This window comes from Gobio gobio (genome assembly GCF_949357685.1).
Source record: "Gobio gobio genome assembly, chromosome: 2".
NCBI lineage: Eukaryota > Metazoa > Chordata > Actinopteri > Cypriniformes > Gobionidae > Gobio > Gobio gobio.
This window is the reverse complement of record NC_137098.1, coordinates 74,550,886-74,622,974: the sequence shown is the minus strand read 5'-3', so window position 1 is coordinate 74,622,974 and position 72,089 is coordinate 74,550,886. Positions and strand designations below refer to the sequence as shown.

General features: G+C 41.7%; 1 protein-coding gene across 1 annotated transcript; it reads left to right on the top strand.

The window, feature by feature from the left end:
* Positions 1-48,735: 48,735 nt before the first annotated feature.
* Positions 48,736-53,730, top strand: LOC307118748 (putative nuclease HARBI1; the record flags this gene model as incomplete). The annotated part of the gene is made up of 3 exons (XM_079804496.1): positions 48,736-48,750; positions 52,616-53,446; positions 53,527-53,730. The coding sequence occupies 3 exons, from the start codon at positions 48,736-48,738 to the stop codon at positions 53,728-53,730; spliced, it is 1,050 nt and encodes a 349-aa protein (XP_079660622.1).
* Between the last annotated feature and the right edge of the window lie 18,359 nt (positions 53,731-72,089).

Sequence of the window (72,089 nt, the reverse complement as noted above, 5' to 3'; positions counted from 1 at the left end):
GGCATTTTGGGGACTTACAAATTTCCTACGTAAATTTGTGGGGCGGCTGTGCAAAATTCCCTGCCTTGCGCATGTGCTCGTCAACTTGTTCAGACTTGTCTGGTGCATGCGCAGAGAGTTTTCATCTCAGCAGCGTCCAGTAACGGAGTTATACGGAGTTTTCCTGGCTTGTTTATTCCTCAAAAGTCTGTTTTTCCTTGTGTGGTATTGCTGTGCGTTAATAACTCCGTAAGTAATAATATTTATTGTCATTGTAGACGTGTATCAGAGTGTGTCATCGTGTAATTCAGTTGATTTCACCTCAGAAGTATTTTGTGTCAACATATAGCGTAATGCTCACCTATGTGAATAATCAGTTAGTTATTTTGTTATTAACAATGTTTATTCGTTGATAGAAAATATTTGTTTGTAATATGTTGATGGAAATATGTATCAGGTCTGATCGGCATATTTACATTGTTATACAGAGCGCAGGGCAGTGCTAACGCGCACACACTTTTGTAACCCGACACCGCTTGTTAGCAGCAGCAGCGGCAGCTCCGCTCCTTTTAATGCAGCTGCATTTAGCGCCTATATATGGTGCAATAAGCTCTCGTTCACAGTTACATTATACAAATTCAACTTATAAGTGTAGTTATACAGTTCTTAACTGTGTATCTTGTGTCATGTCCTTATCATGTATATTTACGATCCTTATTTGTTCTCTCACAGAAAACCACATTTATGTATCCACGCAAACTTGTGTATGCCTTGCAATTGGATGACTGAATAAACTATCATCAAAGTTCATTCTGGATTAGCTGCAGTTCTTTCTAGCCGAAGAATTAGGCCAGTTGAGTTCCAACCATCCCACTGCGCACAGAATATCCCACACCCCTTTTATATCTATGTTGTCTGTATACCACTGTGGATGTTTAACTAGCTAGATCATTTTGAACTCATTAAATAATAATACATCTAAATAATAAAATAATTTAAGTAGAAGTAACATTAAATAAGGGTGGAATTACTAAATGTATTATACTCCAATCAACTAAATTTAATTGAGCTAAGGTAACTAAATAAAATTGAGTAGATTCAACTAGATGTGTTTATTTAAATTTAAATAAAATCAATTGATTGCAACCACTTTCCTTTAAAAAAATTTGAGTAAATTCAATTAATAATTTTTTCAGTGCATCCATCTAAACGTTTCAGCTAAAAAACTTCAGTAAGACTTAACAATAAGGTTCATTTGTTAACATTAGTTAACATTTAATAATGAACTGCACTTTTAAAGCATTTATTGATCTTTGTTAATGTTAATTTCAACATTTATAATGCATTATTAAAATCTTGCTAACATTAGTTAATGCACTGTGAACTAACTCGAACAAACTATTAACAGCTGTATTTTTATTAACTAACGTTAACAAAGATGAACTAATGCAACCTTATTGTAAAGTGTTACCAAAAGTTCCAACAATAGATTATTAAAGGAAATAAATAACTTTGAGCGAACATTTATACTATAACTGTGACTTTACACAGGACATCAAAAAGTAATCTGATTATGTTATAGTTTTCGCATGATTTCATATAATTTTATTGACTGGTTTCTTAAATACACACAATATTTCTGTTATTACTGCATTATTATGTTTAATAAAGCATCTCTTCAGTTTAAAGCATAAACGCAAGATGTCTACTCAAGTGAACGTCTGAAAATTGCTTTGAAAAATATGTGTTAAGAAATCTTGTTTTTCATGCCCTGAGAGCAATAAAACACACAAGAAAAATGCATGAAAGGGTTAATGTTACTAGAAGAATGTTTGTTCATAACTTTGAGAGAACCTTGCCAGAACGTTCTGAGAACGTTTTTAAATTACACCAGAAATGTCATATGAGATGATCAGTTCCTGATTCTGCTGCATGTTGTATTAGAAACATCCGTCTTCTGATACCACATTCTCTGAAAGACATTTCCTCCAGAAAGCTTTTTCCACCACACTTTGGCTTCTCCTGTCAGCCCGTTCTGCTTCAGCATCTGCTCTATCTGAAGAATACAGACCGTTATTACATAAGGCACACAGTCATCAATATACGTATATATTCAATGTTCAGAATATTGAACTAACCTTCGCTAAAATCTCTTTCTGCAGGTCCAGATCGTTCATATTTCGACTTGATTTCACCTCCAGTCTCACGGTCTGTCTCTTCATGTCTGTGAGAGAAACACACATGATGAAGTTCTCAGGCTAATGAATAAGTTAAAATAAGTGTTAATGACTAACAACGGTCAAAACATGCAGTAAATACATTTGATAATTATCATTTGTTCCTAAAACATGTGTTGGTAACACTTTCCAGGAAGGTTTCATTAGTTCAGATTGGTTCATCTGCACTAAAAATGAACAATTGTACAGCATTTATTAATATTAGTTGTTAATTTCTAACATTTAATTATAAGACCAACAATTGCATCTGTTAAAGCAGCACTAGGTAGGTTTTGCTCTCGGGGTCCCCCTACAGTTGGGAAACAGTATTGTCCTCTACTACTGTCGTAAACTCTGTCATCCTACATCAGGGGATGCATCGCACGTGCATTTGTTGACATGACAACTATGATAGCCCTGAACACTGCAGGAGGAGTTCACCTGTCTATGGAGTTCACATGCAGGTGTTCTGCTTGCGTCGCGTGTGAAATGTCTTCATCCCAGGTACAGTGGCATATGTTTCAGCATGTCATATGAATATAATTTCATGGGTCTTATTTTTTTTCAAACGCCAAATGATCGCGATGCTCACGTTTACAAGCCAGCGTCATCATAGTAGCCTAGTCTATTGGTTCCCGTTTTACAGAATCTATATGATACTTCAATTCAATGTTTGGGGGGGCGTGGTTTAGCGAAGTCTGTGACGGGAGAGAGAGTCAGAGGACGAGCGGCACGTAAGTGAATCAAGGCCAAATGAGAAACACCTGTCTCTTGTTTCAGTGATTGGCATGGGGTGACGGGATATAATCCACCCAGGAAATGGGACTGGAGAGAGAGTAGCTGGACAGACACACACTGGGACACGAGAGGAGAGAGCTGCAGAGAGGAACTGCCAGAAACAAACCGTTGACAAAGAGAGAGAACTTTATATTTGAGTTGTGCGATGTGCACGTTGTTTGTGATCTAAGTAATCACGAAATAAAAGTGAGTTCGTGTCCCAGTAAGCCGACCCCTTATCTTCTTCCTTGTCCCTTTACGAACTTTGTTACACTGGTGCCGAAACCCGGGAGGAAGAAGACAGAGCCGCCGCCATGCAAACACTGTCAGCGACGCCATTTGCGGACGTCATCCAGGCGCTCTCGGGCCTGCATCAGGAGCAACATCAGTCGATGCTGGAGATCCGGGAGGAGCAGGAGCGGCGTTTCCAGGCTCTCCTCCTGGCCCAGCAGCAGGACCGTGAGCTGTTCCGGAGCTGTATCGACCGGGAGGTTCCGGCCGGGATATATCATCTGCCCCGGCCAAACCCACCCACATGCAACTCACAAAGATGGGGCCACAAGATGATCCGGAAGCGTTCCTGGACTTGTTTGAGCGCTCCGCGGAGGCATGTGGGTGGCAACGACTGAACAACATTGTCAGCGGTTCCGGGGACACTAGGGGAGAACACCCGGCCCTTCGTGTTGGCCCAGCAGCTCCGGGACGCCTGCCGCAGATGGCTGATGTTTGGCCAGTCGACCAAGTCATCGATCAAGTGGCACTGGAGCAGTTTATTGCCCGGTTGCCCTGGAAGACCGAGCAATGGGTCCAGTGCCACTGTTGGGGTAACAGCTTAGGACCCAGGACCAGTAGTGAAAAATGAAGACCAGGAGTCAGGAGTCAGATTAATTAAAGAAAATTTTACTGAAGAATAGTTTGCAGTTTCGTCAGCAGAAACCAGCTCAAAAGGAGTTCGTAGGCCGCACTCCCTCCAACAGTCTCCCCACCTCCGTCTAACGTACATACAATTTTCTGAACAGTTATACTGTTTTCAAGGTCTAGACACGTCATTACTGCCATGTGGAATGATTCCGATTGGTTTTAACAACATGCAACGTAAGCAACTTTCCACACGTAGACAGATAGGAGCATTTATCTCTAAAAATGCGTAGACTTGATGTCGCCCAGGCCCAGATTAGTCTCCAATGACCTCGGAGGTCACAGAAAAGACGCCTCCAAGTCTAGAATCGTCTGCCGAAAGGACCATCTCCAATACCGGATCTGCACAGAATCATGAGACGCACACACAAAGTTCCCCAGAAAAACAGTTTCCATCAAGGTCGAAACGTCTTAACTAACTATCAACAAAGCACTTCTCCAAAACATGCTGATACTAACTCTAATTCAGAAGTGACTTTATTCTATTCTATAAAGAAAGAAGAATATATCAAGGAGGTTCCCCAAAGAATCCCATAGCTGTTACATAGATGACCCCAGGGGTCACCTCAGTAAGACATATAGTTAAAGGGTTAGTTCACCCAAAAATGAAAATTCTGTCATTAATTACTCACCCTCACGTCGTTCGAGACCCGTAAGACCTCCGTTCATATTCGGAACACAAATGAAGATATTTTTGTTGAAAGCTGATGGCTGAGAAAGGCTTCATATAGGCCTCCATTGGCATTCAGTACACTTATACTCCCAAGACGGATAAAAGGCACTCAGAACATCGTTACAAAGTCCATCTCACCACAGTGACTCTACAATAATCTTACAATGCGACGACAATAGTTTTTGTGCGCAAAAAAAATCAAAATAACACCTTTTTCCAACTTGTTACTGCCTTCCGTGTGTGCCTCCACGACGCATGCGCGAGAATATGACGCAGATCCGGCGTTCGGACAGATGACCCAGAAGTGATTTGTTTACAATCAGAGGAAGACGCGCGTATCTCAGCTGTTGGATTCTACATTGATCGTGCTTTAGGTCTCGGCGTAGTGCTCAAAATGGGGTTAGAGTGTCCATTTCATGGATTCTCGAACCCCGGCGCTACGTCATATTCTCGCGCATGCGTCGTGGAGGCACACACGGAAGGCAATAACAAGCTGGATAAAGGTGTTATTTTCATTTTATTTTGCGCACAAAAACTATTGTTGTCGCATTGTAAGATTATTGTAGAGTCACTGTGGTGAGATGGACTTTGTAACGATGTTCTGAGTGCCTTTTATCCGTCTTGGGAGTATAAGTGTACTGAATGCCAATGGAGGCCTATATGAAGCCTTTCTCAGCCATCAGCTTTCAAAAAAAATATCTTCATTTGTGTTCCGAATATGAACGGAGGTCTTACGGGTCTCGAACGACATAAGGGTGAGTAATTAATGACAGAATTTTCATTTTTGGGTGAACTAACCCTTTAACACATGCTGATCTCTTCTCACTTCAAACACCAAGGACATTTGCCTGTCAGCACGTCTTGACACAGACATCAGAGCTGGATTCAAAAGCACAGAGCAACTAAAACACTACAATATCCAAAATCACTCCTTGAATATAGAGAACTGATTTATCAAATGTAGGAAATTGTTATAACTTGATTATCATTAATTCTTATTTTAATATTGAACATAAAATCATTCTTGAAGGATATGTGTCTGATGAAGAGACAAGTGATGTTTGGCTTGACCCTTGACCCTTCATTCCCCCCTTTTAGACCATATGTGGGGGTCCCATACCGCCACGTCTGGTCTACAAGTGAGGTCACTACGGAAGGTCAAGTGGTGACGCATGTTTCCCTTTAGGGTCACAATTGTCTCTTCACCTCATCACGGACATGCTGGCCACTAAAAAGACCAGTCCCCGTTTTGAGGCTCTTTTACCCCTTCCACTCACAAACAGGGCCCCAATGTTCTTCTTTTACAAAACTCCTGATCAACATACTGATAACGTGCTTTCTCTCATTGAGAGGGGAACAGACAATATAGTACAATAGTATTCATACAATTCTTTAGAATTTCAGTAAAAATAAAAATAAAATAAAAATAAAAATAAAATGAAAGACAAATCCATATTTAATCTCTGGAAGCCGGGCTGAATGAGCAATCCCTGTTGCTGCATTCCCATCAAGTTAGAGGTGTGTGATGCCTCTAAAATCTGAACACATGACTGAAATTTGCAAGGTTAAAGTGACCAGAATGATCTCAACTGACCCTTGAATGCCAATCTTTAAGGTGTTTCCTGGCTCTCAATTATGCGGTATTTGGTGAGCGGTATAGAGGGGCCAATATTAGGGCAGGGGCTGCTGTGTCCAGACCTTGGCCCCTACGAAACACAGCTTCCCCTCCCACAGTGATGCTGCTGGCCTCACAGACATCTGCCTCACCTCTCATACACACCTCACATAAAAACACCCCCCTTCTTGGAGGTGCCCCAATGGCTGTGACCCCCATTGGCTTAGGTTGTCCTCCGCTGGCCAAAAGAAGAGCTTACCCGTCATCGGGGAATCACCTCATGCTCATTGGTCATCGCTTAAGATCTTTGACCCTCAACAGGATCCGATATTTTCTGGAGCCTTTTGGAAAGTGCATTCAAGAGTCAGCAGAGGCCCAGGTCTGATTTCAAATGAGTAAAAACATGGAGACAGGTTAATAATAGTTCCTGATCACACAGTTTTCCTGATACGAGTGTTCTTGTGAGACATCACAAACGCCTAGGACAGACCCTCAGTCACCACTCAGAGAGCAAATACAAACTTTAGAAAATATAAAGGAAGAAACAAAATCATACCTAGGGAGGATCATTCAATTCATGATAATAATATAGAAAGATAAATATTGACTGAGTCTTTGATTATAAATTTAATTAAGATATATATATACAATTATATTGGAGAGGCAGTGGATTCTAGAACCCACCCTTTAAGTTTCTACTGAGGCTAATGTTGGGGTATTAATGGTTTACCAATTTAGGCTGGTTCCTAATTTCCAATGCAAAAATAGGATTGTAAAAACAGACCTTTTCAGGTATAAAACTCAATAGTGGCCTGAAATAAAAAATAAAAAAGTAAATAAATAAAAATAAACAACATAATAGTCCATCCAATTGCATTCAGTCTCATATAGCATGCCCCACCTCAAAAGAATAGAAAATAAAATAAAACATTCATATCATCCATCTCATTATTTCCACTTAAAACATAAACTTGTTCCTAATTTTTACTCAAGAACCCTTTTGCTAAATTTACTTTTTCCAACAGACTCATTTTCTCCCCTCATCTCATAGCCCACATAACTGTTGATGAACTTATCCATAAAAAGAAAATCATTAATGTTAAAACCTTTTCATCAAAATGACTTAATTATCAATTCGTATTCCATTCAATAAGCTTGTTCACTCGTCTTTATCTTGTTGACATTATGCTTAATCATACTACATACCAAATTATTAATCACCATGTTATTAGTAAAACATTCAAAATCATTCATCAGGGTTTTCTTTAAAGTACCCTTTTTTAATTTTTTATTTTATTCTCAATGTCTTGTTCATTAAAACTCTTCAGGTGTAAGCTCCAAATGACCAAAATATTAAACCTCTTAATTCATGTCACTTGGCAGTGATACTTCATCAAATCCTCACTAGCCTTATCTTGCCACTTACACCCAAAAGTGTCATAACTTTACAAAGAACTTACAGATTTCATAATTTCCCATATTACTTTAAATTTGGACTATAAGTCATCATCAATTTCTTTAAAGCCGTTTTAAAATTATTTGTTCATCCATATCACTCATTTATATCTATATTAACTCTTTACGGGTGTTCCTAAAGCCTATTTCACAACATTAATCTTTGGGCTATTTCTCATTATTGTTCTATCAATCTGCAGATGCCACACAATATGATCATTATTGTTTCTTATCTCTTCTACTCTGCAGAAACCAAAATATTATATTCCTCTTATCTCAATCCCAGTCACACAGAAAGACTTAAAGTCACTTGCTTCTTTAACATTAATTGTGGTTCTCTATATAAATCAAAGTATCATAAAAAATTAAAATAAAGTAAAAATAAAACTTTTCATTATCTCTTTGGTCGCCCTCCGGCCTTTCAGAATTTTGAGGCAGTCTTTGGATAATTTAGATAGTGACTTCAGCCAATTTGTCACTTTGTCTCTGCCGTCAAGTCTATAACATTTACGCCTACCATTTTTAATCAATTGACATTATTTAAATTTAAGCCCTCAGTTGAATTTAGACAATGGTTTTAACCCATGATGGACGGCAATCTTTAACTTTACAATTCCACTTGAACTAATCCAGAGAGTAATTCAAATCAACATCATAAATTACAAAAGTTGTCATAACAGACAGAGCTGGATAACAATCCATTTAAAGCTCGTCCCGTGTTCTGGATCATCTTTTCACCAGATTCCTTCAAAATGATCAGTTTCTCTAAAGGTTGTCGTTTACCTTAACCCATCTGTAATGGTCAAATACTCATTCCAGAGGTTAATGACACACAATTAGGACAGAACAGTTCTAGGAACACATACAACACATACAAAACATAAAGAGCAGTCACACCCACACATACATTAAACATTAATTGCTCATTCTCAAATTTTACTTTTAGTGTTTACTTAAATTATTATTTAAACTCAGCTTTTGCATCTGTTCATTATTAATTTGTCTCTACAAAAGTCAGCTGGATTGTTTTGGTTCTGATATCATTTCTTTGTTTTGTTTCAGCTTTAGCAGGGCGATAAATTGCACCATCCCTGCTTCCACAAGCAGTCTCTCTCGCTCTATAACCTTTTTAACAGTCTTCTAAGACTTTAACTTCAATGTTAAATTCATCTCATACCTTTTTAAACACTGTTTTCCCTAAAACATGTCTTATTATTTTCAAGTGATGCCATGTGCTTTTACTCATCAATATCTTCATCTGTGGCACAGGCTCAGACATCAGCCTTGAGCTGGTTTCGAAAGAGAAAGACTTCTATGCATTCAGTACTGGTACTGCATTTTCATAAACTTTTAACTTGTCACTCTAACACAGCATAAGACTTGGCTAGAGATTGCATTTATCTTCCAATAAACATCAGACATTATCCTTTTAACTCTATCTTTTGCCAGAAATTACGTTTTCAAATGATCATAATTTAATATTTGTCTTTTGCCCATACAATAAATTTAAGCTTCAAACATCTAAATTGAGTCTGAGTTACTCTTCCAATTTGAGCCACAGCACCAGAAGTGACATGGTGGGGCAGATTCAGAGAAGCGAATTGTTTTATTACAGCTCTGCATGAGCTTATCTTTTGAAACCAAAACATGAGCTTCTAGGGTTTTTAGCTTTTAACACCAATTCTGCTACATTGTTTTTACCAACATCCAGTCAAATAGACTTTATCAGAACTTTTCACGAGTCAGAGGAACAGGAAAATGTATTATACATTTTTATCATTTAAACTCTTTATGTCTCTAATTATATAGTTACGTCGTTATTCAAAATGTATAGTTATGTCGTTATTCTTTTAACCATAATTTATTTTAAAATGATCATAGATCTTTCCTTTTAAAAGGAATTCCTTAAGACTTCAATTTATTGAACTTATTACTTATTTCCTTATTTTCAATCTGTGTACCTCTGTTTAAAATCCCTCCGTGTCCGTGACCATATCTGCTTTTTCCTTTTTCTTTTCAAAAACAACTTCAAGTCCTTTTACTCAGACTACACAGACCAAATCCTACATAATTTTCAGTAATTTCTGCCAATTTATCTCACAAACAGTTAGGAATAAAAAATTTTCCAGTCTTTTAGCTTTTAGCCAGTCAAGTTTCTGATTAACTTTTCCAATTAGAATTAAAACTTTTGCTGCCCATTTACTTAATAATTCTTTCAAATTTCTTTGACGTCAGGGCTTCAGAGCAGCGCTGCTTACAGCGTTTGCTGTCTTTCGTCTCAAAATCTTTATCTGGACTGATCATGTCACTCAGATTTTTAGCCATCATTTTAGTCAAAGTTCATACTCACCTGAAATTATACCAGCAGAGATGGAGGCGGCGATCTTTAACCAAGACAGCTGTGGCTTCTGCGTGATGAAACTGCAAAGTACACTTATACGAAAAAGTCACTTACTGGTCCATGCCAATTTGGGTCATACCTTACATTTTACTCGGGATCGTTCCTGATGCATCCCTGGCAAACAACCCAGAATCTATTTTTATTTTGTTTAACTAATAACTTAATCCCTAACTGTCTATTGTCCTAAATTCGGGGGCCCCCTGTCTGAGTTGGAAGAGACGGAGAAGGTTTGCGGTGTGCACTGGTCCCCTTTGTCCAGTGCCGCATGCCCCTGAGGAGAGGTGACCTCACCTTATCTTCAACAATCAGCTCTCCTTCCGGCATGCCACTATTTCACTCTGGTACCAGTTCTACTGGCAACCCAGAGCGCCCGCTTATACCCTTTTGTGTTTCTTGAAAAGCTTCTTGACTCACTCGAGATAGCTGAACACAACCCGTAGTATAAGTAATCCTTATTTCCTCTCGAAATTAAAGGCTCTCCCGTACCCCCAACCCAGTCTCTTCCAGTCAGACAAGTCTAATAATAAAAATATACTACCTTATCTACTTGTTTGCCAGAGGTGTACCAAGGTATGATTGCTCGCCAAATCTCCACCATAAACTGTTGGGGTAACAGCTTAGGACCCAGGACCAGTAGTGAAAAATGAAGACCAGGAGTCAGGAGTCAGATTAATAAAAGAAAATTTTACTGAAGAATAGTTTGCAGTTTCGTCAGCAGAAGCCAGCTCAAGAGGAGTTCGTAGGCCGCACTCCCTCCAACAGTCTCCCCACCTCCGTCTAACGTACATACAATTTTCTGAACAGTTATACTGTTTTCAAGGTCTAGACACGTCATTACTGCCATGTGGAATGATTCTGATTGGTTCTAACAACATGCAACGTAAGCAACTTTCCACACGTAGACAGATAGGAGCATATATCTCTAAAAATGCGTAGACTTGATGTCGCCCAGGCCCAGATTAGTCTCCAATGACCTCGGAGGTCACAGAAAAGACGCCTCCAAGTCTAGAATCGTCTGCCGAAAGGACCATCTCCAATACTGGATCTGCACAGAATCATGAGACGCACACACAAAGTTCCCCAGAAAAACAGTTTCCATCAAGGTCGGAACGTCTTAACTAACTATCAACAAAGCACTTCTCCAAAACATGCTGATACTAACTCTAATTCAGAAGTGACTTTATTCTATTCTATAAAGAAAGAAGAATATATCAAGGAGGTCCCCCAAAGAATCCCATAGCTGTTACATAGATGACCCCAGGGGTCACCTCAGTAAGACATATAGTTAACACATGCTGATCTCTTCTCACTTCAAACACCAAGGACATTTGCCTGTCAGCACGTCTTGACACAGACATCAGAGCTGGATTCAAAAGCACAGAGCAACTAAAACACTACAATATCCAAAATCACTCCTTGAATATAGAGAACTGATTTATCAAATGTAGGAAATTGTTATAACTTGATTATCATTAATTCTTATTTTAATATTGAACATAAAATCATTCTTGAAGGATATGTGTCTGATGAAGAGACAAGTGATGTTTGGCTTGACCCTTGACCCTTCACCACCGGCCAGCGTCGCTGGACAAAGCCATCCAGCTGGCGGAGGATCAAATGGTGGCGTGCCCAGGGGTCGGCGAACCCCTGCCGGCGGCTTCTCTCTCTCTCCCCTCTTCTTCTGTTTCCTTTTCATTTAGGCCGGTGCCCGCTCCCCGGACGAGGGGAGGGTTCCAGTCCCGAGGTCCGCCCCGAGGACGGGTCGAGGAACTCCAGGGCGGAGCATCGGGCTCGCGGGTGCCCTCTAGGGGCAGGGAGCCGGCTAGGTTCCCTCCAGCCTCTGGTCCCGTTTCCCCTTTCTCTCCACGCCATTCCCTTGATTCCCTTCCTGCCACTGGGGCGGAGGGGAAGTCTGGGCCGGCCCGTTGGCGGTGCAGGGACCCGGGTCACTTTATAGATCGTTGCCCAGTGAGAGAGATGGGAATGCTGATCCGGGTCCCCAATGCGCCTCAGGCTGCCCCCGATCGAGCCGGGCTGTACCAAATACCAGTCAGTATTCAGGGGGGTACCTATCTGGCTTTGGTGAATTCAGGGTGTAACCAGACCTCTATCCATCAAAGCCTGATACAGTCGTTGGCATTGGATAATGGCCGCATGGTTAAGGTACGGTGTGTGCACGGGCATGTGGTGAGTTATCCGCTGGTGACGGTTATAATTCAATTTCAGGGACAAAAGCATAGAGTGGAGGTAGCAGTTAACCCGCATCTCAACAATCAGCTAATTTTGGGTACAAATTGGCCAGCATTTGGTAGTTTACTGGGGTGTCTATGTGCGGATGTCTCTGGGGAAAAGAAGGGGCGGGGGGAGAAAGCGGCTGTGCAGGTTGGGGAGACTGAGCCGGGACCATCGGGTACTGTTGCAGAGGAACGGAGTGGTGTAGAGAGGCTGATCCTCACTGACCGCGATGATTTTCCTCTGGAGCACTCCCAAGATGAGTCGCTGCAAAATGCGTTTGCCCAGGTCCGAGTGATCGACGGGCAGCTTCTCCATCCTGAGCAGCCACTCTCTTATCCTTATATTGCCATATTAAAAGACAGGTTGTATCGAGTGACCCAGGACACTCAGTCAAACCAAGATACAACCCAGTTGTTAGTACCAAAAAGCCGTCGGGAAATGCTTTTCCAGGCGGCTCATTCTAATCCTATGGCCGGTCATTTAGGTCAAGCGGCCACACTGAATCGTTTAATGGTCCGTTTTTTTTGGCCGGGCATTCACGAGAACGTGCGCAGATGGTGCGCGTCGTGTCGTGAATGTCAGCTGGTAAATCCACCGGCCGTTTCAAAAGCGCCATTGCGCCCTCTTCCGCTTATGCAGGTCCCCTTCGAGAGAATTGGCATGGACCTCATCGGACCATTAGAGGGATCCGCACGGGGGCATCGTTTTGCATTGGTCCTGGTGGACTATGCAACACGATACCCCGAAGCAATTGCTCTCCGTACCATTTCTGCAAAGAGTGTTGCGGAGGCTTTGTTTAGTTTAATCTCCCGGGTGGGGATCCCGAAAGAGATCCTCACTGATCAAGGCACGGCGTTTATGTCACGTACATTACGCAAACTTTATGGATTATTGGGCGTTAAATCGATCCGCACCAGCATCTATCACCCACAGACGGATGGTTTAGTGGAACGTTTTAACCGCACTTTGAAGACAATGATCCGAAAGTTCGTACAGGAAGACGCCAAAAATTGGGATAAATGGTTGGAACCCCTGTTGTTCGCTGTACGTGAGGTCCCGCAAGCCTCCACTGGGTTTTCTCCATTCGAGCTTCTCTATGGACGTCAGCCCCGTGGGGTGTTGGACGTCCTCAGAGAGGCTTGGGAGGACGGACCATCGCAAGGCAAAAACAAAATTCAGTATGTCATGGACCTGAGAACAAAACTCCACACATTGGGGCGGCTCTCCATGGAGAATTTGTTACAGGCTCAAGACAAACAGAGCCGGCTATACAAAAGGGGAACGAAACTGCGTGAATTTTCACAGGGAGATAAAGTGCTTGAATTACTCCCAACTTCTAGCTCAAAATTGCTCACCAAGTGGCAAGGGCCATTTGTGGTCACACGGCGAATAGGAGATCTCGATTATGAGGTGGTTCGATCGGATAGGAGTGGGGCACATCAAATATACCACCTTAACCTCCTTAAAAAATGGAGTGAGGCGTAGTCAGTGATGTTGGCAGGGGCCGTGAGCGGAGAGGAGGATCTCGGGCCAGAGGTGAGCACAAAAAGGTCATCCCTCGCCCTGGCTCCAGGGGGAGACCACCTCTCGCCGCTGCAGCTCACTGACATAGCCCAGTTGCAGGAACTTTTTGCGGATGTGTTCTCGCCCATACCCGGTCAGACAAACCTCATTCAGCACCATATCGAGACAGAGCCGGGCGTGGTGGTTTGCAGTCGGCCTTATAGGTTACCAGAACACAAGAAAAAAGTGGTTCAAGAAGAATTAGAGGCGATGTTAGACATGGGAGTAATAGAAGAATCCTACAGTGATTGGGCCAGCCCGATAGTTTATTTTTTTTTAAACTCTTTATTTGGCATTTTTCTTATTTACAACACAACATACAAAAACAAAGAACAAGGGGCACTATATATTGTGTAATAACAGAATAAAGTGTTACAATTTTTCTGCTTCTTTATATGCAAACCATTTTGTCCAGCACTTATTATATACGTGTCCTTTGATACGTAGAAAGTATGTCATCTTCTCCATAGAGTGTATCTCCTCCACTATTTCTTTCCATTGTTCAGTCCGAGGTGGGTCAATCTTTAACCAAGATCGAGTGATAGCCTTTTTACATGCAATCATTAGAATTTTAAAAAGATAAATGTCGTCTTTTTGGACTACTTCACCAGGTAGTAGACCTAACAAGAAAATCTTAGGGTCTTTAGGGATGACATAACCCATTATCCTCCCAGTAATTAAAAAGACACTGTCCCAGAAATGTTCTAACTTTGGGCACGTCCAAAATATATGAGAGTGATTGGCATTTCAATGCCCATATTGTCGCCAACATTGCTGATGTTCACCCCTTTGTTTATTAATAATATGAGGTGTAATGAAAAATCTGACCAGACTCTTCCACCCAAATTCCCTCCATCTTTTAGAACTAGTAGACTTCAGTTGTGTCACACACATTGAAAGCCAATCACTCTCTGAGATTTCCACACACAACTCTTTTTTCCCATCTTGACTTAATATACAAGGTAGTATTTCCATTTTGTTTCTGCAGTGCTTTATACAATTTAGAGACAGTTTTACTTGGCAGGAACTTATAAGCATTAATAAAAACTTTAACAATGTCACTGCCTTCAGGAGAAATACCTTTTCTTATTTCACTGTTATAGAAATGTCTCACTTGAAAATATTTGAATAGATCTCTGTTCTCTAGTTTGTATTGTCTCCTGAGTTGTTCGAATGTCTTAAAGGTGTTGCCATCTACAAACTGACACATGGCCATGAGGCCATGATCTTTCCAACTCAAGAATGAGGAGTCTATTTCACCTAGTCGAAAAGTCGGGTTGCAGGAGGGCCAGATCAAAAGTTTAATATCATTAGCTAATTTGTACTTATTTACAACCTCTTTCCAAATTAATAACGTATCTTCAACTATACGATTCCCATCTTTGTTTGTGATAACTTTACCTCCTAGACGTGTTTGAGGTTGACTCTGTCCCTGGGTTAGTTCAATCAGTCTCCATCGAGCCTCGATTTCTGGGGAACACCAGTAAACCATATATCTAATTTGAGATGCGTAATAATATTCTTTCAAATTTGGAAGGGCTAAACCCCCATGATCTTTATTTTAGATCTTTTTATTGCCCTTAATTTTATCCTTGGTCTAGCCCCTGACCAAATAAATTGCGATATTAGCCGGTCCCAAGCGTTAAAGTGTGAGTCAGCAATCCTGATAGGCAATGACATGAAAAGATACAAAAATCTGGGAAGCAGATTCATTTTCACTATTTCCAATCTAGCATTGAAGTCTAGTATCAGCATTGCCCAGCGCTTCATGTCTTTTTGTATTGAGTCAATAACTTTCTCAAAATTCAAACTGAACAAATCATCTAGATCTTGGGAGATAAACACACCTAAATACTTTAACTTTTTAGCGTCCCATTTAAGTTTATAATTGTGTCGTATGGATTTACTGGGGGAGTAGTTAATGGTCAGGACTTGTGTTTTGGTTATGTTAAGGTGATAACCTGACAGCTGGCCAAACTCTGTCAGAGTTCTCATAAGTTTAGGTAGGTTTACATCTGGATTTTGGAGGTAGGTGATAATATCATCTGCAAAAAGTCCAATTATATGTTCAGTATTTGCAATAGTAATGCCTCTAAGCTCTTCATTTTGCCTAATGGCCTGTGCCAAGGGCTCTATGTATAATGCGAAGAGCATTGGACTGAGGCAACAGCCTTGTCGAGTACCTCTAAACAGTTGAAAGCTATCAGTTAGATGGCCATTAATTTTTACCCTGGCCCTTGGACTATCATACAGTGACTGGATACACCTAATAAATTGATTATTAAAGCCAAGACGCTCAAGCACCTTGTATAAAAAGGGCCAGCTGACCCGGTCAAAGGCTTTCTCCGCATCGAGGCTGACTAAAGCCAAACTCAGTTCTTGTTTCTTGGCTTGGTCTATGACATGCAATGTTCGTCTTATGCTGTCGTGAGTTTGACGGCCTTTAATGAATCCTGTTTGATCCTCATGAATCAAGTCTATAAGATAATGCTCCATTCTCTTAGAGATAATAGAGGTAAAGAGTTTGTAATCAACATTCAGTATTGAGATCTGGCGATATGACTCACAGTGTTCTATATTTTTTCCTTCCTTAGGGAGGACAGATATTACGGCCTCTCTCCATGATGGCGGTATCTCTGCTATACTCAGGGTCCAATTAAAAGACTCCAGCAGAATGGGAGCAAGCTCCTCCTTGAAATTCTTGTACCACTCATTAGAAAACCCATCGCTACCTGAGCATTTGTTAGTTTTCAGATTTCCAATAGCTGCGTCCACTTCTTTTCGAGTGATAGGGGCAGTTAAAGCGTCATTTTGTATTGATCCTAGGGAAGGCAGGTCTAATCCTGCCAAATACTGTGTAATAACACTTTCATTCACTGGTTTTGAGGATGTGTATAGGGTTTGATAATAGTTTTCAAAGATTTTATGAATTTGGTTAATATCATAAGTCAAACTATCAGTTAAAGGGTCTCTAATTTTGGTAATCGAGTGCTTCAATTGCTGCTTTCGGAGGCGCCTTGCTAGAATTCTTGTGGCTTTTGAGCCCGATTCATAAAAAGTCTGTTTTGAAAATCGTAAATTTTTCTCTATCTCCTCGTGTATCATATCATTTATATTATTTTTAATAACTGTAATTTGTTCAGTCAATTCTTGATCATTATTACTTTCTTGTTGTTTTAGCTCTAAACTCCTAAGGGTCTTTTCCAACTCATCATATTTTAATCGTTTTATCTTCTTCAAGTAGGCAGTTCTTGAAATGAGTCTGCCTCTCATTACTGCTTGAACTGTATCCCAAACCAGAGCAGGATTTACCTGACCATTGTTATTATCCTCTACACATTCTGCTATTTCCTTCTTAATGTCATTAATTGTGGTTTCCTTGTTGAGAATGCTTATATTTAAGCGCCATAGTGTTGTTTTTGGTTGATTAGATAAGTGAATAGACAAATAAACAATATTGTGGTCAGATATATCAGATGTTCCAATTTTGCATTCCTTCACCCTAAACCTGTCAGTGGTGTTCATCAAAAAGAAGTCAATCCTGGAGTGGACTTTATGTGTGAGAGAAAAATGGGTAAAATCTCTCTCTTTAATATGGAAATCCCTCCAGACATCGAACATACCCGTCTCTCTAATTAAAATATTAAGATCTTTTGATCTGCCAGTTTTTTGTTTTTTGCAGCTGGTTGTATCCATGGTATAATTTAGGATTGTATTCCAGTCACCAGCACAAACTAGAATCCCCTCACTTACTGAGATTATTGTATCAAAAAGCAGTTTTATAAATTTCCTGTCGCTTTCCGGTGGGACATAAATGTTAACAAACGTGACCACAACACTATCAATTCGCCCTTTTATAATAATAAACCTGCCTTCTTTGTCAACCTTTTCAGAAAGTAATTCAAAGTTTAGAGAGTTAGTAATAAGAGTAGCCACCCCCCTTTTTCTACTATTTTTACACCAGCTATGAAATGTATTTGAGTACCCTAATGTTTTAAATTTATCATGTTCTTGCTTAGACATATGCGTCTCCTGTAGAAAAGCTACTTGTATCCCATCTTTTCTCAATTTAGTTAGAACCCTTTTTCTTTTCATTGGACTACTCAAGCCATTTACATTCAAAGAAGCAATTTTTAAATCATGTGACACTGTTATAATAGCAGAACACCTTACGTGATTTAGCGACCCCTAAAAACACACATTGAACAGTAACAAAAATGAACCTTAATGAACTGACTTCCAAACAAAAAGAGGATTCTTCATCCTCTCCTGTAACCCCGTTGGCAGGTTGAGGGTTAAGTCTCTCTGGACGAGAGGGCCCGAAAAAGACAGTAGATGTGTCTGGATGCAAAAACACGTCCATCTTATTAGTCCAACGTAGACGATAAAGTGTGACCTCTCCCACGTAGTAGATAATCAAGCCCAGGCCTGAAAAACATCGCGTTGTAGCGTAATGCCCTGCTGCTTTTTAATCAGATTGATCCCTCTGGAATTCTTGCAACTTGGCCTTCGCTCTGAGCGCCACGACGGGCCCGCTGTTTGCCGGCTGCCAGCCCAATAGCTCCCGAAGACGAGACTCCACGCAGTTCCCTCCGTCGGCTGTAACCGGCTCCTCCACTTGAAATCCGCGTCTCTTCATCTCCTTATAGGCTTCCCGAGCGCTGGAGTATGTGCGCACGCCAGTCTCCCAGTGAATCCTCATGTTGGTAAACGGAGTTTGGAAACGTATGCCTTTGTCCTTGAGTGCTTTTTTAATGGCGTTGTATTCTTTGCGCCTCTTAACAATCTCGGGTGCTTAATCATGGTCGAAATGTATAAATGTGGTGCCCACCTGTATCTTGCCTTTTTTCCACACTTCCCTCAAGATAATTTCTTTCGTAGAGAACTCCAGAAAATTGACAATTACAGCCCTCGGTGAAGCTCCAGGCGGGGGTTTACTTGCAAGAGCCCGATGTGCGCGTTGTATTTTAAGGTTAAAATCCTCAGGTAGTTGTAGCTGGCTCTGCAAAAGCTTCTCAATAAACTGCGTTACTGAGTCCCCCTCTTGTCCTTCTGGCACCCCAAAGACACGTATGTTGTTTCTTCGGGATCGTGATTCTAAGTCAATCACTTTGTTCTGAAGTTTCCTCTGCTGTTCGAGGCAGGTGCATAACGCCTCAGTCGCCTCCTCTGCCCATCCCTCCACCTGGTTCACGCGGGCCTCAGCCTCGTCCATCCGCTGTGATAGGCCTTGTACATCGGTTGCAATATTGTCAAGTTTACCGTTGATTTCTTGTCCGAGTTGGCCAATATCCTGTTTGAGCTTTGCATTGTCTCCTTTTAGATCAGATTTTAAGTCCTCTATTGCCTTAAGTACCCCAGAGGTGTCCATGATTATTCCGGGGTTCCCCGTTCCCCCGCCAGCCGTGATATTGCTAGCGTGGTCCGGTTGGGTGATGGCTTTTGCGGCTGAGGCACTTTTATCCTGAGCTTTGGGCATTTTTATCGATTTATTGTGATCTAGTGTGCTTCTTCTCCCTCTCATGTATTATTTTGTTAACAATAACGCACAGTATAACGAGTTTAAACGGGATTTTCGAGGTTAACGTGGGAGAGGGGTTTCAATGCGACCGACTACTCCATAAGCACACCCGGAAGTCCAGCCCGATAGTTTTAGTTCCTAAAACAGACGGCTCGGTGCGGTTCTGTGTGGATTATCGCAAGGTGAACGCTGTGTTGCGAAATTCGACGCATATCCAATGCCAAGGGTTGACGAGTTGCTCGATCGGCTAGGCACGGCTCGGTTTTATTTGATGCTGGATTTAACAAAGGGATATTGGCAGATCCCCTTAACGCCTTTGTCTAAAGAAAAAACAGCCTTTACGACGCCGTTTGGATTACACCAATTTGTGACACTTCGGTTCGGGTTGTTCGGGGCACCAGCCACGTTTCAGCGCCTCATGGATAAAATTCTACGGCCGCATGCTGCATATCCCGCTGCATACTTGGATGATATCATCATCTTTAGTAATGATTGGCAGCGGCATGTGGAGCATGTGCGCGCCGTCCTGAGGTCGCTGAGACTGGCTGGGCTGACGGCCAACCCGAAGAAGTGGGCTGCAGGTGATGGCTCCCCGGCCTGAGTCGGGCGGTGGGGGTATGTGGCGAGGGGGGCGTGGTTTAGCGAAATCTGTGACGAGAGAGAGAGTCAGAGGACGAGCGGCACGTAAGTGAATCAAGGCCAAATGAGAAACACCTGTCTCTGTTTCAGTGATTGGCATGGGGAGACAGGATATAAGCCACCCAGGAAATGGGACTTGAGAGAGAGGAGCTGGACAGACACACATTGGGACACGAGAGGAGAGAGCTGCAGAGAGGAACTGCCAGAAACAAACCTCGTCCTGCCTTTAATCCGATCACTTTCTCGTTTCCTCTTTTTGCTTTCCTCCGACAAAACCTTTGCTTTCTTATTTTTCTGTGCTGCTTCGGCCATGACTATAACATTCGACAAACAAATGATAGTTGGGATCGCACGTCCGAATTTAAGGAAGTGGGGGTGGTGGTGGAAGTGATGTATATGCCGTAAAGCGGTCAAATTTTTGTAGTTCTTTTTGTTGTTGGGTTACTACTCGAAACCCGAAGTTTAAAAGTATGATTAAAAACGATACAGACCCCGTCACGCTATGGCAGACGTGTCATTCAACCTATTGTAAGTCGATGTATCATCACAAGAGTCTTGAAAATATATTATAAAGGTTGAAAAGTGACCTAGTGCTGCTTTAACATCTGGTTTTAATGTAATTTGAAGCATGTTTGTGGAATTTTGTTATTTTAGTGAAAAAAGGTTGATGTACTGAATATTCACTAACATTATAACAAAGGTTAATAAATGCAGTAAAAATAAAAATGTTAGTTAATGCATTAACTAATGGATAATTCCGTGTCAAATCAACCAAATTTCAGAAACTTCCCGGCTACAAAAATGCAGTTTTATTTTTTTATTTTACCTTTATTTAACCAGGGAAGAAAATCACATTGAGATAGATATCTCTTTTACAAGTGAGCCCTGGCCAAGGTAGCAGCACACAATAAAAAAATGTAATACATAAAACAATAATCACAACACACATTTCCAACAATAAAACAAGATTAAGAACAAGTGCAGACAGTTTGGAATGTTCGATTAAGATACACCAAGCAGTTGATGCACTATAAGTAAATGCAGTTTTTCCAAACTCTGTTTTCATTAACGGAACATTTAAAATAATGTATCTACTTGAACGCAGATTATGCCCTTGACTAGTGACAGTTAATAAACTATTCATATACAGCGGAAGCTGGCCAACTATGGCCTTATAGACAAATATAAGCCAGTGCTTGTACCTTCTTAATTGAAGTGAAGGCCAACCCACCATTTCATATAGTGCACAGTGATGAGTGTAATGATTTGTCCGAGTTATAAATCTTAAAGCAGAGTGATAAACAGAGTCCAATGATTGTAAAAGGGCCTTAGTGGTATTTCTGTAAAAAAAACGTCTCCATAATCTAAGCTTTCTCTTAGCAGACTGTGAAAAACAAGCACTATTCCGAAAGTAAAACCCCAGCTGTAACCTTAACTTAGACAACAATTGTTTATTATGTAACTTAAATGATAAGTTATCTTCCAACACAAAGCCTAGATATTTATAGGAGGAGACTAGTTCTATAGAATTACCCTGTAAAGTGTAAAGAGATGGTAAAGAAGATTCACACTTACGTTTCCTAGAGAAGACCATATATTTTGTTTTCTTATAATTCAGAACTAGTTTAAAAGAGATGAGGTTATGCTGAAGTATTACAAATGCTTCCTGCAGCTTTAAAATGCAGCTATCAATGGACGATGCAAAACAGTAAATTATAGTGTTGTCAGCATACAAATGAATACCTGCATCTGATAAATTATCACCAAGATTGTTTATATATAATGTAAATAACAGGGGACCCAAAATGGACCCCTGTGGCACACCAGATTCAATACTGAGCTTATCAGAAAGAAACCCCTTAATCTGCACCCTTTGACACCTGTTCTTTTAGTAGTTCCTAATCCAGCCTAATGCGGCTTCAGAAAGACCGATACTATGTAGATGCGATAAAAGGATACCATGATTGACAGTGTCAAAAGCTTTAGTCAAATCAATAAACATTGCAGCACATGATCTTCCATTATCTAGAGCACAGGTAATGTCATTTAGAACTTTCATTGTGGCAGTTACCGTACTATGATTCTTTCGGAAACCGGACTGATGCCTGAACAAAATCCTGTTTCTAGACAAAAATTCCTTTAGCTGTTCACTGACACTAAATTAAAAAATTTTGACTATCACTGATAGCTTGGATATCGGTCTATAATTATTTAAATTGGTTGGATCTCCACCTTTCAGCAGGGGTACAACCAAAGCAGATTTCCAGACATCAGGAATAACTTTCTGTTCTAAAGATAAATTGAAAATATAAGCTAATGGGCCAGCAATGATCTCGGCAGCTACTTTCAAAAAATATGGCGCAACTTCATCAGGCCCCGAAGACTTCTTAATGCCCAGGGCCCGTATTCATAAAGAATCTTAATGCAAAGAGTAGCTCCTAGTGACAAAATTCTAAGAAAAATCTTAGAAATGTGGGCGTTTACTCTTAAAATTAACTAAAAAATCCTAGTAAAGAAAAAAGTAATTCAGAAAGCATCTTAACCCTTAAAAGAGGTCTTAAGGTCAAATTTGTTAGGAGCACGGACGAGGACTTTTAAGAGGCTTAAGAGTTTCTTTAGCAGCGGAGAAAATGGCAGAAAGACGAAGAGGGAGAGAGAAATGTGTTGCAGACAATGGATGACAGTGACTTAATAAGACGCTATAGATTAGATCGCGCAGGGATCATGTTTGTTGCATTAAATCCAACTTTCAAACCACCAATTAAATAGACATGCCAGCAATCAGTGTAATTGGAAAGAGTGGAAAAATGTTGTTTATAATTCTAAGCCAATCAAATACCTTATAGGAAATTAACAGCATGGTAAATAATAAAAGGATTTATATACACTGAAAAAAATTATTTGTTAAATTTACTAAAAAATGTTATCGTAAGTGGTCGCAATCAATTTATTTGATCTCAATTTAAACAAAAACACATGCAATTCCCATAAAACCAAATCATTTTTTAAAATTAAAATAAAAAAACTAAATTTAAATTATTTAAACGAGCACAAATTAATTATGCTTAATTTAATTTTTCAGTGTACATATATATAATGTGTGTGTGTGTATGTGTGTGCGTGTGTGTGTGTGTGTGTGTGTGTGTGTGTGTGTGTGTGTGTGTGTGTGTGTGTGTGTGTGTGTGTGTGTGAGTGAGAGAGAACGGTAAAATATTGACAATTTTGTACTTGTAAATTCAAAGTGAAGGCTTAGAATAGACCCTATACTTAAAAGCGCTCCTTTTTTCCCCTTTTTGGACAACCAACCAATCACAGTCTTCAAAAGACTGTTTCATACGTAGCAACGGGGTCAGCCCCGCCTCTTCACTAAGATAAAAGTTTTTGTATTTTCCTTGCTCAGAGTTGCTCTCAGATCGGTCCCGAATAGCTCTTAAGCTAAGACTCCTACGTAAAAGTTTTTAAACTAAATTAGGAGTTTTCTGAGAGGACTCTTTGAATCTTTATGAATACGGGCCCAGGTTTTTTAGTGCCTTTAAAACTTCACTTCTTGAAATAGGAGAAAATTTAAAAGTAGGGATATCTTCTCTCAGAAGAGGAGATGGATTTGGTATATCACTCAGAGGATTTTCGTTAAAAATTTAACCTGAAGAAATAAAATCCGTCCTATTAGATATAAGGCTATCTTTTACTAAAATTTGATCAGGAAAATCATTATATAACGTGGAGGGAGAAAGTGATTTGATGGTTTTCCAAAATTGAATAGGATTATTTAGATTTTGTGAGGTTTCATTTAAATAATATTCAGATTTTGATCTATGTGTAAGAGCTGTAAATTTGTTTCTCAATGTTCTAAATGCTAGCAAATCTCTTTCTGTATCCGATTTCCTCGCTGTGGCCCAAGCCAAATTTCTTTCACAAAGGAGTTCAGATAATTTGTTTGAGAACCATGGGTTATCACGGCCTTTTACTCTGAATGTCCTGACTGGTGCTTGCCTATTCACAATCTTCAGGAATAAAGTGTGAAAATACTGCCATACAATGCACACATCAGATATTAAAAACAATCTATCCAAGTCAGATGAAAACAACTCATGCAGAAACCCTTGTGTATCAAACAGTTTAAAGCTCCTTTCTGTAATAAATCTAGGTTTTACTTTGGGAATTTTACAATCCCTTATAACGACAACAGGACAATGATCAATGACATCATCGGAAATAAACCCTGTATAGGTGTATTTATGGGGTTTATTTGTTAATATAATATCTGTTAAGTCCTGAGACTTATTGTGTATATGTGTTGCTATGCTCTTTTTCTCTTTTGTCCCGCCCTTTCTTTCACAGGATTGGATCCTATCGAAGTGAACTCCAGATCTGATTGGTGCTAATGGGATGTATACTCCTTTATTACCGCAAAATCTAGGGTTATGATAGATCACACCGATGACGCCACAACTGAAGCATGGGGCGCAGCGTGCGCGATATTCCGATTTATGACTATCGCTGGATTGGCAAGTTGTAGTCCGTGAATATTTTTTACACTTTTTGTTGAGTGAGCATGTGCAACCACTTAAAGGTAAAATATTCACTCTGCATCCTTTGACTAATTACAGAAGTAACTATTTTGTGCCCGTGAACGCGCGTCCGGAAGCTCCTGTCTCTCTGCGATATTGGGTCTCTCGATGAACGAATATGAAAACTAGGAAGATACAAAGAAAATCAACGATCTAAATTAAATCGCAACTAATCGTAAAATCAGCTGATAAACTTTTCTGCTGAGGAGCCGAACTAGTGACTCGGCCCCCTAGCGGAAGCGCACCGCCTGGCGACGGGACGTATGTCTCCATACATACGTAACCGAGACGTTCCCTTTCAGTCGGTCACGTTCGACGTACGTCAGAACTGACCGACGAATTGGGATCCCTACCAAAACGCCAGGGCGCTGGCCCTTCCAGCGTCCTGCTTGAGCGCACTGGACCGTCTTAGATGGTACGGAAGTCAGGGCTCCAAGCAGGGAGGTCAGTCATTGCTGTTTTCTGCAAGACCCACCCAGTGTGACTATTGGAAACAATGGGAAAGCGTGCCCGTCTCGGGAGATGGTACGCTGCGGAGCCACGTCCTTCAGTGGAAGGATTGGTGGCAGAATACACATAAGGACTAACCTGGCAGGGAAGTGCAACATATGGCAGTCTCTGGGGTGGTTCCAACCTGGTTACAGGGGGGAAAGAACATGCCAAGAGACGACAGAGCGGGCTCTGTCAAGGGAAAGACACGGGGCTAGCCGAGTAGGGTAGCTGGTACCGTGGAAGAATACACATATGGGGTAGCCGTGAGGGGACCGTTACATATGGAACCCAGCCTACACACACGTTTCACAAGCATACGGGTGCAGGCCTGGCTTCAGACGGCCGCATCGTCTGGCACCGCAGGGGTGACGGAGGAGCTCGACAGGATTAGCCGTTTCCGGGGAACACAACTGGAGACAATAGACGCACGTATCCGGCCCAGAGGGCGGGAGTGGCGTTGCAAGCCGACACTTAGAACGGGCACTTAGCGCACTAGAGCCAAGTCCCAAGAGGGTAACGAGTTTGGACGAGGAGGATTTAGCCTCCTCGCACCTCTGAGGAACCTGACGATTAGGTCGTGCTTTCCCAAGGACTTACCTTCGACTGCGTCGTAATACACCGCTATTGCTGCGACGTAAACTTTGAGGGTGGAGGGAGACAGCCTTCGCTCCAGCCCGTCTTGCAGGAAAGAAAGCACGACACTAACCGAACACATTCGGGGGTCTTCCCGGTGGGAAGAGCACCATTCAACGAACAGGTTCCACTTCTAAGCGTAGAGGCGCCTCGTAGAGGGGGCTCTATCAGAAGAGATGGTGTCCACCACTGCCTGTGGTAGACCACCTAGAACCTCTGCGTCCCGTCCAGGGACCAGACATGGAGTTTCCAGAGGTCTGGACGAGGTCTGGACGTGCCATAGAGTGCCCCGTCCCTAAGAAAGAAGGTCCCTCCTCAGGGGAATCGGCCAAGGAGGGGCTGTCGCGAGGAGAGTTAGTTCTGGGAACCAGGTCCGGTTGGGCCAGTAGGGCGCAACAAACAAGACCTGCTCCTCGACCTCCCTGACCTTGCACAGGGTCTGTGCAAGAAGGCTCACTGGGGGAAACGCATATTTGTGCAGGTCCCGGGGCCAGCTGTGCGCCAGTGCATCCGTGCCGAGGGTGCCCCCGGTCAGGGAATAGTACAACTGGCAATGGGTCGAGTCCGGAGTGGCAAACAGGTCTACCTGTGCGGCTCCGAAGAGGTCCCATATCAGCTGGACCGCCTGGGGATGGAGTCGCCACTCTCCCGGAGGTGTGGGCTGCCGTGAGAGCTCGTCGGCTGTCCAGTTGAGCGCACCTGGGATGTGAATGGCACGAGACGACCTCAGATGCTTCTGACTCCAAAGGAGGAGGTGGCGGGCGAGTTGGAACATGCAACGGGAGCGTAGACCACCCTGATGGTTGATGTACGCAACGGCCGCAGTGTTATCCTTACGGACCAGTACATGCTTGCCACGTAGCGGCCCCTTGAGGCGGCGCAGTGCCAAGTGTACTGCTAACAACTCGAGGCAATTGATATGCCAATGCAATTTAGGTCCCGTCCACAGACCTGAAACTATATGCCCGTTGTAGCTGGCCCCCCAGCCCATGGAGGAGGCATCCATGAAGAGCACAGCATGCCTGGACACTTGTTCTAAGGGCACCCCGGCCCGGAAAAACAAAGCGTCGGACCACGGGCTGAAAGTTTGGCGGCAGTAAGGAGTCACTGGGACCCGGTACTGACCGCTCTGCCACGCCCACCTCGGGACTCGGCCATGAAGCCAGTGTTGAAGCGGTCTCATATGAAGCAATCCGAGCGGCGTTACCGTGGCTGCAGATGCCATATGCCCCAGGAGCCTCTGAAAAAAATTCAGTGGGACCGCTGTCCTGCCTTTGAACGAATTCAAGCAGTTCAACACCGACCGGACCCGCTCTTCCGTGAGGCGCGCAGTCTGGCTGACCGAATCCAGCTCCACACCGAGATAAGAGATCCTCTGTGTGGGACAGAGTTTGCTCTTCTCTCGGTTGACCCGAAGGCTCAACAGGCTGAGGTGACTGAGCACCATGTCCCTGTGTTCGCACAACTGCTCCCGAGACTGGGCGAGTATGAGCCAGTCGTCGAGATAGTTGAGGATGTGAACGCTGCGTTCTCTGAGCGGAACAATGGCTGCCTCTGCGACTTTCGTGAAGACGCGAGGCGACAGGGACAGCCCGAAGGGCAGGACTTTGTACTGATATGCCTACCCCTTGAACGCAAAGCGTAGGAACCAGTGATGCGCGGGTCAGTGTTTAAACAACCCGCACCCGAACGACGTTTTCAACTAACCCGCCCGCAACTCGGACCGCAAAAAAAAAGAAGAAAATATTGTACCCGACCCGCTTCCTGACCCGCATTTTTTAAAAGTAGTAAATGTTCTTCGTAGCGTCATTGGGCCTTTGAGAAAATGTTTCAGACCCTGACGCGGTGTCGCTCAGAGGTGCAGCGGCGAGAGCAGGCAGTTCTTGAGGCGGCCCATCATTTTCCATTTCAGCTGTCTAGATGCATATTATTGATGAACACGATGTTTATGTTTCAACCCGGCTTGAAGAATTAATCAGCAAGCCCTTAGGAGCGCAAACTGTTCTTTTTCTGAATGCTGTATGATATAGCCTAGTGTTATGTAAAACAGGCTTGATTTATTCATTTATTTAGTTTCATTTTCTTAACAATTAAGATGCTGCATGTGTTTATCCAGTCTAATCGAAGTGTGCGTCTCTCCCCCGACTTTCCCAGCAAAAATCCCGCCCCTTCTCAGAAAATACATAAAACTGACTTTTCGGAGCTATATGCGTTTAAAAGTAGCCTTTTAAAATGGTACAATGGCATTGCTCAGTTCAACGTTTTGGGAAATAGGGCATTTTTGTCCCGCGTCAGCATTTATTCAAAAGTTAACGCTCAACATTCAAAAGGTAAATAAGGATTTATTGACGACCCGACCGACCGTGACCCGAATATCATTAAAAATATTTTTGGATGACTCGTAACCGCGGGTAACCGCGGGTGACCGCAGGCACCCGCTCATTTTGGATCAACCCGCGCATCACTGGTAGGAACGGTCTGTGTCGAGGAAGGATAGAGACATGAAAGCACGCATCCTTCAGGTCGATCGTTGCGAACCAATCTTGGGGACGGATGCATTCGAAAAATGCGCTTCTGCGTTAGCATCCGGAACGGGAGCGTGTGCAGGGCCCGATTCAGGATACGCAGGTCCAAGATTGGCCGTAACCCACCCCCTTTCTTGGGTACAATGAAGTAGGGGCTGGAGAACCCCGCCTTCATATCGGCTGGAGGAACCGGCTCGACCGCGTCCTTCGCCAGTAGGACATCGATCTCTGACCGCAAGACCTGAGCATCGCTGCTTCGCACGGAGGTGAAGAGGATGCCCTTGTACTTGGGAGGCCGGTGAGTGAACTGAATCGCGTAGTCGAGTCTGATGGTACGGATGAGCCAGCGAGACGGCCTGGGGGCTGAAGCCACCCACCAGAGACCGCACAAGCGGGACTAACGGCACCACAGCCAGGCGGAATAGACAGACCCGACTCAGGAGGCCCGGAGGCGGCCCGGAGTGTTGTCTGAGTATTCTAGGGTGGGGCAGAGTGTGGGTGAGAAGACCCGGGGGCGTTCTCGGTGCCCACACTGCTGCCCCCTGGCAAAGGGAGGGGAGGAAAGAAGTGACAAGGCCCGGGGGCGTCGCACACTGCCAACCTGGCCCTCTTGGGGCCCAGGGAGAGAGGAAACTGCTCTGAAAATGTCCGGAGAGCCAGCGGCAGAGTATTGACACCAGTCAGGGCCCCCCTGTCCTCCTCCGGGGGGGTGAGGGAGGGGTGCGGACACCAACTCCCTCAGAGCAGCTCCTGTTCTCCCTGGGCTGCCCATCTCAGGGCCGCTTGCCCTTACGCTTGCTTGTAGACTAGCAAGCCCTGAGCGGGTTGGGCGCCTCCCTTACGTCCGGCACCCTGCTTCCCAGATGGAGGCTGCTGCCTGGGTTTCGCAGGGGCGGAGGCGGACGCAGGGGGGGCGCCCTCGACGACAAGCAGGCAGAGGCGCTGCGAATTAGGATTTTAAAAAAAAAATTTAAACCACCTCTGTCTGCTTCTAGGCCATCGAGAACTGCTGGGCAAAGTACTCGACGGCGTCGCCAGAGGACACAGGCCCCATTGTCCACGGGCAAACAGCAGCTGGAGAGCTCAGGCAGGGCAAGAAAACATCACCAACCTTAAATGCAGGTATCCCCCGCCACGATGATCTATGAGCTCCAGTTAACTTAATATCCAGGAGTTCTTCAAGAAACAGCCGTAACTTTCCATTCACCGTTGTTTAAAGCAACCGCTTTCCAAAGCGGCGACCCGGGATAGTGCAACAGGTAAGCTCGCTTCATCCAATGCGGTCTAACTTTAATCCAGACTCAATGCAAGATCTGATTTTAAAACGACTTCTTACAAAAAACACGCAACATTTAAATACAAAATGTACAACTGCAGATTAGCAGATCAGACAAGACAGACACAGTACTGCCATCTTGGATTGGATGATTATAGTGATGAAAGGGATGAAAGCCAAGTCAAGTTATAGTGATGAAAGTGATGAAAGCCAAAATATAAAATATTTCAGATGTATATTGAATGAGTAATCACTGTTTTGAAGTTCGCCTGAGATTTGGAGCCAAATTACAGGAGGTAAAAATGACTTTAGAAAGATGGCAGCATCATTATTGTATTTTCACACAGATATTAGTAGATCTATTAGTGAAATCTGTTTACTTTATCAATATTTGTTGCATTAAATGCCAACAGTGACTGTTCAAAAGTGGGGGAAAAGCACTTCTTGTGTTTTTGCCTCAAGTTTGCATTCCTGTAACTCGAGAAGTATTAAAGATATCTCAATATCCTTTTAGATTTTGGATCCGTTTTAGATTTACTGTCCACAACTAAATCTTTCCAATTCATTAATCCACTAAAAAGACTCAACATTTTTGCATATCCAGTGAGCAGTTCAATTGCAAACAACTCACCATAGCAGACAAATGAATATTGATCCAGACAATTCCAGTCGTTCCAAAATCCATCAGGATTGGTGTGTACACAAAACTGGTTGCCATAAGCATTGTTCGGCTGTCTGCTCTGCCATAGGCGAAACGTGGATTGGCTCTGATCGGACCAGATCCAGGGGGAGTTTGCATCATTACGATATAGTCCAATCCACATGTCTCCTGTAAAACCGGTGGGAACCCTTTGTAACAGCTCATCAAGTTCCGCCTGGTCGTCAACAGTGGCGAGATCAGTGTAATGCTGTCTGCAGTACGCCTGTGCATCTGGCCAGCTCATATACTCAGGAATAACGTAAAATATACGGGAGTTCACACCGGAGCTCAGAGCTGTGGAGAGACATTACAAACTCAGAACAATATCAAATAATACTGAAGCAAATATGTTAAAAAGCCTAACCTTAGCAAAGCTTAAAGTGGAATCTTAACTTTACATCAACCATGCCTTGACTAAATTATGCCTTTTCTAACCCACTTCAGCCTCTAGTATCAAAGTATGCAGTTATAATTGCTGAACTGCATCTGAGCAGCATTAAACAGTGTGCAAATGCCGTTTCAGAAGCGCTTCTGTGCAACTTTGAAGTGTAAATTTGGCATAGCACACCCTAATTCAATACTATTAATAATAATTAGAAAAATATGATACAATTTGGCAAATGGCCAGACATCTGATATAGCTGGGGTGGGGTTTGCGAGTTGATAATGAAAAAAGGTAAATAAAAACGCAAATAAAAATAAAACAAAAAAATATTTAACATTTTATTTGTCTGTTCTGCATGTCACGTGACCATTAACCGGCATCAGAGATCCCAGCACATGCGAATGCAAGTGTTGTTAAAGTATATTAATTAATATACATAATCAAAAACGTGGTTAGGAATCGCTGGTGTTTCTGAATCGCTTATAGACGGTCTCATCGGACGCACACACGTTGCCACGGTTACGCGCCTGGCCCGAAGTTAACTTCCGGTCTGTGTTTGTTTATTGGTCTGGCAAGGGGATAGTATGGCGCACTACTCAGTAGAAACACATTTTTGACGTTCTATTCTTGGATAATATGATATAAAGTTTAACGATCAAGCAGAGAGAATATGACACCAGCGCAAAAACAGTGTGTGCGACTCACCAAAAAGCCTTAAATGCTTCATAAATATCCAGCATACGAGAGCAGCGTCCAATGTAATTTAGACTGTATGTCTAATGTAATTTACTTGTTATTTATTTTGCTTGTTATCAGAAATAATCTACTCTAGAGGAACTTATTCTGACTGCGTTTACACTTAACATGCGATCACCGTGATCATCAGTCAATCAGGCGAGTTAACATTTGTTTGCATCAAGTGGTCGCCATCTGGATAACTGATCGCATTTATGTTTCCCGCAAAATATTTAAATGTGCTTTTATCACGGAGTGCAAAACAACTTTCGCTTTGTCTATTAATGGCAGTGCCCATAGAGCATAGGATTTTTTGTGATGCATTCATATACAATCAATCTCAAATAGGGTACTTTATCTACAAGTCAACTTTCCAAACATTAATCTTATGTTATGAAACAAAGAAACATGTTATTCCGATGCATTGCATGATTGAAGCTACTGTACAGAAAACGACATTACACGGTCCTTAAAGGGTTAGTTCTCCCAAAAAATTTAATTCTGTCCTTATTACTCTACCTCATGTCGTACCAAACCTATAAGACCTTCGTTCATCTTCGGAACACAACTGAAGATATTTTCTTCTTTTCTTCTTACGGTCTTATGGGTTGGGGTCGACATGAGGGTGAGTAATCAATGTATGAATTTACATTTTTGGGTGAACTAATCCTTTAAGGGGGGCGTTTCACCCACTCTATATTGCAGACAGAAAGGGGAGATTAATTATAATAAACATGCTGAAACAATAAAAACATGTAAATTAAGATTATGTTGCCCAATTAAAATGAAAGATGATAGCGCATAAGAAAGATAACGCAGCCTCTGTTGTTATTGATTCTTTGCGGATGTCTACCGGAAGTCATTCATTAGTGTGCAGAAATCGAGTTACAATGACTGAGCTGGATGGCGCCTTGCATGGCTGATACCGCCATTGATGTATGAATGGATGAATGTGAGGCAATATGTAAAGCGCTTTGGGTGGCCATGGGTCTGTTGAAAGCGCTATATAACGCAGTTCGTACACATCTATTTTAGTTGAAAATGCAAGTGAAATGGTTGCATGGTCGAACCCTGATTATGCATGCCAGTAGTTGGTAATGTCAATTTGTAAAGAGAAACCCCCACGCCTACAGACCGAGTGCGGTGCCAACGTTTTTACAAATTCACAGTTTTGTTGCGTACACGGAGACAGTAAAGGTATCATTTTCAAAATCTCACTGCTCTTGACGGAATCACTTTTGTAACTGTAATGTTACAATAAATTAATCAAATGTTAATAAAGGTATATTTAATTTGCACAGTTAAGTCTATGCAGTGTTTTTTATACAGTTGATAACTTTATACATTTTGTGCAGTAGCCTATTTGTTATATTGTAGTTTGTTCTTTATCTTTTTCTTTATTGAGATTTTGCTTTGAGTATTCGTTTTTTGTGATATTAAAAATTGGTCAAAAGAATTATTCAATGGTAATTCAATGGTATCAAAAATGTATCATATATATATATATATATATATATATATATATATTAGGGATGCCACAATTCTCAATATAATATTGAACCTTTCGGTACGGCATTCACGGTTCAATACTCGCGTGTGAATTGCGTTTTTTCGGTTTTTCATTAAATAATAATTTTTCTACAAATGCTATGATTTGCCTCCATCACAATAGCCTACTGAACAACGCGACATACATTCACATCACACGTTAGTGGTAGAGTTATACTCACGGAACACTATAGATATTCACAATCAAGAAAGTTCATTATTTGCATGCGTTTTAAAGCCTTGCCGGCTCATTCGCGTGTGCGGTTTTAACATGCGCTTCTCCGAGCGCGCGCACTAAACGCCTGTCAAACACGTTATTACTGAACTAAGTAGTCTTACTGCGCTAATAATACTGTCAAATACACACAAGGTTAACACAAACACAGTCGGTTATGTCTAAAGTGAAAGTAAAATCGCGTGTGTCTGTATATTAGATGCACGGAGGTCTTAAATGGACAACGTTAGAGCAGTAGTGAACACACGGTCCTTAAAGGGACAGTTCACCTCTAAAATTATGTCATTATTTACTCACTCTAATATTGTTCCAAACCTGTATTCATTTCTCGATTTCTCGATCTGTTTAATGTTAACACAACAACAAAAGACAAAGAGAAAATCACTCGCTGCTCTTGACTGAAAAAACTAATACAGTAGCTATAATAAGAATCAATGTATATTTTATAGTGAAGTCTATGTAGTGTTTTATTTTTACATTTATTTATTCAATTTCATACTTAAATGCTGCTGTACTACTGTTGTAATTCTGCCAGTGTAAATCTTTATATATTTATTTTATATTTTACAATACACTAGGAATGTGTACAAGGGTTTTTTTTAAAGTAAAGTTTTAAGTTTAAGTAAGGGTTTTCAATTCTTTTAAGTAAAATAAAGAAAGAGTATTGCAATAAAAAATAGCCTTTTTTCTCCTTAACCTCTTGCTGTTCCTGTTGCCTAAGAATAGAATAACATAAAACTGATCTGACAAGCCATCAGAACCGAACCGAGCCGAAAACCGTGGTTAAAAACCGAGGTATGTATTGAACCGTGGACTAGCTGTATTGTTGCATCCCTAATATATATATATATATATATATATATATATATATATATATATATATATATATATATATATATATATATATATATATATATGAATCCATTGATAGTGGTGGGCGATATGACCAAAATCTTAAGACATGATATGAGTGATTTTATTTCACTAAATATATATATATATATATTTAGTGAAATAAAATCACTCATATCATGACTTAAGATTTTGGTCATATCGCCCACCCCTATCAATGGATTCATCTGACAAAAACAGATCATCTTCATACTCATGTAAGATGCAGTTTCAAAATAATTTACAAACCCAATAAAACTCACCTGATAACAGCACAAAGATCAAACCAATCATCATGAGGACATTCGACTGCTCTTTTCAGGGACAAGAAAGGTTGTGTGGGATCTGTCCACTATGTAAAACAAGTTTAGAAACTCGTTACACAATGCGTCGGTTGACATGCATATTTTACATTGAAAATAACATTCAAAGAGTGTCAGCAGAAATTTCCATTTCCGTCAAACACGTGTGTCTCCTCTGCCAGTCTAATGTCAACACACACACTAACATGCAATAACCCATCAGCCACCGAATGCACATTGGTAACAACATGTTCTCTGAAACAAGAATTCACCTTTTTAAAGGTCCCATGGCATGGCATTTTTCTATTATTTTATAATGTTTCCTGAGGTGTACTTATATTGTTAGTATGACTTTTACATCATAAAATGTCATAATTTAGAAATAAAAGGCATTTTTTCAATACTGCTGTTTGCCCTGTGGCTGAATGCCCTGCTTCAAGAGGCGTGTCTGCTGTGAGACTTCAGTAAAAACGCCCACTGTTGTGATTGGCTGACATCTTTGTATTTTAAATGAGCGGAGGGGGCGTGGTTTAACTTGGTCTACGAGGCAGGAGCAGGCACGAGTCTGCTGCCAGAGAGACGGATGGACCTGAGTTCACTTCACATCAGTTCTCAGCATGTCTGAACTGTTGTAGTTACAGCATATACTTCAGGTTATTAGTCTATTTCTAGTCGGAGGGACTGTCACTCATGTCAGAAAGTTAGTAACTTTAGTAAATTATGGATCAGTGCTGACTGGAGACGCGAACCGTTTAGAACGATTCAGTCCGATTTGGTGAACTGATTCGGTTCACTAAAAAGAACAGGTTCAAAAGAAAGATCGTTCGCGAACCGGACATCACTAACGTACCAGAGACGGAGCTCAGCGATCACTAACAAAGTTATTTATAGTACCTACTGAGTTATGAGAGCGCTGTCAGTCAGCGCGAGTTTATTGTGTTTGTATCTGAGAGTTCTGAATAAACACGAGTCCCAGTCACACCGAGTCCGTCTTCATCATTATTACCAACTTTGTAACACATGCGAAGTACCTTTACAGCTGTCGAGATGAACGAGTTAAAAGTAAGTGTTGATAATAGCATTATTTTTAAAATAAAATAAAAGCGTCAGTGACGCGCGTTGAGTACACAGCGCAAACAAAGACACAACAGCAGTAATCGAATGTAATCCAGTTTATTGTGGGGCTAGGCTGGCTAGCCCGAATATGCTCACGCTTACCCCCCTTCTGCTTAATCTCACGCCGCGTTTGGTGCCTCCGCTGTGGGCCAGATGCAGTACTGGGGGTCGGGGATGTTGAAGGCCACCGGCCAGTGCAGCCCGAGCTTCGGCGTGTGTGAGGTTTATCTCTAAAGATGTAACGACTGTATGCACATTGTAGAACCGATAGACGCGGCGAGGACGTACAAAAACACTGACTCACAAGATAGAAAACACGAAAACACTGTTCTGTCTGGAGAGAGAGAAGCCGCATTGTGTGCACGAATAATAAATAATTAGCTACACATCAGAAATTACTGATCACAGATCAGAAGGAACTGAAAAAAGACTTCTGTTTTCATTTGTACATCCAAACACTGAGAAACTGCCAGCATTCACTCGTTCACAAGGAATGATCTCTCGAGCGTTTGCATGGGCGTGACAGATTCTCTGGGCGGAGGAAAGGGAGGTAACCGTTCCTGCTTGGACGTCAAACCAGGAGACTTCAGGATTGGCTCGTCTGGCCTGTCATTTTCTCAAAGGCAGAGAGAGACAGCCAGAACTCGGGTTTACACCGATCAACATTTCTATCCACTTGGGGACAATATTCAGGCTAGGGGAACTCATATTAATGTTGAAAAACCTCATAAAATGAAAATTTCATGCCATGGGACCTTTAAATGTTAGTGAGCATCCAACTAAAATGTTTCAGAAAAATATGTTCCAAGAACGATGTATACGTTTTTGTACTAACCTATTGAGAACATTATTTATGACCAGGGGCCGGATTCTCAAAACATTCTTCTTCACTGCCAATTTCTTCTTATTTTCTAACTTAAGAAAAAAATATAAGAATATTTTGCATTCCCAAAAACTTTTCTTAAGATTGTTCTTATCTTTTTTTTTTAAGGATTCATATTCTCGAAAAGAATGTTCTTAAAAGTCATCGTAAATAACTTCCTAAAGTTAGGATAACCTCCATTGTTAAATTAATTTATTGGTTATTAAGCATTACAACATAGCATTAGCTAGCTAAACATACATATTACTACTAGTAGGCTACCATATGTGGATGAGTGAAGGGACACGATCAAGAGTATTCACCCACATTCCTGGTTGTGATTTGTGTTATGTGTAGCAGCTAGTGCAGGGTTCCAGACTGTGACCAAATGGTGGCATTTTGCGACCTTTTTTCCTCCTTGTGCGACTAAATTTTCTGATGAGAGCTGCCATTTCTGTTACACATGAGAAACATCAAAGAAACGAAAGCGGAAACGGAACCGCACTACTCGTTTGAGCTGCACTCGGAGCAATAATAGACAGCGCAGTGCAAGCTCACACACGGGCCGACCTTGATCACACCACACCGCTACTACACAGCGCTGGAGATCCAGTGAGAAAGAGTTCGAATTCACCACATAATTAATAACGTCATAAAGAGTAATGTACAGTACTATCTATACTTCAGTAGAACTTCAATCAAATGAGTTCATAAGTAAAATGTCTCGCTCTGTTAGATGTAAATGTATATGATTTTCTTAAACTGGACTGGCAGTTAAACACTAACTCAATAATCATATATGGCTCTATCATACACTCAACACAATGCGACGCCACCCAGATAGCAAACCACCACCGAAACAACGTTAAATCAATGTTAATGTGTCAATGTTATTGAATCAACATCACGTTTGCACCCGCAATCAATTTTTTTATATTTCATCCAAAAATCAATGGTAATGGCACTGAATCAATGTTACAATGTGATGTTGGCTCAACATCAGGAAACACAACAACTACAACTAAAGCCTGAAATCAACTGAAGATAAAAGAAGACAATAAATCTCAGCAGAAGTTCTTATTGAGAATTTAGAGGTTTAGATGTAGATGTTTTATTGAAAATATTTGTGTATTTATGTGCATTTGTAGTCTTTGTAACAGTGTTTACTAAAACATAATTTGTTGCAAAGAAACCCAAAAATAAAGATGATCAGATATAATTTTATTAGGGCTGCACGATTTGGGGAAAATGTCATATTGCGATTATTGAGGTCAATTTTGCGATTGTGATTGCGATATAATAAACAAATGGTATCATGAGTCAACTTGCTTGGTTCTCAAGGAAAATGCACACACAGATTACTGCTAATGTTGAAATGTGTATTTCTCAACTCAACAACAGCAGCAACAACAGCAAACAAAAGAACAGCGTTTTCAAATTAAAATATTTTTACAAAATTAAATAATATATTTGCATTACTGTAAACTTGTTGTCTCAATAGTACAGCTAAAAATCTAAGCAATAAGAAATAAGAACATTTTGTATGTTCATGAAAATAAGATATTTTGAACATTCTGTCCAAGCAGACATTTTAGCAGGATATAACATGTTATGTTATTCTTAAATCGATGGTACAACTAGCCTACCCGCAAATAATAGAATAACATTTTATACTATTGTACTCTTAAAAGCACAATAGTATAAAATATTTGATGTTGCCTAATAACAAAAGATGAAATCAATTGAACTTACCGATGGCCAGATGAAGTCTATGCCCAAAGCACTGGAACCGCTTTGACAACGTTAGTGTCGTTGTCTGTTGTGATGGCAACCTGACGCTCCTCACGGAGGTCCCATGCAGCTAAAGCCTCTCTCAAGCCCATGGCTATGTTGTCTCCCGTGTGGTCATCGGGGAAATAGGATGTTTGCAGGCAGCGGCTTTTCAGTTCAAACTCCTCGTCGACAAAGTGCACAGTTAGGCTAATATAGGGTTCCGTTGTTCTGCTTGACCACAGGTCCGTAGTTGTTGAAAAGAACGTCAACGTAGCCATTTCCAGTTTAACCTTGTCACGGCATTTGTTGTAAAGTTCAGGGATTGCAACTTGAGATAAATAGTTCCGCGAGGGCAGCTGGTACCTCTTGTCCAGTGTGTGGATAATTTTCTGAAATCGCCCTTTGCTAACGGTGTATATGGGCATCATGTCACCTGCCAAGCAGTGCGTTATAGAGTCTGTGATTTCTTTATATCTCTGTGAAGACCTTTCATATGGCGCGACACTCTCAAACACACCTGTAATAGTGTTTTTTTTTTTTCGGCTTACAATGTTGTTCTTTTTGTTCAGCTGTTTCTTTACTAATCTGGGCTTTCACCACCATGCATTTGTCATATTTTTCTCTGTGCTGTTTCAGGTGCTGAATTTAATTTATCGTGTTGCCATGTGATGTAGCAACTTTATTCTTACAAATTCTGCACAGTACCTCTCTCTGCTCAGTGTCGGTTATTTTATAGCCAAAATATCACCATACAATAGAGGTAGAATTTTTTCTGGCCACCAGTTCAGTGTCCGTCTGCTTTGCATCCATCTTCACCCGTTCTCCGCATTGCACCGGAAAAATCTCGACATGACCATACGCGCTAGACGTGCCACTGCCGAACGGAAACGAACTGGTCTTTTTATTTACATTTACATTTATGCATTTGGCAGACGCTTTTTATCCAAAGCGACTTACATTGCATTCACGGTATACATTTTTTACATTTTGTCAGTTCTTGCTTTGCATGGGAATCGAACCCATGACCTTGGCGTTGCTAGCGCCGCACTCTACTGTTTGAGCTACAGGAAAGCCTATTAACGGTGTATAAAATGGGAAATATGGGCTGTTTGCCCATAAAATGGGCAAACAGCTCTCAGAGAGAATGGGTTGTCATCTCCACACATGCATTTATTTATTTAATATAATCGCACAGGCTTGACATCGCGATTGGAATTGCGATATGATTAATCGTGCAGCACTAAATTTTATATATATATATAATCATATGGGTGTTTTGACACACACAGGCACCAAGAATAAGCACATGAATCTCAACAATGGTGACATGCTTCATGCTGCAATGCATGCTGGGAGCCATGAATTTGATACTATTTATTGTCTTGATTGATTTCCGGCTGTGTGGCTTTAGTTGTAGTTGTTGTGCTTCATGGTGTTGAACCACCATCACACTGCAACATTGATCCAAAAACATTGATACCTAAACCCGTTCCAAACTACAACACACTATGGACTGTCCGGTTATCCAAGATTCCATTTACTGAATGAAGAGTTACTCTGATCTGACCAGACAAAGTCTCCAGGAGATGCCGTGCGATACAATCCAATCCATAAGGGTCCCGTTTCCACAGTTTTCAGCAGCTGGTCGTTATCCTCCTGTTCATCGACGGTGGCGAGATCCGTGAAACGCTCTCTGCAGTATTTCTGCGCATCCGTCCAGGTCATGGGCTGAGATACACATAGACAAACTGATGAAAAGAGAATGTGATGTGCAACAGAGCTGGAGGAAGAAGAAAGATGCGATGAGTTTACGTTCAGGTTATATTCAGCGGACATGAATCAAGAGTATTAAAATATTATATTCACCCCTTTCTCCTCAGCTATAACAAAACTATTTTCTGCTTTCGGTCATGAAACTGTTATTTCTGAATGTTCTCTTTACGTGTTCAAAAAATTGTTTGTCTACAGTTCTTTTTGAGAATCAACAGAGGTTTTATTGAAAATATTTGGTCACTGATTCAATGATGATCAGTGTTTCATTTAGCTGGGCAGTTTGACCATTTTCTTTTTATGTGAGTTTGTGGTTTTTGTAACAGTGTTTACTGAAACGCATAATTTAACGTTAATTTAACACAGGGTAATTTATTGTGGCACAGCTGAAATTGCTTCACAATATTGACCGGTCTGGCAGTTCTACCAGGTGTCCGAAAAGGACAATACATTTGCAACATGTTTGCAGAGAGCTAGAGCTCTTTTATTTTAATAAGTCGTCACATGTGTATCAGTATATTAGATCCATTAATTCGGTCTTAAAGTGACAGCAGCCTAATAATCCTGCTGCCGTCTGTGTTATTAATCAAATAAGAAAAGACCAAGAGAAAATCACTCACTGCTATTTAGTAGTGTTGTTTTACATTTGATTACTTTCTGTTGATAAAGGATGTATGCATAGGAATGCTATATGTGTTAAGCTCTCAGCTGTTCCTAATCACCTCTAAGCAGGGATGTGTCCCTACCAATATCCAGTGACTGATTTGTCCCTAGCAATATTTTCGATCAAAAATTTAAATATATTTATATATAACCACTGTTATCCCATTGTATCTTGTGGTTTTTATGTATTACTTGTGGTTTTTATGTATTACTTGTAGTGATTTATGGTCTTAAATATTAATAAGGTGATTTGGGTTACACGTCACCTGAGTGTGAGAGTGTCAGAAGACTCCTTCCTGTATTACGGGGCACCAGACAAAGAATTTCCCCTTGACAATAAATAACAATCATGAAAGATCGTTGACTGAATTAGAATTATAAATTGTAGGACGTTTGTCATCTGACCAATCTGAAGGATTCATTAGATATTGTTAACTTGTAGAGCCTCTTATTGTATTTTCAACACAAGGAAGACACAAGTCTGTCAAAGGTGGCCAAGGTGTGACCCTTCTCTGACATGAGGTTCATTTGCATAGCTTAAAGTTCATGTTTAGAACAATGTCTCTAAGGTTTTTCCTATGCAAAATTCACTTTCCAAAACAATTTCAGATTAACGTAAACATTGTGCTGAAAACAAAGTCCAAACATCATAGGGTTATGTTGAACTTTTACCTATACATTTATGTGTACCCTAATGAGTGTTGTTTGTATACATGTAAAATATACAAACTTATCCATTAAGTATATTGAGTCCTGTTAAAGGGAATGGAGAAGATATTCTCCATTTTGTGTAAGAAATCCATGTTTTGTGCCTATAAGCCACATGGCAAAACCAGTTTGTTGAGTCTGAGTTAGAGCCCTGCGCGGGACTGTTTTCTTCATCCCGCTCCCGCCCGCACCCGCCGAATTTCTGACCATTACCGCCCGCTCCCGCAACGTATGTGTTACACTCCCGCCCGCTCCCGCAATATGTATGTCCACTCCCGCCCGCACCCGCAAAACTCTGAGAATTTATTCCCGCACAATAATAGAGATGCATTGATTTTGTGTCTTCTCCCGTCCCGCAGGGAAAAAAAACACGTATTTGTATTGATATTATTAAAGAGATTCATGGGGTTGTTTGTTTCGTTTCCCTGGCCTGCATGTAAAAAAAAAAAAAAAAGACAAATACATTCAAATATAATTTCGTTTTTATCAAAAACTTTGCACATAAAAATAGACTGCTTTGCAAAACAGAAAAACAGATTGAGAAACAAAAAACAGATCCCAATTCGTCGGTCAGTTCCGACGTACGTCGAACGTGACCGACTGAAAGGAAACCTGAGAAAACATGCTTCAACAGAACGTAATGTGAACACAAAATAGCAAACGGACATTTAGAAACAATCCATTTCCACTCACTAAACTTCTATGTATTGTTTGTCAAAAACACCAAACAGTCAACTTGACCTGCAGGGAGTGCTGAGCGTTTTTGGTGAGGTATAATCAAGTAGCTATGAATTTGCCAGCTGCGCAATATGTGGATACATATAACGTTATACCGCATGATTTTGCCTACCGAAACAATTGAGAAACTTCTCCAAATATCAGACTTTCCTTGCTTAGCTTTTGTGCTGTAAATACCTCGTTTGAGGTTCTTTTCTACATCATCTATTGACATCTTCTCCATCATGTCGTTAGGCAACCTCCCTATCCCGCCGATTCCCGCTGTGTTTTTTTTGGCCGCCCATTCCCGCCCGCAGCAAAATTCAAACTGCCCGCTCCCGCGAGATTTGCGTTGGGTCCCGCGGGACCCGGCGGGACTCAATCCCAATGCAGCCCTCTAGTCTGAGTCAGTGGTCATTCACACTGTAGTCTCAAGCCCCGTTCACACCGCCAGCGGCACGCAGCGACAAAGCGACACGATCCCATTCATTTCAATGGAGCGCTGGCGACTTCCGGCAACACGAGGGACAGTGACCGTTGGCGACAGAATGTGGGCGTGTCAAGCGACACTAGACAAGCGACAAAAGTTCAGAAATTTCAACTTAATGCAAATGAGAAGCGATTTTCGCGAGCGACAACCTATAGGAGTGAAGTCAGTGGAGTGCACGTGATCCGTCTGCTGTACAGCTACAGCGGTGTCGTGTCAAGATGGAGGAGAAGTTGATTTTAGCTGTTAGCAATTTCCCTGTTCTTTACTATATGTCACTGTGTACATACAGAGACACATTTAAAAAAAAATTATGCATGGAAGGACGAGGGTGATCTGCTAATGACGTTTATAGGCAACCCGTAGTGGGAACGCCCACTAGCGACATGAATCTCTGGCGCTGGCAACATGCAGCGACATCATCGCTGGCGGTGTGAACGGGGCTTCAGGACTGAGGGACTGGATTGATAAATGGGCAAATGGTGAAGGGATCAGTCTGTGATCAAAGACATGCTAATGTCAACATCCTTCCTTTCCACAAATGGTACCTGGCAATTGTCTTTGTAGGCTTCTCTCCTAGCCTACCTATTTCTTTGATATTGGAACGTCTTTTGGAGGTGTGCGTTTAGAGTCCTGTCCTTTTCATCATGGGAGAGTTTGAAAAGGAAATCCTGTTTATCGCTACATACTTGTTTTAAGCAGGAAACATCTCGTTGAGATTAAAAATCTCTTAAATTAAAAAACGTCTCGGTTACGTATGGTAACCCTCGTTCCCTGAAGGAGGGAACGGAGACGTTCGTCGGTATTACCGACGAATTGGGATCACTTCAGAGAGCCCCTATCAGCTTCGAGAACTAAAGAACAGGCCAATGAACAATTGCCGTGCGAGATTTGCATCTCGCGCTCCGCCCCGCGCCGCGGGTATAAACAGGAAGCGAGAGCATCGCACTGACGTTTTTCACTGAGGAGCCGAACTAGTGGCTCGGCCATGCAGTGATGGAAGGAACTGTGGCGACGGGACGCACGTCTCCGTTCCCTCCTTCAGGGAACGAGGGTTACCATACGTAACCGAGACGTTCCCTTTCAGTCGGTCACTACGACGTACGTCGGTATTACCGACGAATTGGGATCCCTATGGAAAACGCCACAGTTACTACCACTACCAGCGCCCAGCGAGAGCCCCTCAGACCCCGTTCTGATGCGGGCGGGGAGATTCACGCAGGGAGAGTCACACTGCTGTTCCGCAAGACCCATTCAGCAGACTGATTGGATAACGCTGGGAAAGCGTGCCCGAAGGACGCTGCGGGAGCCACATCATGCCCAGAGGGAGTTACCATGTGGAAAGAATACGTATGGGCTGGCCGTGGGCAGCTCAACATACGAAGTCCCAGAGGTGGCCCCGGCCTAATGCAGGCGGGGGACGGCACCGTACTGAGACGGCAGAGGAACTCTGCCAAGGGAAAGACACGAGCTCGCCGTAGAGAGCTGTACCATGGAGAATACACGTATGGGACCGCCGTAGGGGTCACGACATACGGAACCCAGTCTGACACAAGTTCCACCAATGCATACAAGTGCCACGCTCCGCAACATCCGACTGCCGAGGGGTGCGGAGGACTCAACAGGGTTCGCCAATCCTGGGGAACTCGACTGGAGAAAATAAGCGCACGTATCCGTTCCATGGGGAAGGGAATGGCGCAGCAAGCCGACACTTAGAACGGGCACTTCAGTGAAGCTGACTATGGGAAGCGAGCACACGAGAAGCCACCGGTTCTACACGTAGGCTATAAAACCTAGCGAACGTGTTAGGTGTCGCCCAGCCCGCAGCTCTACAAATGTCTGTCAGCGAGGCGCCACGAGCCAACGCCCAGGAAGAAGCTACACCCGTGGTGGAGTGAGCTCTAACCCGAGCGGGCAGGGCACGTCTTGGGACTCATACGCCAAGACAATGGCATCCACTATCCAGTGGGCCATCCTCTGCTTGGAGACAGCCTTTCCCTTCTGCTGTCCTCCGTACCAGACGAAGAGCTGCTCTGAGGTCCTAAAGCTTTGCGTTCTGTCAACATAGACACGCAGAGCGCAAACTGGACAGAGAAAAGCCAGGGCTGGGTCTGCCTCCTCCGAAGGCAGCGCTTGCAGGCTCACCACTTGGTCCCGGAAGGGAGTAGTGGGAACCTTGGGCACGTATCCAGGCCGGGGTCTCAGGGTCACCTGAGAGTCACCCGGCCCGAACTCCAGGCACGATTCGTCGACCGAAAATGCCTGCAGGTCCCCTACCCTCTGAACTGAGGCCAATGCAATCAGGAGGATTGTCTTTAGAGATAAGATCTTAAGCTCTACTGACTGTAAAGGCTCGAAGGGCGCCCTCTGCAGTGCTGTCAGCACCAGATTCAAGTCTCAAGAGGGTATAGAGGAGGGGCGAGGAGGATTTTGTCTCCTTGCTCCCCTCAGGAACCTGACGATCAGATCGTGCTTGCCTAAGGACTCACCATTAACGAGGTCATGGTTTGCGGCGATAGCGGCAACATATACCTTGAGGGTGGAGGGAGACAGCCTTCGCTCCAACCCGTCTTGAAGGTAACATAGCACAGATCCGACTGAACACTTTCGGGGGTCTTCTCGGCGAGAAGAACACCAATCGACGAACAGGTTCCACTTCAGCGCATATAGCCGTCTCGTAGAGGGGGCTCTGGCGGAAGCGATGGTGTCGACTACCGCTTGCGGTAGGTCACCTAGAACCTCCGCGTCCCGTCCAGGGACCATACATGGAGTTTCCAGAGTGCCATAGGGTGCCCCGTCTCTGAGTTAGGAGGTCCTGCCTCAGAGGAATGGGCCAAGGAGGTGCTGTCGCGAGGAGCACTAGTTCCGGGAACCACGTCCTGTTGGGCCAGTACGGAGCTACCAAGAGGAGTTGCTCCTCGTCCTCCCTGACCTTGCACAGTGTCTCTGCAAGAAGGCTCACTGGGGGAAACGCATATTTGCGCAGGGCCCGGGGCCAGCTGTGTGCCAGTGCATCCGTGCCGAGGGTCCCCTCGGTCAGGGAATAAAACAACTGGCAGTGGGTCGTATCGGGGGCGGCAAACAGATCGATCTGTGCGGCCCCAAAGCGACTCCAGATCAGCTGGACCACCTGGGGGTGGAGTCGCCACTCTCCGGGGAGCACTGGCAACCGCGACAGCTCGTCGGCTGCACGATTAAGCAGGCCCGGAATGTGAATGGCACGAAGGGACCTCAGATGCTTTTGACTCCACAGGAGGAGATGGCGGGCAAGTTGGGATAAACGACGGGAGCGTAGACCACCCTGTTTGTTGATGTACGCAACGGCCGTCGTGCTGTCCGTGCGGACCAGAACGTGCTTGTCTTTGAGCGACCTTTGAGGCTGCTGCTGCCATATGCCCCAGGAGCCTCTGAAAATGTTTCAGTGGGACCGCTGTACTGCGTTTGAGCATACTCAAGCAGCTCAACACCGACTGGATGTGCTCCTCTGTGAGGCGCGCTGTCATGGCGACCGAGTCGATCTCCATCCCGAGAAAAGAGATCCTCTGTACGGGACAGAGTTTGCTCTTCTCCCAGTTGACCCGAAGACCCAACCGGCTGAGGTGCCGAAGCACCATGTCCCTGTGTTCGCACAACTGTTCCCGCGACTGGGCAAGAATCAGCCAGTCGTCGAGATAGTTGAGGATGCGAACACCACGCTCCCACATGGGAGCAATGGCCGCCTCCGCGACTTTCGTGAAGACACGGGGCGACAGGGACAGCCCGAAGGGCAGGCCTTTGTACTGATATGCCCGTCTGTCGAAAGCAAAGCGTAGAAACGGTCTGTGTCGAGGGAGAATCGAGACATGAAAGTACGCGTCCTTCAGGTCGATCGCTGCAAACCAATCTTGGGGACGGATGCACCTGAAGATGCGTTTCTGCGTTAGCATTCTGAACGGCATCCTGTGGAGGGAGCGGTTCAAGTAACGCAGGTCCAAGATTGGCCGTAACCCGCCGCCTTTCTTGGGTACAATGAAGTACGGGCTGTAGAACCCGGACTTCATTTCGGCTGGAGGGACCGTCTCTATCGCGTCCTTCGCCAATAGGACAGCGATCTCCGCCTGAAGCACCGGGGCGCCCTCCTTCGGTATAGATGTGAAATGGACACCCCTGAACTTCGGGGGACGCCGGGCGAACTGAATCGCATAGCCGAGTCTGATGGTGCGGATGAGCCAGCGAGACGGGCTGGGAAGCGCTAGCCAGGCCTCCAGAGACTGAACAAGCGGGATCATCGGCACCACAGACGTACCCGGAGCGGGGCAGCGCAGCGGAACGCAGGGGCCCCAGGACGACATGGGAGTGGTCCGTGCAGGGGTCTGGGTCTGACACACGACCTGCATCCGCTGAGGGGACGGGCGAGCGTGGGGAGGCACATTGTGTGCGTCTGCACAACCAACGCCCCCTGTTGGCGAGGAGAGAGGTGTCTGAGGGGTACGAGGCATGGTCCGTCGCCGCCCGGAGCTCCCGGAGGAGCTCTGGGTCAGACCTACCCTTGTGCATGTCCATGAGTGCCTGGGCCTGGTGCACCCGGAGCAATGCCATGGCATGCAAGGCAGACGCGGCCTGTCCGCAGGACCTGTAGGCCTTCGCAGTCAGACTGGACGAAAACCTACAGGCTTTGGACGGGAGACGAGGATCACTACGCCACTCGGAGGCGGTCGCCGGACGCAATTGCATCGCGACGGCGCGTTCGACTGGCGGGATCCTCTCGTAACCCTTGGCCTGTCCGCCATCAAGGGTAGTGAGGAGAGAGGAGCCTCCACCTGGAAAGCTCCTCATGCACCTCCGGGAAGAATGGCACTGGGGGGGGGACGTTGAACCCCCAGGAACCAATCATCCAACCTAGAAGGTTCGGGACGTGGTGGAGGGTTCCACTCAAGCCCGATTTTTTCGCCGGCCCGGGAAAGCATAGCCGTCAACTCGGGGTCCGACTCAACCGTTGCCACTCTTCCAGAGGGAGGCAGTACAGCTGAGTCCTCATCCTCCGAGGACTGGAACTCCCCCTCCGATGCTGCAATCGACATCTGCTCGTCCGCGGGCGCTCCGAAAGAGATGACTGGGCGCCCGTGGGCGGGACCAGCGATCTCTTCCGGTGGCGCCACCGGCAGCGGTGCTTGTGAGGGTTCAGGGACCTGCGTAGGGACACTTGGCGGGTTTGTCCTGAACGTAATCCTCAGGTCACCCCGGCCATCCGTCGAAGTAGGTCTATCCTGGTTAGGGATAGCTCTAGATCGAGGCATGGGGAGGGGGACTCCGCCTTCCCGGAGGTAGGTGAGTCTCGACCTAAGCACCGCAATAGTCATGTTCCCGCAGTGAAAACACAAGCTATTCACAAACGCTGCCGTCAGCGGGCGAGAGGGAACGACCGCATCCAGAAACGCACGGGTGGAATGACATCTTGAAAAAGACGCAGTGTCACACCCGTGTTGCTCTCTTTGTGAGGACCTCAGCCATTTCATCCAATTTGTTGCATTACTGCCACCTACTGTATTAACTTCCCTTTACACTATACTCTTTTATCCAGTCCAGTTTCTTCAAAAAAAATCTTCCTTCCTGTTTTTCTGCACATTCTAAAATAAATGTAACATTTTCTACTAATCCTAAACTTTGTAATCATTTCTTGTCTTTCTTTCTTAAAGGAACTGTATGTAAGAAATGTATTTCAATTAATCATAAAATCGCCCTGATATGTCACTAGACATTAAGAAATCATGTTAATTTCAAATATTTATATCACTGACAACAGTAGTCCAGCCAAGATATTGTCATTTAAAAGTGAAGTTGCAGCCCTCAACTGATGTTGATGTTGACATGCTGTGTTTTGGCCTGAAGCGCCACCTATGGAATAAAATTTGTGCCATAATTAAACAAACAAATCCAGCATTTTGCAAACAAACACTATCTGCTTCGCAAAGGAAATCTCGACTTGCAAACAAATAGAAGGTGATGTGCAAATACAAAGTCAGTTTGAGCGAGAACGCAGAGGAGTAACAAACATATGTGTTGTGTTTTGCAAATAATAAATGAGTGAGCACACATCATATCTCACAAATAAATACAAACCATCCTACAAATTACATGTAACCTTTGAACAAATCTAGTCCATACAAATGCAATATCTGTCTGTTACAAGACTCGCGCAGATTTTCTCACAAATGCAGCTCGCGCAGATTTTCTCACAAATGCAGCTCGCGCAGATTTTCTCACAAATGTAGAGCAACTTCCTCTTCTAAAACAGCAGATGGCGCTTTGGGTCAATTTACACGATTCTGGTCTCCCCCGAGAAACCCTGAAACCAACACTTTTCCAGCTGACGAAATGAGCGGTGAACAGGTGAGTTTCTGTATAATAACCCTTTTTGAGATGTTCTTTTGCTAATTGTTCATTACATATCTAAACAACAAGCCACGTTAGCACTTATTAGCAACCCATTATCTGTATATAGGCTATAGTCCTGCCATCATAGGTTGCTTTTTACATCGTGTCTACACTGCATGCGAGCGACACATTGCAAACTATAGTGAATGTGAACTTGCATATGACATATGCAGTCCCCAAATTATTATTTTGGACAGAAAAATTAAATCCACTTTTAAATTAGATTAAAATGTTCCTATTAAGTTATTATAGAGAACATCTATATCAACATCAAGAGTACATTCCTGCTGGATTCTGCAGCCTATCTGGCAACCTCGAGTCTGGGGGGATACACCACTCTACAGTAATTTGAAAGTGATTGCAGTACCAGTTTTGGCCACAATCTTACATATATTTCCTTTAAACTTCCCACAATATATTAAAACATGCTCAACTGATTCATACTCCTGAAACTGACTGCTCATTCCTGTTGGATGTTTTCCCATAATATGAAGAGTACCATTAAGGTTACTATGCCCCATTCTTATTCTGCTAAAAATAGCTTGTTCTTTCCTACTCTTACCATTATTTCTTGATACACCCACTCTATTTTGTATAGAACATAAATGCCTCCCTTTAGTTTCATTATTCCTCTGCTGCTGCCATTTATCCATTATTTCATTCCACACTATGCTCTTACCCTCTGACTTAGATAACTTTATACTGATTTCAACATTTTCCTTTTTTGTTGCCTTTTTTGCCAACTTATCTGCCCTTTCATTGCCCAGAATACCTGTATGAGCGGGGACCCACATAGATGCTATATTCTTCCCTTGCCTAACTGCTGTTGTATAAATAAATCAAATATCATAAATCAAGTCCTGATGATTTCTAGCCGTACCTGATTCAATGCTCGCAAGAGCTGATGCAGAATCGCTATATATTAATAAACTATTGTCACTGCTTTCTACAAACCACTCTACTGCTTCCAAAATGGCAACTAACTCTACAGCATACACACTTAAATAATCAGATGTTCTTTTACTAATATCTACCTTATACTTAGGCACAGTAACTCCTAAACCAGTTATACTTACTTCCTTAGATCCATCTGTAAAGATCTGAATACAGTTCTTAAACGTGTAATCCCTATATATATATATAATATTCTTCTATTATATCATATGTCCTATCAAAATCAAAATCTACCTTTGGACATTCTAATACCCAAAATGGCTTAATTGGCCTTTATTATATACTCTTACATCTTTTGCTATTTGCTGTCCTGTCCAACCAAAGCTTTCCCTATGTACTTTCTCCTTCTCCCAACTTAACTGTAAGACATTTTTAACTGAATGATGTTCTCTATGTCCACTTACATTAATCCAATAGTTGGCTGCCAACTGAAGTCTGCGTAAACTCAAAGGCGTTTCCCCAGCTTCCACCTGCATTGCACACACTGGTGTAGTTCTCACCGCTCCTGAACATATTCTAAGAGCTCGAGCTTGCACTATTTCTAGCTTTGTTTACACAGACCTTGATGCTGACCTATATGCAATGCAACCATATTCTAATTTTGATCTTATCATTGCTATATACTGTATATATATTTCAAGGCTGTAACATTTGCTCCCCATTTTAGACCTGATAAACATCTCATGATATTTATTACTTTGCTGCACTTCTCAACAATATACTTTATATGTTGCTTCCATGTTAATTTTTGGTCAAAGTAAACTCATAGGAACCGAAAGCACTCAACATTTTCAACCCATACCCCCCCCCCCCCTTAACTTTAGTGTCTTTTCAAATGAAAATTTAAAACCCCATTTCACAACCCATCATTCCACTTTATTTATCCCCTCTTGTACCTTCCTAACTATATACTCAACATTTCTTCCTCTTTTCCATAACGCCCCATAATCAGCAAACAGTGACCTACCTATATCTAATGTTATGTTTGCAAATATGTCATTAAGCATTATTGAGAACAAAGTTGGACTCAGAACACTTCCTTGCGGTGTCCCATTCTCTACTACATACTGTTTGGATACCTCTTTTCCCATCTTCACTTGAATCTTTCTACTATCAAGGAAATCCATTACCCAATTAAAAATTTTCCCTCCAATACTCGTCACATGCATTTTTATTAAAATAAACCTTTCCACAGCATATCATATGCCTTTTCAACATCAAAAAATACTGCCACCACTAGTTTCCTTATTTATTTAGGCTTTCCTTACTTCATCCTCTAGACATATTATTGGGTCTGTTGTACCTGATTTGCTGTTAAAATGTTTCTACTTCACAAGAAGTGTATTAATCTCTCATTTATCATACGCTCCATTATTTTACAAATATGCCACATTAGAGCAATAGGTTTATAGTTTCCTGGCTTGCTGTAATCCATACCTGGCTTCTTTATTGGTACAATTATTGCTTCTTTCCAACTTCCTGGTATACTGCCTTCTTCCCATACTTTATTGTATAATAATAATAATAATTTATCAAGACTTTTTTCACTTAAATGATTTATCATACAGTAACATACCTCATCCCGGGCTCTCTTTAACTCTCCCATATTAAATGGAGCATCCATCACTTCATCATAATTATCTTTGCTACATATCACATCTGCATATTCCAATTTTGTTCTTTCCCTACCTTGCCTTCCTTCTTCAGACAAATTGTTAGAGCTATTTATCTTTGAAAAAACCTTTGCCAATAATTCCACTTAGTCTTTATTTTTAACTGCTCTCTCATTTCCCTCAACCAACACCGGATAACTCCAGTCCTTTCTATCCCCTTCCATCCTCTTTATCATCTTCCATACTTCACCTATCGATGTTTCATTTCCAATTGTAGTGCAATAATCCTCCCGAAATTCTCTTATTGGCCGCCTCACTACTGCTTGTGCTTTCTTATATACGATCACGTATTCAAAGTTATGACATATTCCCTATTCCTGTTCCTTACTGCTTCCTTACATTTATCGTCCCACCAAGGCATAACTTTCTTCTTTCTAATTTCATTACTCCTAGGGATTGATTCTATTGCAGCCATTCTAATCCCCTGTTTAATTATGTTGTCACGGGGTGACAAAAACCGAACGGGACTAAGATCCTGGTGAATGCAGTTATTCAGGATTTTCCAGTGAACATCCGTTCTATGCACTGTGAATCTGTTGCCATGGCAGCGGGGCTGATTGCCTGAGTGACAGCAGGTGTGGGGCAATTACAGAGAACGCTGTGAGAGGGACACACAAGCTGTGTCCCAATTCAGGGGCTGCATCCTTTGAAGGCCTACATGGCCTTCGAAGGAGGCTCCAAATGTAGCCTTCATTGGTAATTGGTAATTTAGCCACCAGGTGTGCCCTATTACCGCTCCTGTCAGCAAACTGTGTGAGAGGAAAGCTGCCATCCTGACAACTATGGATCCAGAATTCCTACTTTTTATTTTTATTTTTTATGTGTTACTGGAGGAGATGGTGGAGTTTCAACCCCGGCGCCACCGGTTCATTTATCTCAGACTTTGCCAAGACCATAGGCAGGTAAGTTGAACTGGTTTGCTGCATCCTTATTGACGGATTATACATTTTATTTGTTGCTAGCATTTGGTTTCAACTAACTTGAATAAACTTAATAGTCATGAAAACACAAAATACCCATAAAGCGGTTTGAATGTTGACTTATATGTTGCCAAGATGCTATTTGATAGGCTATAGTTTATTCTCTTCACCATGGTCAATGTATTTAGACAGGTTTTCAACCCAGTTTTGAGTATCTGAGTATAAAGCATCATTGAATTCTCAATTTCTCTTTTCCTTCTTTCCCTAAATCAGACCAGACCCCTGTACTGCAGGATTAACCTGAATGTCCCACTGCTGGACAGATTTTTTAGTAATTCCGATACACGTCCTGACTTTCGGCTGAGCAGGGAGGCCCTGACAGTGCAGCTGGATCAGTTAAATGGACGTCGACATGGATGGGGTTCCACAATCGAGACCCTGGTGTTTCTTTTCTGGCTGGCATGTGGTACATCATACAGGGTGGTCTCCAGAGCATTTGACATGCCTCGTTCCACTGTCCACCGCATTGTCCACCGAGTTGCAGAAGAGGTGGTGGCCATTCGCCACCAAGTAATTCACCTTCCCAACACCCCAGAGAAGCTGGAGGCAGTTTGCCGTGGGTTTGCAGGGCTGGCAAGACACAGAGCTTTCCTGAAAGCTGCAGGAGCAATCGACGGCTGCCATGTCCGCATCAAGCCACCAAGCGGCCTTGATGGTCAGTGCTACAGGAACAGGAAACTGTTCCCGTCGATCATCCTGCAGGCAGTTTGTGACCATCAGGGCCGCTTCATTGACACCTACGTGGGCTGGCCCGGGTCAGTGCATGACGCACGAGTGCTCCGCCACAGCCCACTGTACAGGAGGTCAGTGTATCCTCCTCCAGGGCACTTCATCTTGGCAGACGGAGGGTACCCATGCCTCCAACACCCACTCCCCCTCATCACTCCCTACAAGAGGCCAGTACAAGGTGTGGGAGCCCAGCGCTTCAATATTCATCATTCCAGGGCACGCTCCATTATAGAGCGTGCTTTCGGAATGATGAAGACCAGGTTTAGGGCTATCTTCCTGCAAGCGCTGGAGGTGCACCACACCTTTGTACCTCACGTAAGTAAATTGAAAATCGATTTTAATACGCTTCAATCTGTTAAAAAATATATATATATTTATAAATTTTTCCATTTCAGGTCATAACAGCCTGTGCCATCCTCCATAACATCTGCCTTGAGGTTGGTGACATCATGGGCCCGGAGGATGAGCACGAGGAGGATGTGGCAGAGGATGAGGGGGAGCAGGGTTTGGAGACAGTCAGTGGTGCTCCATGGCGTGACCAGCTGTCTGCTGAGGTGTCTGCCCTGGAGGAGGTACCCGCTGACCATGACTATTTGTAACAGGCAAGTAAGACAGTTATAAAGCTACAATGCCTAAGGAAAAAAAAAAATGTTGCATGTTTATAATATTTTATGGTTTGATGAGAGTTCTTTTATTCTTCCCTCTTTCTGAAAGTAGTGACATGGCACCTGTCGATTGAGTCAGCCCTGCAAACCTGCTGGTAGACAATGCAGTGGACAGTGGAAATATGCACTGAAACACTCAGGAGACCATCCCAGATGATGGTCCTTACCAGGGTCTCTATTGTGGACCATCCCATCCAGCAGCACCACCAGGGTCTCCCTGCTCAGCTGAATAAAAGCGTGCATAAGTGTTCCCAATCTATTTTATGTATAGTTAATGTAAAGTTTTTTTCTGTTGTTGTAAATAGTTGTTAAAATAACAAATTTATGTACAAATTGAAGTTTACATGCCAAAAAAAGTAAGTTTATAACTTACTCCCATTAAAAAAGTAATCAGTTTTCAGTTTCAATGTTTGTTTTATTTCCAAATAAAAAAAAAAATTGTTCTTCATTTACAACAAACTTATTCCAAATATAAAATAACACTTTTAATTTGCATGTCATAAATAAAATTTGCACAGAAATAAGTGGAAAACAAATATATACAAAAATTTAAATACATAACATTATTTTTCTAACATTCTCTCAAGGAGAGAAAAGAGTCTGTCCATCCTCTCCCTGCCGTCTTGTGCCCTCCTTGCCTCAGTTTCCCTTTGGAACATCATGTCTTCCCTCATTAGTTCAATCAGCTCATCTTCATGGCCTCTTTTTCGGGCCGGGGCTGGGGCTGGGCCTGGGCCTGGTGCTGGGCCTGGTGCTGGGCCTGGGCCCTCCTCCTCCTCCTCCTCCTCAGCCACTGCTGAACTTGGCCCTGGTTGGTCATCAGGGATGGAGGCAGTTAAGACAGGGGGGTTGTTGGAAGGCCTCTGTCCCAAGACCTCATCCATTTGGACAAACCACGGCCAAGTTGCAGCAGTGGATTTCCCGCTCACCCCCTGACCTGTCCCAGGACACTTGCAATCCTAAGGCAGAGCAAATAGACCATGTCTGTTGTTAACAACTACAACAACACATTTCAGCAAACGTGTCAATTGACTTGCTTACTTTGTATTTTTTTTTTAAGTTGTCCCATTTCTTTTTGGCCTGCAAGGGAGTGACCTTCCCCAACAGGTCCATTTTCTCCAGAATTTTCCTAAAACAAGACAAAAAGGAAAGACTTGAAAAAAATATTAACACAGGGGTGCAATCTTAACATTAGAAAATTACAGTTGTTTCTATAGAAAATGCTCCAGAAATGATATGCCTGGATGGTGAAGTTTGATAAAAAAAAAAAAAAAAAACATTTGTAGACATATCTTGCATGACGGCACTAAAAAAAAAACAGCAAAGTGAAAGACTATTGCTTTATGTAGTTGTTGTTTCATTGCCGTTACCTTTATAGGGTGAGGGCTATTTTTTTTTAGTATACACAAGAGGCAGCTAATGGAAATATTACAAAAGGTTAATGTCTTACCGCCAGGCCACAAGGGCAGAGTTTTTGGCCCCAGTAAAAAAATGATCGTTTTCCGCCCTCAGTGTTATGAACTGAGCAGTCTGCTCCTTTGTCCCTGAAACAAAAAGTATTATAACAAGTTTAGCCTCAGAGCACCTGACAAAACAAACTGCACTTGTAACATTTTTATTAAGAGTTTTAGTGCTGTGGTTTTATTTACTTGAATGCATTATTGAAATTCAAGGCTTAAAAAAATAAATAAAATTCTCTCTTGTTTGTAGGCCTAGTTCAAAAATCTGAAAATTAGGAAATTTTAAAAGCAGCATTTACAAGTCTTGGTTTGGGGAAAAAAAATCATCTAAGTGGAAGTAACTACCAAGGCAGTCATTTTGACTGTTTTTATATTTTGCAATGTAATAACTTTGTTGAAATTATACCCATAGCCTACAGCTACAGTACCCTGACTTTTGAACTAAACTGTTGTAATAATCTTGTTTTTATTAAAATTACAAAAGAGTTCTGAGTATTTGTAGAATGGCCATAACGGTGAAATTACCACACATTACAGACGGAATATCGCATATTTCAGTTTGCTATTTTCCCCCGCCAGTGAAGATGCGCGTCACTGACGCATATAGCAACTTTTTAGTTGTTTAAATAGGCCTATGCTATTGACCATTGAAATGTCAGCAAGAAAGACATTGTAAGGCGCAGAGGTTTGAGCCTTGCTTGAGAGCCTTGAAGATGCTTGTGTCTGCATATACGATTCGACGGATCTAAACATTTCCAATAACTCCAGAGCATTGTAAAGTCCAAAAGTGAAAATGCATTGAAAAAAGATGGATCTAATAATTTCCATAATTCACAAATTGTTTTTATGTAACGAAATATTCTTCTTCAATCGATATTACTTGGCATTTACTCTAAAAAAAAAAAAAAAAACATTTTCAATACGGTGGGAAAAAACAACAACTTTACTCTCCCGTTTGCCACACACAAAGCGAGGCACGCAATTTTGGGCACGTGCCATATATTATATATATATATATATATATATATATATATATATATATATATATATATATATATATATTATATATATTATATATATATATGTATATATATATATATATAATCCATGTTGTTCAATTTTATTCAAATTGAGCATTTCGTTGGAGGATTTTTACACTTTTCACGGCTATGCACTCATAAAACATGAAAGTTTAATTATAAAATCAATAGAAGCTTCGAATGTAGGATAAATATGAGATTAAAAAAAAATAGGCAACTAGCCTACGAAAATGCTCCTTAATGAAATTATTGTTTGATATTTGAACTAGAAAATATTAAGAAATGCATTTTGCTGCTATTACATTTAGGATTTTATTAATTTATCTCAGTCAGTTTATTGGTTGTCAATGGGGATTCAGTGCTTGGTCCATATTTATGCTTTTATCAACACTTATTTTTGATAGCAATTTGAATGAATTAAAACACAATACTACTTACATTTATATGTGAATTCCTCAGCCACAGAACTAGGACACGCCATTTTCTTTGGATAAAATTCCTTCTTTTTCTTTGGGAATTTATGGCAGCTTGTATCCAATTAATAAAAAATCATGTCATCACCGGCGCGCTATGAATTGTGGGGTAGGGTAGGCTGCGAAGTGTCCACTGTTGTATCCTTCGTTTGCCTGAGAAACGAAGGGCGCATTTGGAGTCGCATTTTAATGACATTCCAAATTTGGGCAGCTTTCGTCGTGCCAGGATGACGCAATTGGCCTTCAAAGGCTGCAGCGTTTGAATTGGGACAGCCTTCGCAGCACTGCTGTGACGCAATCGGCCTTCAAATGCGTCCTTTGAAGGCTGCAACGTTTCAATTGGGACAGCCTTTGTCACTCCGCGGTGACGCAATCGGCCTTCAAATGCGTCCTTTGAAGGATGCAGCCCCTGAATTGGGACACAGCTATATTCAGATGGGGCTTTAAAAACAGAGAGAAAACCGACTGTGTGGTGGATCTCCTCCTGTATGATGCCGTGTTTGTCAGCGGGTTGTTCTTTTTATTGAGGCTGGGCTGTGGAGTGGGAAAGATTGAAGCTGTGGAAGAGAAAGGAAGGAGTGAAGGATTTGTCAGCGAAGACTTGAGGAATATTGTCAGCAGTGAGAAAGACGCAAGTGATGAGTATCGGATCCGTTGTTTATATGCACTAACACTGAAGTGGTGTGGAGAGTTTGGAAATTGTGTGGCACGAGTGAACTATTACACAGAGTGAATTAATTATCTGTCTCTAACTTCTGTCCTCTCCTTGCCGAATGTGATGATCGCTGCACCGTTCTTCTGCTTTCCCGGAGCGAAGTCAAGCCCTGATCGAGGACGAGATCCGATCTGGTGGGAGAAAAGACCGGTGGGTGAGTGCTGGCCCGAATGCACGGTGTACGAGTGGAATTGCAGTGTCTGAAGTGACGATTCCCACGGTTTGTGCTGTGAAGTGAACTTGGTGTGTGGAGAAGTAATAGAAGTCTGCCGTGCACTCTCCTCCTACAGTCTTCCACCCGCTGTCTCTAACGAAGGGTGTTGATAAAGCAACCGCCCAACTTCCTGCTTTGAGAAGACCCGGCCCCGTTAATGCTGAGTGCTTCATATATCATGTACTGTTGAAACTGTGCTGTGTCTGTTCCAGTGCTCAGCCGAAGTGAGCGTTTCGCTCAAAGCGCGTTTCCCGCCTGGTTTCTCCACACGCCCTTATTGGAAGCCTTTACCCTGCTCAAAAGAAGAGAAGGTATATCAGTGGGAAAGCTTCACATACTGTTGAACCGTTGAGACCTTGTTGTACTGTTCCAGAGCTCAGCTGAAGTGGAGCGTTTCGCCCCAAAGTGTCCTCCCCGCCTGGTGGTCCCCACACGCCCCTATTGGAAGCCTTTACCCTGTTCAAAAGAAGAGAAGGTATATCAGTTGAGAAGCTCATGTACTGTGAACCGTTGAAACTGTGCGGTGTCTGTTCCAGTGCTCAGCCGAACGTCCCACTCAAAGTGCCCTTCTCGCCTGGTGGTCTCCACATGCCCCTATTGGAAGCCTTTACCCTGCTCAAAAGAAGAGAAGGTATATCAGTTGAAAAGCTTCATGTACTGTTGAACCGTTGAAACTGTGCTGTGTCTGTTCCAGTACTCAGCCGAAGTGAGCGTCCCGCTCAAAGCGCCCTTCCTGCCTGGTGGTCTCCACACGCCCCTATTGGAAGCCTTTATCCTGTTCCGAAGAAGGGAAGGTATATCAGTGGGAAAGCTTCACATACTGTTGAACCGTTGAGACCTTGTTGTACTGTTCCAGAGCTCAGCTGAAGTGGAGCGTTTCGCCCCAAAGTGTCCTCCCCGCCTGGTGGTCCCCACACGCCCTTATTTGAAGCCTTTACCCTGTTCAGAAGAAGAGAGAGGTAATTCAGTTGAATGTTCCATATACTGTTGGACAGTTAAACCTTGCTGTATCGTTCCAGTGGCTCGCTTGCCCCCACATCTGAGTACCTCCCTCCGGAGTAACACCAGTGACTCGCTTCGCCTCCGCATCTGCATACTTACCTGGTTCCAGTCTGAATGGGGTTCGTATGACCACGACCTCCCCTCTTGGATCCCGTAGAGGAGTACTTACCCAGTGACCTACCTGGACGGCGCGGGGATTTCCCCCCTGATTCCCCTTCGACGGGCCTCCGGTCCGCCACGATCGTTCCTCCCCTCCTGTCCCAGGAGGTCTAGAGACTCTTAAACTGTCCTGGCGGCAAGAAGATTTTAATTAGGATTTATTCAATTCATCAATCTTTTAATATAATAAATAAACTGTATTATTTTATTCCCTTGTCTGTCTGGTCCTTGACACGTTCCTCGAGGTGGTTCCCGGGTTTTTCAGGGGTGGGTGCAGTCTGGCTTGGCCCGCCCCGACCTGTGACACTGTCATCTAATTTTACTATATTATCTTCATTATTTATCCGATTAAAGTATAGATTACTTATTGTCTGATATTTCTCCCAATTAGCCTTTTCAAATTTCCACCTTCCGCCCACAGTTACTGTATCTAATTGAACTTCTATATTTATCTTACACCATATTGGATAATGGTCGCTTCCTATAGTTCCTTCTTGATATACTGTCCGGGTACATGTTGCTGCTATACTGCTTGACACTAGGGTGAGATCAAGGACTGACTCTTTTCCTGTCTGAACATCTACTCTTGTACTTCTGCCATCATTTAAACAAACTGAATTCCTCTCATCTAATAATTCTTCTATAACTTGACCATTACTATCTGTTCTTTCATTACCCCATAATGTATTGCGCCCATTAAAATCGCCACACCAAACAACATTACCATTATTCTGACTTTCTAATTCTCCTTATTTTTTAAATTCTAATCTCTTGCATGAATTATAATAATTTATAATCACTACTTATTTTCTTTTAACCCACACTTTCACTATTCCCTGTTTTATAAATGTAGCACATCCTCCTCCTCCCCCTTCTTCCCTATCAGTCCGTATTGCAACATAACCATATAATACAAAATCTAACCTCAGTTTTAACCAGGTCTCCTGAATACATACTATATCTGGGTTTTTTTTCTTCATAATATAAACTGTTTAAAATCCTGTCCATTAGCAACCAAGCTTCATGCATTCCACTGTAATATTAGCAGTATTAACAGCCACCACATACCATCTCTTGACTGGCCTGCATTCTCAACTCTTCATTTATCTCTTCCCATTTTAACCCTATCATATTCAAGTGATGCTCAGCTGCCTTAACAATAATCTGAATCCTTTTGGTTTTTCACTTGATTTCATATGTTGCATTTATCACCCCTGCAATATATGTCACCAACCTCTTTTTTTCCATCCATACCCTCTTCTTATCTTGAACCTCCTACAACACCATTTTCTCTCTAGTAATTCCCTCTTTATTTTGCTTTTCCTGTCCTACCAACCAGAGCCAGCCCAAGGCATAAGCGAACTAAGCGGCTGCTTAGGGCCCCCTTGGCTACCAGGGGGCCCCCAAGAGCACATGAAATGACTTTTTGTATGTTATTTTATGATTATTGAAATCGCTAAATGGCCTTAAACAATTACTAAATAAACTGCAAAATGTGAAGTTTTCTAATATATGCACGGATTTATTCTGACAGCATTCCATGAGCTCGCGGCGCCTTTGGCCGGACACTATTCGCTTGTTAGCCAGGGTTCAAAGTCCAAAGTGCGAGAAAATCGGCGCTAAAACGTACTACTCATCAGTTGCCCGGTAACTTTTTTATGAATGGATGGATTTAGTAAACACTGTAGTAAACACTGACGTTCAAATGATTGCGTAACGCGCGAAAACAACATGAGAGGGAGTAAATGCAGAATAAAAATTCTTGGATGAGCTAATCATTTACAGTTTGAGTGGCCATTTTGACATGCTTTCTTGTGATGAGAACTGTGACTGATTATGGCAAGCCAAAGTGTTCATATACGCGTCTGATTGCACACTGACACGTCAAAAGCGTGCGATTTGACAGCAAAACGTGCATCCTCGACGCGTGATTTACCATAAAAACGTTTTTAACGTACGCTTTGGGGTCACAGAAAACGCGCGTTTCTGACGCGTGTTTTTATAACAAAGCGCGTGTCCTTGACGCGTGATTTGCTATTTTAAAAAAACGTGTTTCCGATGCACGTTTTCCGTGACCCCAAAGCGCATGTTAAAAACGCCCGTTTTTATGGTAAATCACGCGTCGAGGACGCACGTTTTGCTGTCAAATCGCACGCTTTTTACATGTCAGTGCGCAATCAGACACCCGCCCAAGCGTATATGAACAAAGTGCACGCTCTGCCGGAACGCCACTCTTCAACGTGAGAGCGCAAACATTTTTTAAAGCGGAAAAACCATTTAAAGCGGCACTCCTTAGTGAAAGCGCAAACATCCTTTAAATCACCAGATCACATTTAGTTTTACTAGCATGATTATTCAAAGCATTTTAGGTGGTTTATTCTATATTGCATTAATAGCGGGAGAGGCAGGACATAGCGAGCACTGGGAGAGATGCTGCCTGCATTGAAAGCGCAAGTAATGCGTGAGGGAAAAAATTTAAAGTTTACGGAGTTGCAGTGACATTATTACATTAAACAACTATGTTGAGTATAATGTATAATAATGCAATTGGGAAATATTTGTTGGGTCCTGATAATAATACACTAATAATAATACAAAAGTACAAAATAAAAAAATTATCTTTATTTTGGCTACATATCGGGATACATATCGTATCAAGAGTTCAATATCGAGATACATATCGAATCGTGACACGAGTGTATCGTTACACCCCTAGTGCAAATATCTTGTCTGACGTGCTGCATGTCTTGGAGTAGTCTACAGCATAGCTTCCAGTTTCTCAGTAAATGTTTTTCTGCAAGTGCTATATCGTCCCCTTGGAATTATAAGTTGTGTAGCCTACATTTTGGAAGTTTTTATTTAGAAAATAAAAAGGTTCTTTCTACACAGTCGAATGGAATGCAAAAAAATAAAAATGTATTTTCGCCAAAATAAAAGCTCTGTTTAATGTTTGAAAGAAATCAACATTTCTTGTTTTTAAAAGAAGTCTTTTCTGCTCATCAAGGTTGCATTTATTTGATCAAAAAACGGTAATATTGTGCAATATTATTATAATTTAAAACAGCTGTTTTCTTTGTGAATATATAGTAAAGTGTAATTTATTCCTGTGATCAAAGCTGACTTTATCATCATTACTCCAGTTTTCAGTGTCACATGACCCTTTACTAATCATTCTCATATGAGGATTTGATGCTCAAGACACATTTATGATTATCGGTTTTTATATTACACAATTTTTTGGATTCTTTGAAAGCTTTCTATTTCTTTATTGGCTTTACATTTAATTTTTTTTTTTTTAAAAGTCTGAAATCACAGAGAAACATCTGATAAAGGCAAACTCTTCATCCTCACCTGAACTTCACATTTCTGCACAGTTCCTCCATATCAGGGCTCTGAACCGGTTCAAGGAACGAAAACGAAAACCGGAAACGAACGAAATTTTAAGAGGAACAAAAACGAAAACGAAATCAAAAATCAATTTGAATCGTTCTGAACAGAAACGTTAATTTGAAATGACCATTAACCGGTTAATAACGTTATTTTATCGTTCTTTTAATATTTTAATTTGGCAGTGACCAATCATGAAATGAGTAGTACAGCATGTGATGTGACGAATCAAGCGTGAGTGAAATGCCGCGCATCAGTCATCTATGAATCTACCGGTACGCAAGTCAGTGTGCGCGCGCATTTTCATGCCTCAAGTACATTTCTTTCCCCACTGAGGTCTACAATGAAAGCGAAGGTATTGGAGGACATTCTTTTCGAACGTTTAAATAAGCAGTGCGGACTTTAAGCTCAAATAGACTGATTTAGGCTAGTTTATGGATTCCGTTTAAGCCTATCCAAGTAGGTTACTAGCATCTATCAAACATTTTTTCTATAGTCTTTCAGATTGCCAATACAGGACAGGTCAATGTTTTCTATATAGACGGTTAATGCTTCGTATTAAATGGTATGTTATATTGCATTAAATCAAGCTTTATTAGCTGACTGAATTTGATTATGTGATGCAAGGACGTGTTGCGCAGTGTTTGCTTTGAAATTACCAGTTGACAGTGCATTAAAAGAGCAATGGTTATCCAGTTTAAGTATTCTTTATTCATGCAATTTTTAAAACAAGTCGTGTTGAAAAAAAGTTATGTACAAAGAATGTTATCACTCTTCTGAAAAGAATTAGGCATAAGAGGCCACTTTCGATTGTCTAATGCTCCATTAAAATAGGTCCGCTGTTTATGTTTTGTAATTAATGCATGTATTTCTGTTGTGGTTTTAAAAATGTTATGAAATAAATATTCAAGTTTAATTACCATGCGTTATATTATTATTGAGTGAAAAATAAGTCTATTTATACATATTTGTTTAAAGTACAGGCTAAATTAAAATAACATTATTAACCTGTATTTTTTCACATCAAACCGTTTTGGAACAGTAATGTTTATTGAGGAACGCAAAAACGGAAACGCTGAAATATCGATTCTGCTCGGAGTGAACCGATTGATATTTTTTTCAGTTTTTAAGCCCTGCTCCATATAATAATTAAAGAGAAAGGTAAACGGCGCCATCTGCTGGAAAACTTCAATGCACAACATACAGTTTGAGAGCTAGAATGACATGTGATCAGTGATAGTTACTTCTTTCTTTCTTTTTTCTTTTTTTATTGCATAACAAGAACCAGAACAACATACAACGTACACACACAGAGGATCACAGTGTATTATTAGCTATAACATTCATAATAGCATCAAAGGAAACAACAGAAAGTAAAAGAAAAAGAAAAAGAAGAATTTTTGAATTATTTTCTTTATTTAATGGATGAGAGTGTGCTGGTTGAGAGAATATCTGGAGCTGATCATTTATGTGTTTTTTAATAAATTGAATTCATTTTATATTTGTGTATTGTCTTCACATGTTAGGATTGATAAACACCAACATCTGCAGAGCAAGAAATCTGTAGCTACTGACAAGAGCGCATTGGTTGAGGCAGACACTTTGCATTTAGTGGCCAAATTCAAATTGGCTAAAGTAAATGAGACAGTTAAATCTCAATTTATCATTTTCTGTTTTAAAATCAGCATATGCAAAGTTAATGTGACTGTCATTCTAACCACTCAAAATGACTGAAGTGTAGAGCTCCCTCTACAGGACAGGTGTCACATCTTTCCAGGTTACGTTTAGTTTTTTAGCTCAGAACTAGAATCAACTAACAATGCAAAAGCATTCAAAGTGTAATGACAAAAACCGTCAGTTTAAGACATAAGGATGAATAAGTTATTTGTATTATTGTCATTACCCCAAACTTACAAATCCTATTTTTGCAATGAAAACAGATTTGCAGAAAGTGACATTTACAGATCCCTCGATGACAGAGAGCAACTGCCCAGCTAACAGAAACATGTTATTTCTGAATGTTCTCTGAACGTTCAAAACATCCAGTTTTTTAAGTTTTAAAAGCGTTTTTGGTTATGCAAATGTGACCCCTTTAAAAAATGAAGGTGGTTAATGGATTCTAAATTTGAAAAAGAAAAAAATGTAGTACCTACTATCCTCCACAAGAGTTTTCTCCGTGACAAGTATAATAATAGACAAAGGAAGCAAGCAATGGCTCTAGAGTGGGTTTATGAAGTTAGACCTGATAAAGTAAAACTATGCTCCGATTCAATGGCAGTTCTTGGGAGGTTACAATCATTGGAAACAAATAGAACTGACATTTTATCAGAAATCATGATCAGGTTATACAGTTTAAAGGGTTAGTTCACCCAAAAATGAAAATTCAGTCATTAATTACTCACCCTCATGTCGTTGGACACCCGTCAGACCTCCGTTCATCTTCAGACACAAATGAAGATATTTTAGTGTAAAGCTGATGCTGAGAAAGGCTTCAGACAGGCCTCCATTGGCATTCAGTACATTCACACTTCCAAGATCCATGAAAGGCACTTAAAACATCGTTACAAAGTCCATCTCACCACAGTGGCTCTACAATCATTTTACGATGCGACGACAATAGTTTTTGTGCACAAAAAAAAATCAAAATAACACCTTTATCCAACTTGTTCTTGTCTTCCGTGTGTGCCTCCACGACGCATACGCGAGAATATGACGCAGATCCAGTGTTCGGACATATGACCCAGAAGCGATTTGTTTACAAGCAGAGGAAGACGCGCGTATCTAAGCTGTTGGATTCTACATTGATCGTGCTTTAGGTCTCGGCGTAGTGCTCAAAATGGGGCTTAAGTGTGTATTTCATGGATTCCCGAACCCCGGTGCTACGTCATATTCTCTCGCATGCGTCGTGGAGGCACACACGGAAGTCGAGAACAAGTTGGATAAAGGTGTTATTTTGATTTTTTTTTGCACACAAAAACTATTGTTGTCGCATCGTAAAATTATTGTAGAGCCACTGTGGTGAGATGGACTTTGTAACGACGTTTTAAGTGCCTTTTATGGATCTTGGAAGTGTCAATGTACTGAATGCCATTGAAGGCCTATCTGAAGCCTTTCTCAGCATCAGATTTACACTAAAATATCTTCATTTGTGTCTGAAGATGAACGGAGGTCTTACGGGTGTCCAACGACATGAGGGTGAGGAATTAATGACAGAATTTTCATTTTTGGGCGAACTAACCCTTTAAGGCCCTGTCCACACGAACACGTGTATTTTCAAAACCACATCTTTTTCTATACGCTTTGGCCGTTAGTCCACACGTAAATGCAGTATCCGGATACTGAAACCAAGCAGTGGTGTGCAGTGGTGTCGCGTAGATGGTGAAATCGGAGATTTTGGCTTCTTGCGTCAGAACCGTAACTGGCAATAACCTTTTTCCAGGCTTCTGATTGGCCAACATGGCTTTACGGTTAGGGTTATATTGCCACCTGTTGATTTGGCATGCTCTTGACAGCGCTTCATAGCATGTTTTACGTTTAGCAAAGCAGCCATTTTACAAATCAGAGAAAAAAACAACTGTTGATTTTTAAAATGGTTAAATAGAGTATAAAAAAAAGAGTTTTATGTTATTTTCCGGTGATATCTGGGGATCTTTCATTCTTTTATTTAAAGAAACTCCGGTTGTTTTTTTTGTTTTTTTGTTCCTGTTGACGCATACTTCTTGAGTCAACCTTGGACGAGTGTACGGCGAGCTAACAGTGTCTAACTGATGTTCAGTAATCAGTAATTCAGTATCCTTAATCTGTCATCAATCCCTGGATACAGATAAGAGAATAAAACACACACACACACACACACACACACACACACACACACTTCGGATACGGAGTTTAAAATATAGTTAATCTTTCTTCTGTCACGTGACTACTTCTACTTTTTTTATATTTTTCTACTTTTTCCTTTTTTTTCAACCTCTTCGATTTTTTTTATCCGAAAGGATAAGCCTTTAAAAAAACAAGAGACAACTAAGAACATAAGGAAAATACTTTCTGAATTGCGTTTGGGGAAACATTTATTTTATTTGTCATAAGAAACAGGCCTGATTGTATTTACTCTGTTATACCGTCGTTTCAATTGACGGTATTGATACAATACAATACATGTTTTCTTCTTTCACAAGTTGTAGGGAAATTGTTGTCTCAAATCCTCTTTACGAACTTAGATGTTAAGTGTAATGTCATGCTACTGTGCCCATTCAACCTGGGGTGCGTTTCCCAAAACCATAGTTGCTAACTAAGTTAGCAACTTTGGTGGTTGCAATGCAATTTCCCATTGCCAACGACCTAAGTTGCTAACAGGTTAGCAACTATGGTTTTGGGAAAAGCACCCCTGATCTGTTCATTTAGACCTCCACACTAGAGTTATCACGCGTTACATGAACATTTCATCACAATGCAAACGGGAACGCTATTTTTGAATGTTCTCTGAAACAAGTAACATTTAAAAACATTAGGCATACCTGTTTTTATGACTTTAAAACACCTCATCCAAGTTTTAAATCTCTGTTGTCTATATAGCACTGGATGTTTAACTAGCTAGATCGTTTTGAACTCATTAAATAATAATAAATCTAAATAATAAAATCCTTTAAGTAGAAGTAACATTAAATAAGGGTGGAATAACTAAATTTAACATAGCCAAGGTAACTAAATAAAACTAGACTAGATGTGTTTATTTAAATTTAAATAAAATCAACTGACTGCAACCACTTTCCTTTAAATAAAATTGAGTAAATTAAATGAATAATTTTTTCAGTGCATCCAACTAAACATTTCAGCTAAAAAAGTTCAGTAACACTTTACAATAAAGTTAATTAGTTAAAATTAGTTACCTACATTAGTTAACATGAACTAAAAATGAACTGCACTTTTAAGCATTTATTAGGGGTTCAAGCACGAAGTGCTGAAACCCTATTGTAATTGTACTTTTTCCCATGATGCATCATTCTCCATCTAAAACTGATCGGGCAGACCAAACCGTAAGTCGTAGAGACATGAAACTTTCAGGGCTGGTAGTACTCAAAACGACTACCAGCGTCACCGAGGCACGCCCCGATCGGCCTGACGGGGGCGCTACAGCGAGCAAAAGTACGAAATGGCTCATAACTCCTAAAGCGTTAGGCGTGGGCTCAAGTGTCTTATATCCTTGGAATCCTTGGCTCAAGGCGGACAACATGCATGCCTCGGATTGGCTCGTCACCCTGGGAAAAACTTCGGGTATTTTGGCTTTTTCCAAAAACCTACTTTTGCAAACTAGTCCTAGGTTTTTGGCCCGACCGGAACCAAACCAGTGCAGCAAGATTCTCTGGCGTCTGAATGTCAAAAGTTATCAAAAAAAAGTGCAAATTTCTGTTCACGGTCCCTAAGGAAGTTTGAGGTGGGAGGAGCCACTTTTACTTCATTGGCCATAACTCGTCAACGGAACAAGATATTTTCACCAAACTCAGCATGCTTATGTAAGAGCTCATTTTGTGGCCGCGTGAAAAAGGACGCAGCAACTGGCCACTTAGTGGCGCTATAAAGGTTAAAAAGGGGTCAAAATGATGTATTTCAATGGAAAATCCCATTATATGGCTGAAAGCCGCCCTCTTTCGGCCTGATTTGCATACAGCTTCACCAAATCGGGCATGCACATGCGTCACGTGATCCCAAAGAAGCTTGCAAACTGTTATGGCCAAACTCGTATAAAGGTGAAAAAATGCTCTATATTATCCTATGCAAAATGACCATTAAATGACCGAAAAAGGGTCTGCTCTGCGCAAAACTTACCAAATTAGCTGAACACGTGCGCCATATTATTCTAAAGAAGCGTGCAAACTTTTGTGGAGATCGGGCGACCAGAAGAGGTACTACAGCTTAAAAGGTTTTTAAAAAAAACACCGCATTTCCATGATAAATGAGCTGGAAATGCGAAAATCGACCTTTGACCTCTCCGATGCTCATGTCAAAACGCTTGATAAAGTTTTTGTAAGCACCAGCTCAAAAATCAAGTTCTCAGACCCTATAGTTTATCTTTTTATAGGCTTTTTTAGGCCCTTTTCATGCCCTTCTTATTAGGGGTTCAAACACGAAGTTCTGAAACCCTATTGTAATTGTACTTTTTCCCATGATGCATCATTCTCCATTTAAAACTGATCGGGCAGACCAAACCGTAAGTCGTAGAGACATGAAACATTCAGGGCTGGTAGTACTCACAACGACTACCAGCGTCACCGAGGCACGCCCCGATCGGCCTGACGGGGGCGCTACAGCGAGCAAAAGTACGAAATGGCTCATAACTCCTAAACCGTTAGGCGTGGGCTGAATTGGGCGGATTGGCTCGCCCTTCTTTGAAAAACCTACTTTTGTGAACTACTCCCACAATTTTCCCCTGATTGGAACCAAACCACTGTAGAAATGTTTTTTGGAGAGAGACTATTAATAATTATGAAAAAATTAAAATTTTTCGATTCATGGTCGCTAAGGGGAATGAAAAAGTTCAATGTGTTGGGGGCCACTTTTACTAAAATGACTATAACTTGTGAACGGAACAAGATATTTTCACAAAATTCGGGTCACATGTCTATGACCTCAAAGTTTGGTCACTTGAAAAATATTTTGATAATTGGCCACTTGGTGGCGCTGTAAGAGGAAAAAATGTCATGAAAATGGCTATAACCTCACCCAATCATTAATCAGATAATAATTGGCATGCAGTGTCTTTGTCCAGGGTGCCATGATAGTCTATGAGAACATTGGCATATCTCAAAAAACACAGTTTGCATATCGGCACAATGCCTTGAAGGAGTCTAAGAAGTTTCAAGCCAGTGTTTTTCACGGGAGTCATCTCCTTTGACTCCTGAATCCTTGCCGAGTCCAACGATACCAAACATGGAAGGTTTTGCCTTATGGTTTTTGTAACAGTGTAATTTAGCACTAACAAAACTTTTGCGATTATCCTCAAAACTGCTAGTCCAATTGAAACAAAACCACCACAGGAAATATGATAACATCGGTCAATAGCTAAACAATAACATCCAAATGCCAAAACTATGATAGGAAGTGAAATCTAATCAATGTTGCCCATTAGTCATTTTTAAACTCTCATAAATATACTGTAAGTGTCTATAATGAGGTGTCCAATCCTGCTCCTGGAGGGCCACTGTCCTGCAGAGTTTAGCTCCAACCCCACTTCAACACACCTGTACCAGCTAATCCAGGTCATATTAGGCATGCTAGAAACTTTCAGACAATAAAAAAAAATACAAAATTCCTTAGTAAATTGCCTCTAAATGGTTTTTTTTCATCCATGATCTTAGTTTATTTATTTATTCATTTGGATCCCCATTAGCCAATACCTAGGCAGTGGCTACTCTTCCTGAGGTCCCAACAAGTAAAAAATACATCCACAACAATAAAGTCAATGAAACATACAAACCCAAAATATCAACAATTTACTATTGTGCCATTAAATGTTCCTTAAAAGATTTTGTACAACTTATTTTATTTTTATGACTGGTGTTGAAATTATGACTAGTACTACTATATAAAAGTTGACATTACAGGACATTAGGAACTCTCTACAAATTATTTCTTATAAAACAAAGCAGAGAGACAATCTGAAATTATCTTTAATAATCTGAAGTAGTTATTCTAATCTGGTTTTGGTGAGTGACATTTCAGATATTACTCTGATTTATGGATCACCAAAATGCTTTTAGTTTTTGTCAAGTTTACAACCAACTTATTATTCTGTACCTACTTTGATCAATTGTAATTCCTCATCCAAAGCAGTAGACAACTGCTTGCTTGATTGATTGATGTTGCAGTTTAATATAATGTTGTTTCATCTGCATACATGACTGTCCGTGCGCACTTTAAAACAAGAGGAAGTTTATTGGTAAAATAGAAAATAGTAATGGTCCTAAACAACTTCCTTGAGGGACACCACATTCAACTCTTTCACATCTGAAAAACGTCCAATATAAAATACACAATGTCCCTTATTAAACAGATAACTTTTAAACCAATGTACAGTATGAAAAGTAATTGTAAAATAAAATCTAACAATACTGTACCTAATTTATTTTCATCAATCTGTGCTAAGCAATCGTCTGTCATCTGTGTTAATGCTGTTCTTGTTGAGTTTCCTTCTCATTGTGCATGCTGAAAATTATTAAACACTTACATTTGCTCACAAACTATTGTTTCCAATACTTTGCTAAGAACCATTAGCAAACTTATTGATCATATTTACGTTCACTTATTTTAATGTAACATAAAACATTATTTTCTTTTTCCTATTAATTTTCCTTACTTAAATTCTTAATTTGCAATTGACCTCCCAATCCTCTTTGCTCCCAGTTCTGTTGGCCTTTGAATCTCTTATATGATCGTTTATAAGTTACTTTCGGTTTTTGAAGGGGTTACATGCTTGCTAAATAAAACATAATATATTTTATGCATTTGTGCTTAAAGGCCTTAAACTGCTTGAACCCCGATAAATGCTGCTTGCAGCTTTAATTTATCTTTGTTAATGTTAATTTCAACATTTACTAATGCATTATTCAAATCTTGTTAACATTCGTTAATGCACTGTGAACTAACATGAACACACTTTTAATACGTTAATCGTAACATCAAAAAGTAATCTGATTACATAATGCATGTTACCTGTAATGAGTTACTTTACTCGTACATAATGCATGTTACTTTACTTGTAACATAAAAAAGTAATCAGATTACGTAATGCACGTTACTTGTAATGTGTTACTTTACTGAGAGAAACCCCCACGCCTACAGACTGAGCACGACGCCACTGTTTTCAGACGGTAAAGGGATCATTTTCAAATCCTTGCACTTGAATCCTGTTTTCAAAAGCTTGGGTTTTCAGGCCCCCAAAACACCATCATCATGTAAATGCACGACCAAAACACATAAAAAGTTTTCAGTTTTTAGTTGAAAATGCCGTTGTGTAAACATGAACCAAGTGCTTTTTGCCACCTAATTGAGCTTGAACGGTTAAATACACACACTTATGTGTCAAAGTGACCATGTCTTTGCAAGTAAACATCCATGCAGTTGGTCTTAAGGTGACAGCTGATCAGGATATTACTTTGTGGCCAACGATAATAATATCACTAATTTATGTTCACTGATATGAACATGGTAACGAAATTGAACAGTTTAAGGCAATAACTTATAAACACAAAGCCCGAGACACTTGTATAGATGAAAAGGTAAACAAGAGTTTATTGAACTGTTGTAAACACACAATCTAATCCACTAAAACACACAAGCACGCATTCATTCATACAGTTTGCAGGGAAAGTGATGTTTGTTAACGGAAAAGAATCACTATAAAACCATGGCTGTCAGCATAAGCACAAAGCAAAAGCAAAAAGCGAAAGCAAGAAGCAAAGCCAAACTGTTGATCCCTGCATGTCCATCTGGTCAGTCCCTGGCGGTGTCCCAGCCAATCAGATATTGTTGTGGACCGGTCCCACCGCCCACTTATCCTGTTCTTGCATATCATTAGTGTAATACAGGCAAACTCTTTAACGTTCTGGCAAACACTTTAAACAGCTAACTTTCATAGCGTGAATGTAGTGTGTCCTAAATAAATCTACTTTGCATCAAAATATTGGGCGTCATTTATCCATCTCATAGATACCAAATAACATATACTTCCCATATATGAAGTGAACTATAATAAAGATTAAGATGTGATATCTGCCTAGTCACACATAGGGGTGTCGCAATATACCGGTATTGGCGATAACCGTGATATTCAAAGAATGAAATATC